The sequence below is a fragment of the Pteronotus mesoamericanus genome, unplaced genomic scaffold, assembly GCF_021234165.1.
Source record: "Pteronotus mesoamericanus isolate MK-2021 breed Mesoamerican mustached bat unplaced genomic scaffold, CSHL_Meso_final contig_1, whole genome shotgun sequence".
Lineage (NCBI taxonomy): Eukaryota > Metazoa > Chordata > Mammalia > Chiroptera > Mormoopidae > Pteronotus > Pteronotus mesoamericanus.
In genome coordinates, this window is record NW_026554998.1 from 2038880 (window position 1) to 2096324 (window position 57445).

General features: G+C 52.2%; 3 protein-coding genes across 5 annotated transcripts in view; 1 reads left to right on the forward strand and 2 right to left on the reverse strand.

The window, feature by feature from the left end:
- Window positions 1-281, reverse strand: part of LOC129067834 (small integral membrane protein 10-like protein 2A) — an 11643-nt gene extending 11362 nt beyond the window's left edge. Inside the window, exon 1 of one of the 2 annotated variants that reach the window (XM_054570131.1) lies at window positions 13-148. Coding sequence is in view for 1 of the 2 variants with exons in the window: in XM_054570193.1 (XP_054426168.1) it covers window positions 13-198 (186 nt within the window). In the remaining variant the exon portion in view is untranslated. Of the gene's footprint in view, window positions 1-12 lie in introns of both variants that reach the window. The other variant, XM_054570193.1, reaches the window with a different exon arrangement.
- Window positions 282-13795: 13514 nt separating this feature from the next.
- On the forward strand, window positions 13796-32334 carry RAC1 (Rac family small GTPase 1). 2 transcript variants are annotated; one of them, XM_054570362.1, is made up of 7 exons: window positions 13796-14104; window positions 20968-21039; window positions 23302-23419; window positions 27625-27681; window positions 29292-29354; window positions 30238-30397; window positions 30686-32334. In XM_054570362.1, the coding sequence occupies exons 1-7, from the start codon at window positions 14070-14072 to the stop codon at window positions 30814-30816; spliced, it is 636 nt and encodes a 211-aa protein (XP_054426337.1). In that variant the 5' UTR covers window positions 13796-14069; the 3' UTR covers window positions 30817-32334. The 2 variants fall into 2 exon arrangements, with proteins under 2 accessions (XP_054426337.1, XP_054426261.1); XM_054570286.1 differs by lacking the exon at window positions 27625-27681 and having other exon boundaries at window positions 13800-14104.
- A 79-nt stretch (window positions 32335-32413) lies between these two features.
- DAGLB (diacylglycerol lipase beta) lies at window positions 32414-57214 on the reverse strand. The gene is made up of 16 exons (XM_054570216.1): window positions 57052-57214; window positions 55516-55667; window positions 49615-49786; window positions 48427-48688; window positions 46906-47028; window positions 46023-46150; window positions 44932-45058; window positions 43259-43342; window positions 41741-41818; window positions 38566-38646; window positions 38349-38476; window positions 37415-37483; window positions 37257-37329; window positions 36152-36375; window positions 35795-36039; window positions 32414-34753 (listed from the first exon to the last, which is right to left on the reverse strand). Exons 1-15 carry the CDS (start codon window positions 57144-57146, stop codon window positions 35832-35834), a joined length of 2004 nt encoding a protein of 667 aa, XP_054426191.1. The 5' UTR covers window positions 57147-57214; the 3' UTR covers window positions 32414-34753; window positions 35795-35831.
- Window positions 57215-57445: the final 231 nt, after the last annotated feature.

Below are 57445 nucleotides of genomic sequence, written 5' to 3' on the forward strand. Positions count from 1 at the left end.
CGGCTCACCCACCTGCAGGCGGACGTTGAGCATCATGGAAGCCACGATATACAGGTACGGGAAGTTGATACGCAGCCGCCAGGCCAGGTCAAAGAAGATGAGCAGCGTGCGGGTCAGCCCCTTGCAGAAGACCCCATAGGAGCGGGCGGCGGCCGAGCGCGAGAGCCGGACAGCCAGGCCCGACAGAGCCGCCGCCATATAGACCCGCGCCCGCCGCCCGCCCGCCGCGCACCGACCGGCCGCGGACTCGAGCCGCCCGGCGCTCTGAAGCCCGCCCGCCCGCTCTCTTATAGGCCCCGCGTCGCCCCTGGGCCTCCGCCCCGGCCGCTGGCCCGCGCTCGGCGCGCTGAGGGAGCGAAGGAGGCGGCGGCGAGGCCAGCGGGCGGGCGGGCCGCGGGGAGGGGAGTCCGCGCGTCACGCGGTGGGAAGCACCTCCGAGAGACACCGCCCGCTCCCGGTCCGGCCACCCGGCCTGACGTCACAATGCCCGCGCCGCGCCGCGCCTGCGTGCCCTGGCCCCGCCCCTAGGCCGCGCCCCGGCCCGCCCCCCGGGCACCTTCCCGCAGGTGAGACGCGCATGCGTGCGCGGTGGCTTGGGAGGACGGCTGATGTGCTGTCTACGGCTGCCCCCTAATGGTCAAAAAGAATAAAAACGGATGGAGGCGAGAAACGGTGAATTGGAATTGCTGAGGCACACAGCTCTGGAAATTCACTTAATGCGCGTAGACTTAAACAATTATTACAATAGTAAATTTTATGTTATATATGTCTTACCACAATTATAAACATCAAACAAAGAGAGATTTCTTGGGAACAACGGACACAACATTCATCCCCCCAGATTGCTCGTGGTTCGAGCCATTCTTGTTCAGTGTCGTCTTATATAAAGTTTACTCTTTTAATAATTATGATATTAATGAAAGCCTCTGTTATGAAAAGTAAAAATATTGAAACTTCCAAAACGTCTTGTGTTCTGGGTCTTTTGGGAGGTTTTTACGTTCCTACTGAAGCATGTAGGTTTCTACCGAAGGTTTGGGTGGTGGGGAGGTAGGTATCTTTCTTGGAGGTTCAGACAAAGTATATCATGTGAATACTTCTGCCCACCAATAAGGAAGTCTTAGAATTTGGTACAGGTGGGACAAAAGGGTTTTACTGATGAAATGAAAAGCAAATCTTAAGTCCTTTAAGAAAACAATAGTGTGAAAATGGATTTAAATGTAAAAATCCTTTGCCACAGAAGATTTGCAATAATAATTTTTAAAAGTCGTTTTAAAATTCTCTACCCTAAAATGAATTCAAAATCTTTTTTTTAGATATCTTCGTTTTACTGCTCTATAATCCAAAGATGACAAATCACAGAGGACATTTCTAGTACTGTCATTGTGAAAATTATTTAGGACTATCGTTTTTCTTTAAATGTCTACTGTATAAAACAACTGTTCTCTTTGATGCTCAATTTATTTATTTACTATCCATTGTGTTTTGGGCCAAAACCATTTTAAATAAATATTTCAGAGTTTTTAGCCTTGCACTTGTTTATTATTAGTATTATCATTATTATTGAAGTAATATTTTTCAAAGTATTTGCACAAACCTTTAGTTTCCCTTGTTTTTCAGCATTGTGTTTTGCCACATGCATGGTTGATGCTGAGAAGCTCACATCCCTTTTCTTGGGAGCTACTTTTGCCTTTCAGTGCACAGGGCTGTCTTTGAGGACTGCAGAGCACATACTGCTGAATTATTTACTGTTTTTTCAAGCTCCCCTTTCCATAAAGCAAAATGAACATTTCTTTATAAATGTTTAGGAAACTAATTGAAACACTTTAAAGCCTAGAGTCTTTGAGGTAAAGTTTGCCCAAGTCCATCTAACCCTGCGTAAACAGGTTTGGAGATCAGCTAAATTTACCCTTGAAGGCTGTAAGGCTGTAAAGACTTTCAGTGGTGGAGAACTGGCAGTCCTATTTGTTAGAATTATGTGGGAAGACCAGAAGCTGTGGTGATGTGAGATACATATGTGTTGTGTGTCTTCCCCGCCTGCTCGTTTCTTTGTCTCTAAATGCTATTGAGGCCCACGAGGCATTTTCAACAAGCCATGTAAGTGCCATAAACAACGGCTCACAAAATTACCACAAAACTAAACTGAGCAAGGTAAGAAGCCTGTTGTAATTAGACAGAAGGAGAGGTCAAAGAGAACACAGAGACGGTAACAAGATTTGAGGCTTCATACCTCTCGAGGTGAACTAGTTCCACACTATAAAGTAGGCTGGTGAATCAGTCTAGCCTCCTGACTTAACATTTAACTCAGCCTCAATTTCCTGGCATTCTGGGAAGACATTCTGTTAATGATAATTTGAGGAACTAACAGACAGAACTAATTATAAGTCGGTGTGTAAAGTATTTTCATAGTGACACAAAGGACTAGGAGAGCAGGGAGAAGAGAGGCTGAGGCAAGTGGGACAAGTTATTAACCCTTGATCAACAGGATCCAGGTGATTCGCCTGCAATCATCCCTCCTGCCATCAGAGCAGCAAAATAAAGAAGTAGATCGGTAGGTAGGTAGGTAGGTAGATAAAATATTTTTTCCTTTCAGGTTAACCTGGTAAGAAAAACACTAGGAAGTCAGTTTCCAGGTTCAGCAACTTCTCAGTGCCTGTGACATGGTTCTTTAAAACAAGGATAAGGACCCCAGCCTACAGAGTTTTTGTGAGAAATAAACAAGCACAAGTGTGTCCAGCATCCAGCACAGTCCTAGGTGGGCAGAGGACACCCAGGACGTGGTCACTATTTTCCTACTCGGAGCCCTGAGTCCTTAGAATGCAAGTACAGTGGATCCATTAATTATCATTCTAATGAATCCTATTTAACTATGGACCACAGGCAGCCCTTAGTGCATTAGTGAATCTAAGCAGTGATCGCTGATGACTGCTAACAACACAAAAAGAAACAACTAGGCGTGTAACTCCCGATGAAATATAATTGGGGAAAAAAATCGAACCTGAATCTATCAAGCCTCTAGATCCAATTACCAGAGGAACATATTGAACATCCACAGTGATGCAGCTATAGCAAAATCAAGACTGTGACACACACACACACACACACACACACACACACACACACACACACACAGAAACAAACCAAAAAACAACTTAAAGAGAGTGAACAGGAACTGATAAATTGAAAGAGATTTGAAACATTTATCCATCAAATCCAATGCCTGGACTTAATTTTAAAAAAAGTCAACTTTGAAAAAGGGGCTTGGAAATTGGTCATTCCACATGACCCTTTGCTATTGATTGTTGTTTTGCATACCTTTACACTTAGGAGTCATTTATTACCTGGTAATAGATAAAGGTTTAAGATGATACCAGAATCCCTACCTGGGCAGGACTATCGAGGGCTCAGACCTTTTAGCAATGAGGTTTTGAGCAAAGAAACTAATTTTGGTGCTGGCCAGAGGCCAGGGGACGTTGGAGAGGGTAGTGAAAGGGGGAAGCGAGGAATGGCGGCCACAGGCTTGTGACTGAGGAAACGGGGGTGTAGCTGGTGTCCACCTGCATTTCCTTGCTTGCTATATCGCCTTATTGTTATTTAAAATCTTTTAGGTCGTTTTTCTTCTCCTTTTCCTCATTATTATACAGTGTTTAAGAGGAGTTGGTGCCAGTTAAACTTCTGTTTGGACCACAGGCGGCAAACTTTGAGATGGGACTGAAGGAAGAGGTCCTGGACTTGGAGCCATGGAGGCACCTGGACCTGACTCTGTGTTTCTCTCCTGCGGACGGGTGCGTGTGTTCTTGGTTGAATGTGAGATTGCCATGGTTACATCATGACGGGTGAGAACATTTAAAAATATCAAAGGCAAGCTCTCTCTCCCCAGGACTGCAACTGTGCCTTTCCCTTCTCCCTCTTCTCCCCCACAGGGATGCATCTCCTCAACTCTAAGGGACCCCACAGACTTGCAGCCAAGGGAGCAGTGGGCAGTGGCAGCTCATCCTGGGCTGGCCCTCTGAACCTGTCTGTCTCCAAGGCCCCCTCTCCTCTGACTTTCCAGGGAGCCAAGGCAGCACTGCCCAGACTCACTTCTTTGCTACAACGTTTCTAGAGCCAAAGCAGCCCCACCGAGGCTTCTTCCTGTTGCTTCTTCTGTCCTAAGCCCTTCCTTGTTTCACTGTCCTCGGCTTTAATAAACATACTCTCAAAATAAAAATAATTGGCCCTAGGCGGTGTGGCTCAGTGGATTGAGCACCGGCCTGTGAACCAAAGGGTCACCGATTCGATTCCCAGTCAGGGCACAGGCCTGGGTTGCAGGCCAGATCCCCAGTAGGGGGCGCATGAGATGCAACCACACACTGATGTTTCTCTTCATCTCTTTCTCCCTTGCCTTCTCAAAAACAATAAATAAATAAATAATTTTAAAATTGATTGATTTAATTAAATAAAAATATTAAATGTGTGGAAATGTGAGCGTGTGAGTACCAGGCAGCCAGATGGCTTGTGGTGGGTGTGGCAGGTCCTGATCAGGGTCCCCTGGGTCCCCTCTTCTTTTAGGGGTAATAGAATTTTCAGCAGGGCCTGTATTTCCCAACCCACACTGCAGCTTTATGGTCATGTGACTAAGTCCTGGCCAATGGAATGCGAGAACTGTGGCTCTTCCCAGAATCGTCCTGAAAAGCCTCCTGGGCACGCGCCCTCAGCATCCTTTGGTCTGTTTCTCCATGCTGAGCCTGGAACTGAGATGTGCTTGAGCTCCACCTTGGTCCCTGAGCAAGGAGCTGGGCCCTGAGACTTCACGCATGTGAACGTACTGGTCTGGATTACTTACCTCCAGATGTTTACACACGAGAAAAATAAACTGATCTTGTTGAAGCCATTGTCGCTTTAGGTTTCTGTCGTTTGCACTAACCCTAATGAACACAGTAAGTATCTCCTGATTTTGCCTGCCTAGCCACAACTTCCTGTTCTTTTGGGGGGACTTCCTCCACTGCCTTCTCTGTGGTTCTGGTGGGCTATGAGTCACTGGGTTCCTCCCTCCCTTTTTTCCCCAACAGGATGGGCAGGTAACCAAACCACACCAACCAGGATGGCTCTCTCCCCTTGCCATGAAGGGAAACCTGAGTGGAGCGCCACCCTCAAGCACGTGGGCCTAATAGAATACCCCCGTGGGCCCCAGCGTGGCCCTGGGCCCTGTCCTTTCTGAGTTCCGATTACTCACCTTCCTTCAACTCTTGTGAGCCCACCAGTGCACTGCCCACTAATCTTTCTCTTTTCGTCCCCTTACTCCAGGCTAGTTTTCTGTTCCCATCAACCCGAGAGCCACAGCTGACAATGCTCCCCGCCGTGTCCTTTGCCTCCCCGTTCTTTCACTTCTGATTTTGCCAGTGTCCCCACCGTGGAATCCCTGCGACTCACCATGGTTCCATAACAAACCACCCCCTAACCGAGTAAATGTATAAATGTTGTCAGACAACAATCACTTTGTTATCGCTTCTGTTGCTCCGGGGGTGGGGCGGGCCCAGCTCTTGAAGTGCGTCTCACTCGGGTGGCTCTTGTTTTTGCAGCCAGACGGTGGCTGGGGCTGCCGTCACCTCGAAGGCTTCCCGCCTTTTCCACCACAGCAGCTCCTTGAGGCCAATTGGGTGTCCACCGGCTCGACGCAGTCCTGACACGAACTACCCGGAGTAACTGTCAGACTCCCCAGGTTCAAGGGCTCGTCCCGCATGATGACGCCCCCTTCAGATACCAGCCACAAGTTCCGGGTGCCACTCATACTTCTGACAGGCTAGGCTGTGAATTTGGGGGTTCCCACAACCCTGTTCGGCTTTGATAATCCCCTGGGATGACTCACAGAAGTTAGGAAACCACTAGACTTAAGATTACGGGTTGGCTAGAAATGAACAGCCAGACGAAGGGCCCACCGGGATGCAGGGAAATGTTATTCAGCCGTAAGAAAGAAGGCCAGGGCTGGACATTTAAAAAACAACAACAACAGCAACAACAACAACATAGCCCTGGCTGGTACGGCTCAGTGGACTGAGCGCCAGCCTGCAGACCGAAAGGTCACCGTTTCGGTTTCTGGTCAGGGCACAGGCCTGGGGTGCGGGTCCGGTCCCCGTAGAACACACATACGCACACAAAAGTAAAAGGCAGGAGGAGACTTTGGAGGTGACAGATATGTTCATGACATAAATTGTGATGATAGTTTCATGAGTGTGTACTCCAAACTCACCTTGTACATGCGAAATAAGTATAGCGTTGTGTGTGTCAATTATACTTCACTGAAGTGTTTTTTTAAAGGTGGAATAGGACAAGGTCCACGGGTGGGGAGACACAGAGCTTCCGTGCCCGCTCCTTAAGGGCCCTGGGCACACCGCCCAGCCGCCCAGGGTGGAACACGCTCAGCAACCCGGAAGCTCCTCCAGCGCCGCTGATGCAGGGTTTGCTCTGGGTTTTGTCACACAGGCCCGACGGACCGGACCGCTGGTGTCTGGCCGCGCTCAATCCCCAATCCCTCCGCCTGGCCTGCGGGTCGGGTGTGGTGCTGAAGGCTCCCACCTGCTAACGCCAGGCTGGTTTATCTGGCACCCAGCCCCCACCCTGAAGCTATCCAGAGACCAGCCTACAGTGCACACGTTAGCAGAAACTCAGGTATGGGTGAAAAGGTCTTCTTCTGAGTCATAGGAGACACTCCCATCACTGAGGAAATTCCAAGGGTATTAGGAGCTCTGTGCCAGGAACTGGGGACAAAGGCCGAATGCACACACACATATATATATGTGTATGTTAATAACCAATATATTATATACATTATATATTATATGTGTCTCCAATATATAACCAAAATATTAATAATCAAATATATATACACACATACATACAAATACATATCTATTTGTTTCCTTTTTAGTTTTTTCCTTTTTTTTTAAGATTTTACTTATTTATTTTCAGGGAGAGGAGAAGAGAAGGAGAAGGGGAGAGAAACACTGACATGCGAGAGATACATTGATCACGCCTCCCTAAATGGGTTTTAAAAAATTAGTTGTGTTTGTTTCCTTCTGCTTTTTCTAATGCCGTTACCGGGACAACCCTGCATAGCTTGCATTAATGTTTCTGCTGGACGCTTCCTGGTGCAACCCACCCCGCCCAGGGACCTTCGCCAGCAGAGGAGCAGCAGCAGCTGGCTCCGGGTCTGCAGGGCTGGGAGGGGGCGGCTACCACCACTCCTGCCTGAGTGCTGGGCCGGACTCCAGCGGCCCCCATTTCAGGGGCACGACTGGTGAATCCACAGACGGGGCCCACGCGGACAGCCTGCCCTCGGGGCGGGCTCTGCAGCTGGAGGTGCCCCGCTCACCCCGACCGCCCAGGCCCGGCCAGCCCTGGTGAACGGCGGCATTCTCTTCATCCTGCCTAGAAGGACCCAGAGAGAGTGGGTTGCGCAAAGACAGGAATAGAATGTTATTTACAGTTTCGACGTAACTAAGAGAAGACCTGAAATAGTGATGCATATAATAAAGGGAAAAGGGTAGCATATCGGTGAGCTAAATCTTCACTTGTCACAGCAGAAAACCAAGAAAAAATATAAATCGTTGATCAGACAAGAAATAGCAGTATCAGCTTGTTATTTGGAGGTAGAGGAAACCACCACACAAAAAAGATACATTAAAAATGGTTACCCCTAAACCTATGTTTAGATTTAATGCTGTTTGTTTTGATTTGTTGTATTTCACCATTTCTGTTAAAAAAAAAAAAAAAAAAAAAGCGGTTGCCGCTTCGGGGCAGGAAGACCCCGGCACGGCTGGGCACGGGGCACGGGCTGTAGGACAAGCTCCGCTGCCCAAGCTGCTGTTTTAACAACGTGAAAGCATGTCTTTATTTGCAGGAAATTCCAGTGACAAGTACTGAGTGACTGCTAAGGCTCGTTCCTCCACATGAGTGCGGCCCTTGCTGGAATTGTGGACGCAGAGAGCACAGAGCGCCAGGCGGTGGCCATGTTTTGTATCTTGATGGGGGTTTGCATTACACGGGTGTCTATATTTCTCAACACTTGGCGAATAGTAGATTTCAGATTTGTGCATTTCATGGTAAGTTTTTGCCTAAAAAAAGTGAACTATAAACAAGTATAATTAATTATATGCATGCTGAAATGTTTAAGAGTGAAGTGTACTGATTTCTGTAACTTCTTTTGAAACGCATCAAAAAAAATCAGATGAATGGGCAGATACGTAATGAAGTAGAGTGAAATGTTAATTGTAGAATTTAGATGGAGATATGGATGGTCACTGCACATTCCTTTCAGCTTTCCTGTGTGTTTGAACATTTTTTTATAATAAAATGGTGGGGAGAAAAAGAGACATATAAGCAGGAATATAACTATTCACATTAAGAAGTACTTCTCAGGAACAGTTCGAAAGTACTTTCTCTACTATGTTGTTCTAAATGTGCTTTTTTTCTTTTTCTTTTTTTTTTTCAACTCATCTGAGGACGTGCTTATTGATTTTAGAAAGACAGGAAGAGAAGGAGAGAGAGAAGAAGAGAGACATCGACGTGAGAGAGAAACATCCATGGGTTGCCCTTTGCGTGGGCCCTGCTAAATTAGGGGACATCCCTTCTCCCCTCTGCTGTGCTGGACCTCCAGTTTCTTCCTCTTTTGGTTGATTTCCTCCTACTGGGGGGAACTCATGTTCCACTATCTTCCTGGGATATGGGGTGTGGGAGGTAAACGCATTTGAGAACTTCCTGGGCTGAAAATGTTTCTGATGTGACCCATCCAGTCTATCAATGCTTTGGCTGTGAGTACAATTCCTGGTTGACAATCATTTTTCTTCAGAATCTTGGAGGCGTGGCCCCCGCAGCACCACTATTGAGAAACCTGCAGCCATACCACTTTCTGTTTCCCTGTGACCTGTGTTTTCTCCCTGGGAGCTCGTAGACTCTTATCTGTCCCTGCTGTTCTGCGGTTTCACAAGACGGACACGGGGCTGGGTGCGTTTTCCTCCACGGGGCTGGCACTTTCGCTCTGGAAACTCCTGTCTTTCAGGCCTGGGAAATTTCCTCCTTTGCCTTCCCTTTGTTCCTTCTTCCCTGTTAGAGTCTAGGGTGGTTGGCCTCCCGGGCCCTAATATTCTTACAGTTTCTGGCTTCCTATCTGTTCATGTGTTTCAGGTCTCCTGAGCGAGTTCTTCAATGTGACGTTTCAGCCTTTCTGCTGAGTTTTTTCTTCCTAGCCTGCTTTCAATATCTAAGTTCTTTTTAAAATCATCTGAATATTTCTTACTTTAAACAAAACAAAACAAAACCGTACTCCCTTCTCATTCACGGATGAATTGTCGATGAAGGTAGAGACAACCATTTAAAAAAAAAGTGTCCTTCTTCCTGCCCTTTGTTTTCCTTAAATTTGCTTATTTTGTGTGTTTTCCATTCTAGAAGTTTTTTGCTCATATCCATTAATCCATGGTTGTCTGGTGCCGATCAGAGGTGGGAAACTAAGGGCCAATGGGAAGTTCTGAAGGAGCTGGAAGGCTTCCTGAAGGTTCTTCCCACACTGCTCTGTCCCCGAGTAGAGCCCTTCACTCTGCACCCCCCTGTTCCAGAGAAAACTGCCAGCCAAAGCCAAGAAGGCGGGGCTTAGAGAGGTTCAAGGGTCAGCCTAGGCTACAAACCCCCTCTGGTTCACCCTCTCCAGAGAGAGACCTGCAGGCTTTGGAGGGAAAGATGGCGGCCACTTTGCCTCGTACAGTAGAGGAAGCCATGTAGACTGCCTGCTACTGCTGCCAAGCTTTCAGCCTTCCTTCCTCACCCCACCCTCCTCCTTCACCCCCAGTTCCACAGGTGCCTGGAGCGGCAGGTCCCTGGCCCTTTGGGAACTCCCTGCTGTAGATCTGCTGTTGATCAGCTTTTCCCACAGCTCGTCTCGGTGGCTAAATCCGTTTCAATCTGTCCTGTCCACTCTCTCCAGCTTCTAATATCTCTCTTCTTCCTCTTCTTTTTTTTAAAACATCGATGCGTGAAAGATACATCGATTGGTTACCTCTTGCAAGCCCCCAAGTGGGGACCTGCCCTGCATCCCAGACATCTGCCCTGACTGGGAATTGAACCTGCAACCTTTTGGTTCGCAGGCCAGCACTCAGTCCACTGAGGCACACCAGCCATGATTCGTCTTCTTTTCTATATTTTCTGTTCTAGGATTATGGGGCCTTTTTAAAAAAATCCCTTTTCTGAAATTCTACCGGAGCTTTGGGTTGAAGTGAGATTAGATACTTGCATGTAATTCCCTCATGTTAACCTGGAAATGATACTATATGTTCATTTGCCTACTAAGCATCTCTCCCACTAGAATGTAGGTTTCCTGATGGCAGGGATCTGTTTTGTTCAGTTCATGCTTCCAACCCCTGGCCAGGGACTGGAACAGAATACACGACTGACACAAATGAGGGACCTAAGTAGGATACATGGTTGTATAAACAAAAGGCGCTTGAGAAATAACTATGTATCACATTGAGAAATACATATGGTCTAATGTTTACTTATTTAGTTGTAATTTTAACTTTTTGGACCATTTGTTGGCATGGAGAACATTACAAATAGATGCTCAAAGCCAGACTTGGACAAGTTTTAATTGAACTCAGTTTTAAATTAAAGCTGATGTCCATACATGGATTGCACATTAATTTTATTTTATAGTAACAATCCAATCTCTTACATGGTGGACTTTCACTTTATCAATCTAGAGAAACAATGATCTGAATGTGGTCGTGTCACACGTTGGCTCAAAAACTCATGTCCTGTCTGAACACAGTCCATGCCCAAGGCAGCCTGTAACTCAGCCGGAGGCAGCCTGTAACTCAGCCGGGAGGCAGCCTGTAACTCAGCCGGGATTACCTCCAGATTCTATGCCTGGAGCACGCCCCTGCCTGGCTCCCTGAGTATCACCTGGGGATGGTCCTCAGCCTCTAACTTCTGGGACTTTGTTCTCTGTGGAAAACGCTTTTCTTCTTACTCCATCGAGACCCACCAGAAATCCCACCCAAACTCACCTTTCAACTCTCTTCTGTCTGAGGAAACCCCTTTTATCAGCCCAAATACAGTTTTTTGCTTCTTGATGTTACCGGACAGGGCACCTGGCCCTGAGCGGGTCTGCCCAGGGCCAGCCGGTAGTGTGTGGGTTCTGGGCTTCACACAGGAAAATTCCCACAACATGAGTCCAGGTGACCGTGGGCATACATTTATTAAAGCTTGGGACAGTGAAAGAAGGCAGGGCTTAGCATAGAAGAAGCAGCAGGAGACACCTAGGCTGGGCTGCTGTTGGCTCACTGGGAAGCTGGAGAAAAGGGGGCCTCAGAGACAGGCTCGGGGGGTTAGCATGAGATGAGCTGCGGCTGCCCGCTGCTCCCCTGGTTGCGAGCATTGTGAGATCCCTTAGAACTTAGGAGATGTGTGCCTGGTGGGGTGGGAGGTGGGGAGAAGTGGGGAAGAAGAGGGGGATGAGGCTTTTATCTCTCTCTTGCAGGAGGGAATCTCAGGGGGGGTGTTTCAGCAGAATATTCGTCAGCGTTCCACGTGTGCTCTTTCGGGGTCATGGTCTTTACTGACTGGTTGGTGCCAGGGGGTCATCAGTCATTGCAGCTGGTCCTGGCCTAACCCACCGGGGTTTGCTGCTTTTCTGGGCCTAGAGCTAAAATATAACTGAGGCCTACATGTCATCTCCAGGGAGGTGACCTTCTGCATCTGGCAGTAAATTGCTCAGCCAGGGCGCTCAGCTATCTCTCAGTTTCCCTTTGCACTTGTCCCGTCTCGCTGACGAGCACCGTGTTTGTACCTCACTTACAGCACTGAGCGCCATGGGCCTGGCGTCCTGGCAAACATGTTCCCGTCCGGGTCATTTGCTCTCCGGCCATGATGCACAGGCAGCACTCAAATGTCTGCGCATTTGAATTAAACGATTGGCCTGAGTCCCCACCCTTTCATTCGCTCCTGTCCTAAAGACATGAGGGCAATCCTACATAGCAATTAAGGTTTGTCATAGATTTGCTGGAAATTTTAATCAGCAAAGGGGACACCATTGCTTTTGAAATTTCAACTCCTTCTCAAGGGAGCTCTTTATGAACAGAGCACAAAAATGCCCCTTGCCCAGGCAACATGCTCATTGTGAAATAATTGCAAGACAAACATGCTTTAAAAAAGCTTGTGTAGGAAAGCTCTGATTTAAAACAAAAACAAAAACAAAAAACTGTTACAATACTGAGTAACAGAGTGAGTTATAGAAAGACAAGGCCCAAAAGATGAAAATATCTGAAATCAACTCCCTGGAGGGTCCATTTTCACAGTGGGTGGAGGGGAATGCAAACTTTGCAAGGGCAGCACAATGTACGAAAACGCTAAAAACATCCTCCCCTATTAACTCAGGAACTCCATTTTGGGGAACTTAGTCTAAAGAAATAAATCTCTTAAAGATGCTTGCACATGCTCATCCCAGCATTGTCTATCAAATAGGGGCAACTCAAGTATTCCATAACGGGAACAGTTAGATGAAGGCACATACACATAATAGAATGAATAGTTAGCAGCCATTAAAGATGTTCTAACGATGATTCAGTATGACTTCACAATTTTGTTTAAAACATGCTCATTATGTATAGAAAATGACTGAGCAGAAATACACCAAAATATTGGCACTTTCATGGTCTGCTAACAGAACATTATCTCCAGACTTTGTACAAAGTGACAAAACTCCCGAGATGTTCTGAATTAAGTTAAAAAGGACTGGCGAATGAAAGGCAGAGAATAGTTAGCCTGTTAGTAGCTGGGGCCAGCTAACAAGGCTACGCACATTCCTGAGTGCAGGTTGGAACTTTGTACTTCCACAGGGCTATTTCCGACATTATTTAAAAGTGAGGCTAGTCAGGAGCCATCAAACCCCAGAAGCTTCCACTTCCTGTTTCCGTGTGAACTTTCTAGACTATTGCCCACCTCCCACCCAAAGGAGCAAACCAAAGAAGCAAACGCTGCTTTTTTACGGAGTCTGCGCCTATCCCACTGCTAGCCCTGCTTCACCTTCTCCCACCCGCTTATCTATAGCCAATGTATATTCTTTCACAGCAATCTACATCTTTTTTCCCCCAAACTGTTTGCATACACGAGCGGGTCAGCTCCGGGTCCCGGACACAGTCCCTTTCCCACTGAGAGCTGCTGCAGGTGGTTCAGACTCCGCGCCCTATGCTGTGGTTTTCTTTTCCAGAGAGAAATGGCCCCAAACCCCTGTCCTTTTAAAAAGACCTTCAGCCGTGGAAGTTAAAATTTCTGTTCAACAAAAGCATAGGACATAATAATTGCTCAACGCATTTAGAAATATAAAATGTGTAAGAAAGAGAAGGACGTTCAGAACTTTTGGCTGAATGAACCTAGGTTATGTCGGAATAATGGTGCGATGTATGGTCTTCTTTACAGTTTTGGGTTCCGAATTTTCTAGAACGACTTTGTCACCCTAGAAGTTACCATTATCACATATATAGGACAGAACGTCGCTACTCTGCGGGATTCAGACAGGAGCTGAGGCTGAGCACCAAGAGCGGGGTTGCCAGAGACCCCTACGCTCTTCAGATAGAACCGCGGCCTTCCGGGGCGGCACCGTGACGTCAGCGCGCAAAAAATGGCGCCCGGCGCGCCCGGCTGGAGCCGAGCTCTCCCGAGCGTGCCCGAGCAATCCCGGGAGTCTCCGAGCGTTCCCGAACATCCCCGGGCGCGCCCGAAGCCGAGAGTAGCCCCTGGAGCGCGCGAGCGGGAAAGCCCCGCCCCAAGCCTGGGAGCGCCGGGCGCCGACGCTGGGGAGGGACTGCCGGATGTGAGTGGAGCGGCCATTTCCTGTTTCTCTGCAGTTTTCCCCAGCTTTGGGTGGTGGCCGCTGCTGGGCTTCAGCTTCCCGTAGGCGGAAGGCGAGGCGGCGTGGACAGCGGCCCCGGCACCCCGCGCCCTGCCGCCCGCAGCCGCGCGCCCGCCCGCCTGCTGCTCCCCGAGCCCGCCGCTTCTCGCCTCAGTGCCCGGTCGCCGCCTCCGCCGCGGCCCACCAAGCGGCCCAGATGCAGGCCATCAAGTGTGTGGTGGTGGGAGACGGGTGAGTGCGCGGCCCGGGGCCGGGGGTCGCAGCTAGGGGTCTGGGGCCGGGGCGGGACAGGACGGGAGGGCGCGCGTGGGGCCTGGGCTCCGGCCTCTTCGGGGCGCAGGCGGGGGGCGCGGGCCGCCACCCGTCCCCGGGACCCGGCGGCGGACGTCTGGTTCTGGCCCTTTTCTCTCTCTTTTTGGTGGGGGAGGGAACCGCCTTGGGCGGCCGGAGGGAAAAGTGAACTCCACCCTCCGCTTTCTCCCCGCACCCGCAGACCGCTCGGCCAAACTCACCCGGCGGCGCTCCGCCACCTCCCTCGGTCGCTCTGGATTACGTGGGTTTAGAGAGTTGCCTTTCTTAAAAAAGGACTCTTTCTTGGCTTTTATATTAACCTCTCGAGCCCCGCTGAGAGCATCCGTGCCGCCCGGCGGTCAGTCGATCAGAACTGACGACCCTGGGTTGGATCGGGGACCCTAAATTGATTGACCAGGGGTTCCCTCCACGGGTACTTGGCCACTTTTAGGATTTTAAAAAAGGATTATTTTTGCTCTTTTCCTGGAGAAACTTTTAAGATTCTAGCTGCGAGGAGCTGGGTCTGAGTAAGACGGTTCTTTTTTTTTTTTTCTGAACGTGGTGTGGTCATTAAAAAAAAGAGAAACTGGCCTTCGTTCCTTGCGTTAGGAAGGGGGTGTAGCAGAGCAGGCTTCCCGGGGCGAGAGGCCCTGGGAGGCAGAGCAGTTCTTTTCATTACTGTCTGGTGGTTTACAGGTCTTGGAGGAAAACAAGACTTGTCTTATGCAGTCGTTTCTTTCTTTCTTTTTTCTTTTCTCGTAGAAACAAGAATCTTAGTGTAATGCGAGCAAAATTGTATGTCTCAGCATTGCTCAAGTAGTTAATTGTGAACAGGGAAGCTCCGAGAATTGCTCCCAGTTTCATCGAACTCAGGATGCAACTGGTACATTTTTCGACTCGTGCGAAGTCGAAGGAAGCGGTTCGGCGCCGCTGAGCCTTTTGATTGCTTTCCCCCTAACTTGTCGGGAGGACTGATGTGGCTTTTATGCCTCTGCATGAGTTCATGAATTCTCGGCGGATTTCGATCAGTTGGACATTTGAAATTGTTCCTATAAGTTTAAAAAAAAAAAAGTCAAATTGCTGACGTTTTAAAATCTAACCATCGTGTGTAATATTCCTATTTGAAAATGCTTAAAACTAAAACATAAGCGCAGCAGATACTTTTAGTTTGTGTGATACTCGCAGACAGGGACCTCTGCCGTCTTTGTTGGCTCGATTAGCCCGAGTCCTTGTTGACTGCCTGCCGCGGGATCTGGCTCTTTCCTTCAGATCCCGGCCCCGCCGGGCCCGCGGAAACCCTGAGCTGCCACTCCCCCCGCGGCGCTGTCCCGCGGGGAAGGCGTGAGGTCGCACCGGGCGCTGGCTAATAGGTCCCAGCTGCGGAGTCACTGCTGCTGTCCCCCGCAGGCGCTGCTGGGCTCTGTGAAGGCGGGTTAGGCAGAAAACACCGTGCCTGGCCTGGAGTCTTTTTAGTTTTTTAATACTGTACTTGACATCAGTGTCGATCAGGGTGAGGTGCTATTTGGAGGGAAGTTCTCCCTTTACAGAAAGTTTTTAAGCTGTACTGTTTAATGAACGGGATGGAGCAAACAGCACCTCAGCACAAAACTTTAGAGACCTCATTTTCCATGCCGAAACCATTTTTTTGCTTTTACCCAAATAAAATACATCCCTGGTGATAAAGTTGGAATGTTCGCTGTACATGGCGGTCTAAATTTAGCGGGGCTGACACTTAATGTGTGGAATTGGAGGCAGTTAAGGGTAGTTGAAGCAGTGAAGGCAAACAGGTTCCACACATTGCAAGCTTCCTCGTTTTAAAAGTATTCTTGGGACCCCAGGCCGGGTGGGTCACTCAGCTGGTCAGAGCATCAGCCCAGTTGGCCAGGGGTGCGGCTCCATCCTGTCAGGGCACCGGCAGGAGTCTGCCAGCCGAGGTGCCAGTAAGAGGAAAAAATCCGGGCCCCCCCCCCACCTCCCTCTTTCTTCTTTCCCTAAAAATCAGTAAATTAAAATTTTTTAAAAAATGCTCTTAAAAGCTATATCAAAACCATGTTATAACCAGGATCAATTAACCTATATTCTTCAAATGGATTATTTCCTATATTGTGATTTCATTGGCATTGACTAAAATATGAGATAAAATTCGATGCTTTTTATTGTAAGGCAGTCCTTAACACAGCATCTGTCGCTTTTATTTGGGGGACCTCGGCCCCAAGATTTTCTCTCAGCCTTACTTAGGTAAGACAGCACCCCACCGACGTGTTTACAGGTGGTCATTTTTGACAGTGGTGGTCTTGCTTAGTTTTGCTGGAAGGCTGGGAGTGAATGACCTGAGGCCCTCATTTCACTCGCTGTACAAACTGGTGTCCAGATTGGGCCAGTGGGCTCTTCACTCCAGTGTCTAATTTAGATACTGCTGCCTAAGATATTTTTTCTTTAGGGATTTTTTCAGCTGAGTGTGAAGAATGCCTTCCATGACGTCATCCTTATAGGGATGTATTCACACCAGTTACTCGCCACTTCTGTTGAACAACCAATCAGTGACGGCATGATACATGAATTTTTTTTTTAAGCTTCGTAAATTTATGCATTTCATCTTGAGGCATAGGGTACCATATTTTTTATATGTTTGTAAAGGGGTTTGGATTTCTCACTGGCTTCCAAATTCAGATTTAGCATCTGATTCTGATACTGATTGGTAAAATGACACAAAATGCGCTCTCTCTCTCTTTTTTTTTGTTATGGTAATGTGTCATTGTTTATTATAGTCCTAGCTCAGTCATTCTCATGTTGGATGGTTAGGTTGTATATGATTTGCCTTTTTTGTGTAAGCTGTTTTTTTAAATTGAATTTGTTGGGGTGACACTGATTAATGCACTTATATAGGTTTCAGACCCTGGCCGGGTAGGTCCATTGGGTTTGACACACAAGCAGCAGCCAGTGTGCGCGTAAATAAGCGGAACAGCAAATCGATGTTTCTCTCTTCCTCTCTCTTTCTAAAGTCAGTAAGTTAAAAAATATATATAGGTTTGGGGTGTACACTTCTGTAATTATCTGTATATTGTATTGTGCGCTCACCACCCAGGTCAAGTCTCCTTCCATCGCCATTTGTCTCCCCTTTACCCGCGTCAGCGTCTCCCCACCCGCCTCTGGTAATCGCTGTACTGTTGTCCGCGTCTTTTGCTTGATTCCTCCGCCTTTTTCACCCAGTCCTCCTGCCCTCTGACAGCTGTTTCACATGGTAATCTCAGTAAAAGTCTGAGGTTTGGTTTAGTGGAGGAGGATCGGGATTCCATTTCTAGAACCCTTAAATCCACCTTCTTTGACGTTCTGTCTTTGCATTTGTCATCTGACATTTCCGCACTGACTGCTTTCTCACCTGTGCGTCACCAGGTAGCTCTGTCTCACAGTTGTGGTCTTCCTGGAGAAGGAGGTGTTTCATCAGGAATCCTGCTACTGATTCCTGAGTGGCAGTTAGTTACCAAATGTCCTCAGAAGGAATATTGTTTCTTCAACATATTAATATGGACAATTTCAAACATACAGAAAAGTTGAAAGAATTGCCCAAACAACACACATATACCACCACTTGGATTCTGTAATCAACATTTTGCTCTGTGTGCTTTATCACATATCTTCATTGGAGGGATATTTTTTCATTTTAAAATATTATATTTATTTATTTTTAGAGAGGGAAAAAGGGAGAAAGACATAGATGTGCGAGAGAAACATCAATTGGTTGCCTCTCACGCACCCCCCCAACTGGGGACCTGGCCTGCAGCCCAGGCATGTGCCCTGACTGGGACTCGAACTGTCAACCTTTCAGCCTGCAGGCGGGTTGCAGTACACTGAGCCACACCGGCCTGAGCAGGGAGGGGCTATGTTAAGAGGATTTAACAGAGAAGTTGATTTTGAAGGAGAATGAGAGTGATAGAAATTCTTGTTTTGAATTCTGTCTTCAGCTGACTCAAACATCAACTAACCCTAGGTTTAGGTTTGGTGGTCAAGAAGGGTGGGTTAGAGTTAAGGCTGCTTCAGACTTGGACTCTGTTGTAGGTAGTAGCTTCAGCTTTGAGTGTTCTAGAAACGATACAGAATCTGAATTTTTTTTCAGCCTCCAGTGGGTGGATAATGGGTGGTTTTCTGTATGCTGGCTGGGACGTCCTATTAGTAGCGGAACAGCAGAATTCCCGTTTGGGTTTTGTATTTTCGTAGTGTGGAAGGGCTCTCTTAGTTCACATGTTCCCTGAACCTGTTCTCTGCTTTGTTGCGTGTTTACTGAAGGCTGACTGTTACCCATTCCTGCTTCCCAATGCAAATTGAGGACTTTCAATTCAGGGTCTTTTTAAAATTTTTGAGCTTCCTGGATCCCTTTTTTTTTCTTCTTCTCATGTGAAGAAATTGCTGGTGTTTCTAGATTTATTGATTTTTTTTTTTTAAGTTTTGGTTTCTGGATTTCAGGAATTAACACTGAAATTTACCCAAGATATTTTCAGTAAAAAGTTTCCTTTAAATTGAGCATAATAGGAACATAAGTTGCTGGCTTTAATCTTGGTTATTTATACTGGATGGACCGATGCACAGACAGGTTAAAGAAACAGTGCTCTTGGTGCTTTCTTCCAGTAGCCTCATGCTCATTTCTCCAAAAATTAAAAAGGGGCTGAGCTGAGTACTTAAATACATACAGTGGGCAATTCTAAGGCAAATGGTACCTTCCATAATGCTGCAGCAGCGTCAGTCCAGTGTGTGCCCAAATAGGCTCTGGCCTTCTGTGGGGAAACTGTGAGTTTGCCTGGAGCCAGTGTGGATTTTATTTGTGGAGTGTGTTTAAAAGGGGGCAGATAACAGTTTTCTTTTTCTTTTTATCTGTTTTTAAAAATTAAGGAAATATTTATTTTTTTATAGGTTTTGAAATTGTTTAAACTATCCAATTCTTTTTTTTTTTTAAATTTTAAAAATTTTATTTTCTTTAGACAGGGGAAGGGAGAAAGGAAGGGAAACATCCATGTGTGGTTGCCCCTCATGCGCCCCCTGCTGGGGACCTGGCCTGCAACCCAGGCTTGTGCCCCGACTGGGAATCAAACCGGTGACCCTTTGGTTTGCAGGCCGGCACTCATTCCACTGAGTCACACCAGCCTGGGCAATGTTTTTCATTTCTGAATTAAGTAACTGCATGTATTCCAGGAGGTCTTGTTCATTGCAGCACTTAGTACACTTCCTGGCATAACACACAATACTGTTGGTATAGGTTGACATTGAATTAATGCTCACAATAGTTTTGTGATGGAGTTGGTAATTTTGTATCCGTTTTACAGCTGAGAAAACTAGAGGTGTAAGGAAGTTGAAACTTACCCCAAAATTTCAGCCAGTGAGTGATAGAGTTGGTCATGGGTAGGTTTCATATCCTGGGTAATGACTTCAAATCTTAGGCTCCTGCTCGTACAGGTTTATTTTGACATTCTAAGCTTTTAACAGAATGTATGGTCAATGAGTCATCTCAGTAAACAGCCTTCAGAAGTGGGAAGCTACCTCCCGATGATATAATGTTTGACTCAGTGAGGTCAGGGTGGGGAGTTCCAGCTTTTGTTAAGCCCTTAACGGTGTTATGAGTGAAACAAGTGTTGGCAAGACTGGATGGGCCTGTAATCTGCCCTTGTGAGAGGTTTTTGCCTTAAGCTAGGAGTGCAGGGGAAATAGAAACGCACAAAACTTCTTTGAGGTTGAACAACAAAGTTTACAACTCCGAGCGCCGGTGTGCCCTCAGTTGCGGGAAGCCCGCAGAGGACAGCAGGGTGACGCGCCCGTGGAAGGACAGCATCGGGTGAGCCGCGAGGAGGCCAGGGACCTGGGCTCTGGAAGCCCCTAAAGTCTGTCCGTGACGGTTGCAGATTTGGAGACTGGCTTTTGGAGGGGTGCGGCTACGGGTGCAGGAACCTTAATTTTTAGGTGATGCTCTCTTGAAAAAAAATCTTTTTGAAGTGATTGGGAGACTTGCAACCGCACTGGGGCCTGTTCTTGGCGGTGCGCTGTGCCCCTGAGCGGCTGGGCAGGGCCCTGCTGCCGCTCACTTCCTCCCCCTGGCAGCCGCTTGGGAAGCTCACTCCAGCACCCCTGGGCTGCTGACGAGGGGTCTGGGTTACCCTGTGTGAGCTGCTCTGAGGGCTCCTGGCGATCGGTGGGGGTGGGGGCGGGCGCTGGCAAGAGCGCGCGGCCGGACGGGCTAGGGAGAGACTAGTTCTGTGTGGCGGCGATGACTAAGCGCTCTGTTAGGGAGCAGTCCTTGCTGATTGCCAGGGAGGGGGGGGGGCGGCTGGAGTCGGAGCTGCCAGTCGGAGCGGCTAAATCTGTTACTTAGCAACACAGTGGGAGTTGCTGAGGAAAGCTGTGTTTGCATATTAGTATTCATCAGAATCATTTCAGGATAGAATAGAAGATTCTTGGATGAAAGACTTCTACAGATGGTCACAAAAAAGACTTTCAATTTTAAAATATTTTGTTTTCCTCTTGAACCTTGTGCTTATTGAATAACTGTCTCTGGACTATGAGTGCTAATACCACGTACTACACAGAGTGTGAAGGCTCCTGATGCTGCCTTTCTGAAAAACTGTAGTTTATTTACTTAAATTTCAGGATAAAAATGTATGTGTGATGTTAAATAAAAGGTTATAGAAACAGTTTTCTTTCATTCTAAGTCCTTGGTGTATACTCCTTGATTTTTCTGTGCATTATTTTAACAGGATAGCGAAAGCTAAGATTACATAAATGTTAACCAAGCAACTTACACCTGTCTCCTCTCTCTTTAGCGCTGTAGGTAAAACCTGCCTACTGATCAGTTACACAACCAATGCATTTCCTGGAGAATATATCCCCACCGTGTAAGTATTTTAAGTTAAACTGGGAGTTAGCACATCAGTGATGTTTTTTGGACACCTTTGACCTTTGCTTTGCTATAGTCATTCTTAATCCTTATGTGAACAGATGTGATTACCTTTTCTTTCAGACATTCACCAAAGTCTCCGTATTTGGGCTTTTAAGAAATACTTAATGTAAAGTTGCCACATAGTGATGAAACACACAGCTTTTCTAATCTATTTTTAGACATTTAGGAAACAAAAGAAAGTTAAACTAATTGAAGTATAGAGGTTGGGTAATGTAAGAGTTTCAGATAAATCTGGCCTTCCGGGTTCTGTGTGTGATTCTGGCAAGTAACCGTTGCTTTACAAGCTGCTGTTGAGTTATGGGTCTTTGGAATTGAAACCAGGGTGTGTTTGGCGGGGGTGGGGGAGGGTTGGGAGGATGGAATTGGCTACTGAGCTGCTTATTCCCTGTTGGCAGCAGAACTGGGTGGAGATGGAAAAGTGCTTTTTTGATGATGGGGTTGCTAGGGAGCTCCACGCAGCCATGTGGCCTCGTAGCACCACCCTGTGGCCGCCGTGAGCTCTGTCCCCATGGTTAACGTCCGGTGAAGTAACGCTCCGCTGCGAGCGCTGCCTCCCTCTCGCTCCTCCGGCAAACACGCCCGCTCGGGCCTCCCTGCAGAGTCTTGTGCCCGTTTCAGTGCAGCGGAGTCCCGCTGTCCTCCTCCAGCCGGTTCCACCACAGGTCGCTGGGGCTCTTTCTTTTTTCTTTTGCATTACAAACTGCGCTGTGTCAAACATTGCATGTATGTGCACGTGGTAGGTTGTTAGTAGGGGAATTGTGCTGAATTTTAAATCTTGATACCTACTGCCCATTTGCTATCTAAAAGGCTATCGCTTTGACCAGCTGTGACTGAAACAGCCCCTTCATACAGCTTGTGGTCCACACAGAGTTGAAAAGTTACCTCCTCATTTGCATTTCTGGTGTCAATGAAGGTAAAGCCTTTTGAATGTTTCCAGTCCATTTATAGTCTTCTGGGACTTGCCTGTTGAAATTTTTTGCTTATTTTTCTACTGAATTTTTTCTCACTGATGGAAGTTATGTATGTAAGAAATATTAATTCCTCTGTCTCTCGAATTTGTCTTTAATTTTTGTCAGAATGTCCTCTGCCCTGAACAAGTGTAGCATTTTAACACAGGTGCGCTGCCTCCCCTTTCCCTGCGTTCGTGCCTTGCTAAGGAAGACCATTCCCATCTGAGTGATGCAAAATATTCTTTAGGAATTTTTCTAGGAGTTTTGTAGCTGAAGTTTTTTTCTTTAATTCATTTGGAATGTATTTTTTTGGTATAGTATGAGATACCTGATCCCAAATTGGAAAAAGGGTCACCATTTAGTGAATTATCAGTCCTTTTCTCGTGAGGCAGAATTACTACACATCAAACCTTTTCTTTATGAAAGCTGGTTTGGTCATTAAATTCCATAAACCACATTAGCACCTTACTCAGGCCTTGACTTTGCTGTCCCAGGGTAGTTAAGCCCCTAAGTACTAGTCTCCTGAGCATGTAATAAAGAAGTGTGGAGTTTTATTGTATTCTCTTTGGTACCTGCTCTGGTTTGAATTGCAATGCCAGATTTTCTTTTTGGTGAACTGTATGATACTTGTAATTTCTTGTCAGCCTGTTTTCCTGTCGGCCTGTAGGTTTTTCTGGGCCGCCTCTTACGGTTAACTGATTTCTGTGTGGCAGCTTCAAATAATTTAAATTTAAGCAAGTGTGTACCCTTTGGAAACGTCCCACAGCAGCGGCTCACGCTGCGCCTGTGCGGGGCGGGGCGGGGCGGGGCTGTGGGAGGAAGCCGGGCCCAGTTGGGGGTTTCAGATCCACAAGTGGGATTTGAAAGAGGGACCAAGTTTACACATTATTTCATCCTGGGGAGAAAAACCTTAATGTCTATTTACTAAAGGTGGAGACTTTTTTTATTGCTGACAGTAATTTGTGTCTGTTAAATTTGGTAGCTTTCCTTTGTTTCTTGGCTTTTTTCTCCAGTTGCGCGTTGGTCTCCCTCACACTCCACCTCGTGTCCCGGGCCCTGCTTCGTCCGCAGGCATGTCCTCGGGCCTGCAGGGAGGACTTGGGCTGGCCCGGTGGCCTCTGGGCCCGCTCCTGGCTGTCCCAGCGCTGCCGCCTCTGGGACCCCGGCTGGAGCAGCGACTCAGGGCCAGGGCCTGGGCCTGAGGCTCCAAGGCTAGAGACTAACCTTTTTTCCTCCATATTTTACAGCTTTGACAACTATTCTGCCAATGTTATGGTAGATGGAAAACCGGTGAATCTGGGCTTATGGGATACTGCTGGACAAGAAGATTATGACAGATTACGTCCCCTATCCTATCCGCAGACAGTAAGGATCATGACTGATTTGTAATGTGTTCTCTAGAATGCTCAATTCCTGAGTGGTTAATTACTGCGTATTGCCTGTGGATTTGCTTCTATTACCATCTTTTGGGTGTTGAGGCAGTTGAGCAAACTCCTTGGGTTCAAATCCCGCTCTCCCTCTTACTAGCTGTGGGACCGTTGGGCAGCTTTCTTCATCTCTGGTCTTAACCTCTTGTAGGATTGGATGGGTTAATGCATGCGAAGCACATAGATCGGTCCCTGGCATGTCGCAGACACCCACCCCAGTGTGGCCCTGTTAGGATTCTGCCTTGTTCTGGTGTCGATGCCTCGATCGACCCAGAGACTCCTCGGTGCAGAGCGGAAACCAAATTCCCTTGTGTTGTCCATCCCCGCTCTCAGCGAGCCAGGGTGGCCGGGGCAGCCAGGGTGGCCGGGGGCATGCAGAGAAGGCAGGCTGTGGTCCTTTGATGGATTCAATCATCACTTTTCCGTGTGGGTGAAAATAACATTAGTCTGTCTACCCAAATTTTTTTTGTTTTTGTTTTTAAATGAATTCCCTGTTTAGTAATGATAGCTTTACGCTTCTGAATCCAACTTTTTCCATGCAACAGTCATTGTCTTGTGTTCTGCTGGGGGCACTACCAGACACAGTTTTTTGAGTTGTTGATTCTTGATTATTCTTTAGCTAGATTCTGGTAACAGACCAAAACTATAAAATGGGAGGTTTGAATTATGTGATTTTTTTTAAACCTCAGCTAAAAATTAACTAAGTATTAAAAACCAGCCAAATGACCAAATGGTGTGAGTTCTTCAATATGTTTAGGAATTTATTCTGTACCAGTGGGTGTACCAGATTTTAAATGAATCTGCAAACATACTGAGTAGGAGTCTCCTGTCCCACTGGATACATCTGGAAGGGTGGGGTATCTCTCAACCATCCCCTGTGGCTCAGAGGGCGGGGCATGGTGGCCTTTTTCTCTGAGAGAGATGCTCACGGTCTGTCAGAGGTGACTTGGCAAGACTCCCCTTCGCGTGCTGGAGAACCCAGGACTGACTGGCGCAGTCCGCAGCGCGAGCGCCAGGGCCTACGCTCTGCGTGTCCCGTTCCACAGGCGGGAGAGGCGGGGAGGCCCTGCTTGCCTGTCAGGTGCTGGAGCAGCTAAAAGAGGTAGGATGTGGTGCTCGCCCTCGGGGCTCCCAAGCGCCATGTCATGCCATGCACCAGGCACCAGCTGAGGGGGTGCTTAGGGACACGGAGGGAGAGCACGCAGCTGACACTGGCAGATGTGCCCGCGCGGACTCCTGGGAGCTGAGGGGCTGGCCTGGGTGCGGAGCAGCCAGGCTCGGGAGGCCGCCTGCCTTCACGCTGCGCTGCCGAGAGCAGCAGGCGCTGGGGCTCACGGGCTGCACTCCGCGCTCTGGGTGCAGAGGCGGAGAGACCTGAACCTTGTGCCCGGGGAGCGCGGCCCCCAGGCGCCGGCTCCCTGCTCTGCAGGCCTCTTCCTGTGGCTTCCCCTGAGGCAGGGCCAGGCGGAAAGGGTCTTCGATGGTGCCCGAAAAGAGACGTCTTGTTTCCTCTGGTCATGGGGTGCTGGCTCCCTTCTCTGCTGGGCAGCTCTGTGTAGCTAAGTGAAATCTGTTAAAACCGTCAGTTTCGACTTTGTTCTCCAAAAGATGGTGGGCAAGTAGTCATTTTCAGTATAAATTGCCCTTCAAGTTTTAATGTTGCTAAATTATGTAATCCTTAGGGCTTTTCTGCCCTTCAATAAATTATCTTTACATTCTCTTTAAAAACACGTAAGTTCTGCATATTCACCTTCAGCAGATGTGCTCAGAATGGAGGTATCATCAGCCTAGTGCTCAAGCCCAGTGTCTCACTTCGTGTCTGCGCACCTGTACTTGCCTGCTTGTCCCTGTAGTTCGTGGTGCTGGGGGAAGAGATGTGACTGGCCCGCACCCTGTGTGTATTGGGAGAGGCACACGCTGCGTGGTTGGTTTCCTTCGCTGCACCGGGTTGGCCAGGGCGCCGCTGTGTCAGGCAGTGTTTTCACCTTCTGCGCCTGCCTGGCTCGGGAAGGGTTTTTAAGTGCTGAGCTCAGTCACTGCAGCGTTAGACAAAAAGGAAACCTGTGGTGTTTGGTGCGGCTGTTTCGATGTTCACGAGTTTTGATGTTGCTGGGTGGCTATTGCAGCCTCAGTGCCCTCCAGCCAGAGGTCCCGAGGAGCACGCCTGTGGTTGACCAGACAGGGCTGTCACTCTGTCCTGAGAGAGACAGGCACCTTGGGGGCCGCAGGGTGAGGCCAGGCAAGGGCCCAAGCAAGTGCCGGTGGGGGCAGGGCAGTCAGGGGTTGGGTATTTTAGTGACTCTCCCCGGAGGGTGGGGAGCAGCAAGTCAAAAGCTGTGATTGGTAGAGAGGTAGTCACTCTCCTCCCTGGCTGGGGAGGGGGTCCTTGGTGTTTTGCAGTTGGCACGGTGACCTTAGGTTGGTTTGTGCTTAGACATGAGTGTGGGGTGAGTGGTCTTCCGTTCTTTACGCTGGGTTCCCATTGGAGCAGAGTCACACAGTGACCGTGTCTGATGCCAGTGCCCTGGCACATTGCTCTCTCCCACACAGACCTGCTCTGGCGGAGCTGTGGGTGCCAGGCCAGTGCCCGGGTGTCGCGACCCCTGTGCTCTGCCGTGTTTATGTGCCCTGGTCTTTTTTCCCCTGCTGTGTACAGCGCCGCCCGTGTTAGAAAATACTGCAAGCCTGAAAGTAAGAACCGAGTGGAAGCGTTTGGAAGAGAAGGAAATGAAAGAAAGAGAAACGGAACAGCTTAGAGCAGTGCGGGCTCAGCCCTCTGGAGCACCCCTCCCCCCCAGGTCTGCTCAGCGCAGGCTCCGCTTCTCATGGGTGGTCCCCCTGACTGGTACGGGGGCCGCAGGAAGAGCGCCCGCAATGGCGGCCAGCGGGGACGGGCTTTGCAGTGCAGGAGCAGTAAGTCACCAGAGGCCCGCTGGAGGTCGGCATTCAGAACTGCCCCACTGATGTAAGGAAAGTGATAGTCAAGGCCAGAGGGAAGGTGTCCTGTGAGGAAGGGAGAGTGTGGCCACGCCACAGGTGGCTCTGGCTGAGGAGCTCTGAGTGTCGCAAGGACTGGCGTGAAAGTGGAGGCACCCGGGTCCGGGCAGCCGCGGCCGGAAGATGAGGGGCAGGGGCTGAGATGCGGCGCCGTGAAGTCCAGGTTGGGCACGGGGAGCGGGCAGCTGGTGTAGCGCTGACCGAGGCCAGGAGGAAAGCATCTTGATTCATCAAAAAGTTGTTCTTAAAAATTGAAAAGGGTACGACAGCTGTCGTTAGAGGACACCCTAAAACTGCACCTTTGTGGCCGAGCCATGCAGTCCCTGGGTCACAGTGAGGGCTCGGCGCTATGTTGAGGCCTTGGGAGGACACATCTTCAAAACAGCTCGCAGATTAAACCAGGGTATTTACGGAAACTTTAACTTAAGTGGTCTCTTCAGACTATAAATCAGAGAAGCTCAGATAAGGTGAAAGGAAACAATTCTTGTCTGCCTGTCTCTTAAAAGAATTCTAGGGCCCTGTGTTGCTGGAGGAGCACGCCCGTCCATTTTTATGGGGACAGCGAGATGAGTGGAAGGCATTGTGACAGGCACTTGAATGCTGTCCGTCTAGGCCACCTCATCCAGATTCGCAGGGGCAGGGGACTCAGCGTGGCAACACCCCAGAACCAGAGGACGCGGGTCTCGCCGCAGCTCGCAGCCCCGGCCCCACTCCCGCTGAGCCTTTCCCTGGGGCCCGGCTCCCGGGCAGGCGCCCCTCATGCGCTGCGGGCGCAGCGGCAGGAAGGACGCGCATTTAGCCCTTCCTTCCTGAGCATAAGCCTCCTGGGCGTGTTGTCGGTTCTGCTGGAAAAGGGACCCTGTGTGCTGCCACCACAGGGAGGGGCACCCTGCCCCCTCCAGGGGTTTGCCCACTCTCCTGTCACCATCCTGGACTGGCACACAGTGCCCCCTTGTGCCACTTCCCAGGCTGATTGACAGTGTTTCTGTGGCTTTGGCATCATACGCCTGTTAGAGCGTCCTCTGCTTTTAAATCAGAGCCTTGGGAGAGTAGAGACAGGATTCTGAGAAGGAATAAATAACGGGCTGAAATGATTTTTGTTCTCCATTTTTACTAAACTCAAACAAAGTTCTCGTGCATTACTAGGTCGGAGGAACGTATGGTAAGGATATAACCTCCAGGGGCAAAGACAAGCCGATTGCCGTATGTAAAACTTTCAGTCGCCTGCAGTTTCAAGCTTTATCTCTTCTTTCATTTCTCTTAGTTTTGCTAGGATTTCCTATTTGGCCTCACATTCCTTGAGTGTTTTATGTTTGATTCACTCAAGATTGGGGTTTTGCTTAACGAATCACGCTTCTATTAGAATGGGACAGTTTACCTCCCGCTTGAATTAAAGTGGTTCGGGAACTTCTTTTCTTCCCCCTCCCGAGTGAAAGGAGAAGGGGCTCTTATGACTGGGGCTCTAATGGAAATGTGGGGGCTCCGCGAGGAAGCCCCCCATGGGCCCTGAGCTTGGCTGGGGGACTAACCAGGGCTGCCGGGCCGCCTCCTCTGCTGGTGTCCGGTGCCAGGGCCTGCGGGGTGTGGCTGCGTGGGCTGGTGTGCGGGCCCCGCCCGCTTCGACACCGCGTAACCGGCTCAGGCGATTCTGGGGCAGACTTGTGCATGCGCTAGCGTTTAAAGCGTCGTTCATAAAAAGCTGTTGTGTGGATGTTTCTTTCCCTTTCAGGTACCAGATCCTGGCCAGAGGAGAGGGAGTGTTAGCTTGGGAACTGGGCAGTGCACAAAGTAGCGCAGTCGCCTTTTTCCAGGAGTCATGTCTTACAAAATTAGCATTTTAGACACTTGGGGGCATTTTTAAATTCATGCAAATAATTAGGGTTTTTACACAAGGCAGAATGGGAGGAAAAATCCAGGTATTTCACTTTTAGCTTGAAATTCTTTCAGGTATTAATTGTGCTCCTCCCTTTCCTTTGAATCTGTTTTAGCTGCATGTGCCCCCGGGTGCAGGTTTCCAGAGAAGGGGGCGGGCGTCAGGAGCTCTGACAGCTGGGAAGGCGTCGCTTGCACATTGGACCCAGTGCCCTGACAGGGAGCGTTCCCACCGAGCAGACACGGAGCCCCCTCTGCGGGGGGCTGATGGCTGCGCTGAAAGCAGCAGTTTGCCCTGGCCTGGCCGCTCCGCTGGTTAGGGCCTTGTCCCGGTCCGCCAAGGGTGGGGGTTCAAGCCCCGGTCAGGCGCATTCTGAGGAATGCATGGATGTGGGGCATCTAGTCCATGTTTCTGCCCCCCTTCCCTTTCTCTCCAGGATCAGTAAAAGAAAGAAAAAAACATTTGATTGGAGTCCAAAGACACAATGGAGATAAAAATGTTTATACCTAAGGAGCTGATGAGGAGCTTAAGGAAAAGCATGCCATTAGTAGATGTTTTGAGAAGCAGACCGGGTTTTACAGAAATAAACACTCAAGTGGAGCCTTGACACTTGATCTCTGTCCCCCGTGGGAGGTGGGAGCGATGGAAAAGAGGCGCCCAGGGGCCGATTCGATGCTGCCGCAGCCTCAAGTAGCTTGTAGCGCATCTCGCCCTCCCGACCCTCTCCTCGCAGTAACGGGCGCTCCACGGGCCTCTCTGGTTTGGGAGCTGCTGCCAGGAGCCACGGGCTGCGTCCAGGGAGCATGTTCCCTGCACAGGCAGCGCGCATGCCCTTGGCACGGCGGGGGGTTGGGGGCTTCCCGGCAGCGTCCAGAGAGCAGAGTGCGTTCATCTTCGTAAGACCCTCTTCTGAACACCGCCCTGTGTTTCCTTTTTATAGGACGTGTTCTTAATTTGCTTTTCTCTTGTGAGTCCTGCATCATTTGAAAATGTTCGTGCAAAGGTAAGCGGGTATTTTTTAGGAAAATACTTTGTTACATAATGTTACTCTCAGGAAGAAACATTGAGAAATAAACTACCATTTACTGACTGAAATTTTCAGTTTTTTAAATGGCCTTAGTAATTCTGCTAAAGTAGAGAATCAGTCTTCTAAGTGTGTGACTTAATGTATAGAGTTCTCAGGCTGACTCGGAGGTGCTGTGTCCCTTGTTAAACCAGCGAAGCACGATCACTGCCGCCCTCTGCCCCCCGCCACATCTTTCACACCCTGGGGGACGGGCGCGTGCCAGAGGCCCTTCCTCGGAGGGGCCAGTGGGGCGGTGGCAGCAGAGCTGAGGCCGCGGTCCACATGGTTTACTCAAGTCCCTGAATGTACAGGGTGGGCCAGTGGAGGTTCACGTTGTGAGGACGCGAAGCAGATTATCCTTGTATTATTATTTATTACGTAGTGTGTTATTTGTATTACAACTGTAAACCTACTTTTGTCAACCCCTGTATGGATTATTTCTGAGATGACCCAAGAAGCTGATTCGTTTTACAAAAGCAACGTGGGTTTTTTGGTTGGCGGGGTGGGGAAGCCCCTTTCACCACGACCCCTTACTGACAAGTAGCACCACCCTGTCAGGTTGATAGTCTTGGGAGTCCTGATTTGCTAATAAATAACGAAGACCAGCAGGAGGTTCTGGGACCTGGTGCTGGCCGTCCTGCGGCCCCTGAGGATGTGGGTGGAGCCGTGAGCGAGGCTGCAGGGCAGGTGTGGTCCCCTGCAGGAGGGCTCTGGGGGCACCTTGACTCAGGAGTGGTGGACACTTTGCAGCTGGGTGGATATAATTCAGGTAAGGAAGTGCGTAAAGGAGTGTCATCTCTTTTTCTTTGCATGTGTCTAGTGGTATCCTGAAGTGCGACACCATTGTCCCAACACTCCCATCATCCTGGTGGGGACCAAGCTTGATCTCAGGGATGACAAAGACACGATTGAGAAGCTGAAGGAAAAGAAACTGACACCCATCACCTACCCACAGGGCTTAGCCATGGCTAAGGAGATCGGTATGGAGCCCCGTGTTCTTCCCGTTTGCTCTGCTTGTGTTTTTATTTCCCTGATAGGATTTGAGGTTGGGGAGGCGGAGGGTGTGGTCCTCCAACCTGGGGCCTGGCTTCCTCTGGGAACCAGCTAAAAAGGCCCGTAGCGTCGCTCTTCCGGAGGAGACAGCAGGGTTTGGGGCTTCTGCGCCTCCTCGGCTGCCGGCAGAAGGCAGCAGGGCCTGGGGGGCGGCCCCGCCGTCGTTCTGCTCAGGGGCGTGGCCGCATGGCTGTAGGTGCTCCGTTTCTTGGCAGGTGCTGTGAAATACCTGGAGTGCTCGGCCCTCACACAGCGAGGCCTCAAGACAGTGTTCGACGAAGCTATTCGAGCCGTTCTCTGCCCACCTCCCGTCAAGAAGAGGAAGAGAAAATGCCTGCTGTTGTAAATGTCTGGGCCCCTCTCCCCGCTGCCCTGTCCCCAGGAACCTTTGTACGCTTTGCTCAAAAACAATGGAGCCTTCGCACTCAATGCCAAGTTTTTGTTACAGATTAGTTTTTCCATAAAAAACCATTTTGAACCAATCAGTAATTTTTAGGTTTTATTTAAACAAATAAGTGTAAGAGTTCAAACTTTCATATTCTATTAAAACTTAGCCCTAAAATGACAAGCTTTCTTAAAGCCTTATTTTTCAAAAGTCCCTATTCTTGTTCATATTAAGAGTTGCCAAAATACCTTGTGAACTAAGTCGCATTGCTGTGCTAAGAACACTAAGCACTAAACTGCTCAGAGGCCTGTCTCTGAGAAGCCCAGCCTCCGCGGGGAGGGAAGGCAGACACTTCCTAACGCGTTTCCCAGGCCCGAGCAGCGCAGCTTCCCTTAGGACGCGCTGCCGTTCACTGCTCCGTCACTTAACGCGCGTGGTCGCTGCCTAACGCTGCACTGTATGTCGTAGTGGGATGAGTGTGACAGCCCAACTCTTTGGATCGGTCTTTCTGATTTCGGAGTGATTTTTTAAAAAAATTAGTGTGTGAGCTTTTGCTGAGATTTTGAACAGAACTCTTACTCACGTGTTCCTCTGTTCTGCCCCAGCCGTGGGCGCACGGGGCAAGTACGGAACACCTGATGTGATCCAAGGATGAAGACGGCAGTATTTTGACAAAATAGGAAGTGGAGATTAATTTACACTACATTGTACACATAATAATTAAACTGAATAAAAGTGTCATGGGTAAAATTTTAAATAGGTTAATTTCTGTCAAATGTAGTAGATGATGAAGAAAGTCGGTATTAATCAGTGTTTTCTTAAGCTTTTCGTTTTTCTTAAACCTGCGATCCCTCCCAAAACTGGGCATTTAATTCATCTTTGAAATGGTCATTCCCACGGTTACTAACTGAGAAAGTGCTTTTTTTATGGAGCCCTTCTCACCGGGCAGTATGCCTCCTTGTATAAAACCTCTCTTGATAACACTTTAGTTGTTTTTTTTTTTTTTTAATTTCTTGTAGATTAGTACAAGTGCATTCCTGTTTTCATGTTCCTTTATTCAAAGCTAATAAGTGCTTTCCTTACTTAGTTTTCTAGTAACTAGATGTAAAAATCACGTGTTGCATCTTTACAGTTTTTAAAATATTTTAGATATTCTTACTATGAACCTTCCTGCCATCGCTGTCTTGCCAGCCCCCACCGCACCTTGCCTGACGCTGGCCCTCCCTGCCTCCCCGCGGACACGCTCCCTGTCGCTCTGCCTCACGAGGCCCCTGGGGGCGAGCCCCGCGCTCGTGCTCACCGAGTCCTGTGCAGCTCGCCCACTGGCGAGGCGACGAGGCAGGACCTTTCAACCACTAGAACAACATTTTTTAAATTGACAGTTGCAGAATTGTGGAGTGTTTTTACATTGATCTTTTGCTAATGCAATTAGCAGTATGTTTTGCATGTATGACTTAATAAATCCTTGAATCATATGACTGGTAATACTTGAATTCTTTTTTTTACTTTTTATTTTGGGGGTGTGTTTATTGCAGCGGCGGACAGCGAAGTGAGCGCCCGGCGTGGCTGCGTTGGCTCATTGGGGAGCCAGAGGAGGGGCCTTGAGACAGGCTCGGGGGGGGGGCAGCTCCAGATGTGCTGCCGCTGCCCACTGCTCCCCTGGTTGCAAGTCTTGTGGGGACCTTTAGGATTTAGGACAGTGGCCACCAACCTCTTTAGCACCAGTGACCAGTTCTGTGGAAGACAGTTTTCCCACCTTCTGGGGAGAGGGGTGGTTTCAGGGGATTCAAGCACTTTACATCCAGGCTCGCCTCCTGCCGTGGGGCCTGGAGGCTGGGACCCCGGTTGGGGAGACGCGCGCCAGAGCTTGAGTTCTCGAGACCAACAGCAGCCGGGAGTGCGCTTGCCGTGTTTTGTGTTCAGTCGGTGCGTGTTCTTGTGCTGGGGGCAGGGAGCAGCCCCTGTAGGGGAGACGGAGGGTTCAGCACAGTGTCCGCCACCCCGCAAGGGGGGAGGGTTGACGAGGGGTGGTTGGGTTCAGACCGGTTGGGCGTTGGTCAGGGACAGTGTCCGCCTTGGGACGTGTGCTTGTGTGTGCACACGCGCATTACACGGGTATCTCGAGCCAGGGCTCTGGGCTCCGGGCTGAACGTGGGATGCTGGGACCTGAGTTGGCATCTTGGTAGGGCGGAAGCTGACTGTGCCTTGCAGATCTTTCTGGAGCATGAAGTTGTGCTATAAACAGTTCATGCTAGAATCTCTTTCTAAATATTTTTTAGTCCTTGGAATATCTTGAGTTCCTTTTTCACCAAAGACGAATACACTGTTTAAAGACCAAATGTAAAGGTTTGCTCCGATAAAGGCAGCCTTCCCCTTTTATACCCCGCCAGAGCCAACTACTTTTGAGATCTTTCGACATTTGTCTCCACGCGTGTAAATCATAGGCTGTTTTTCCTTGCCAGGTCACCGCCGTATTAGAAAAGGCTGTAGCTCAGCCAGATGTTACGAGATGCGTGGGGCAAGGGTGCGGTCCACACTCCCCGAGTCTCCCTGAGTCTCCACGTGCTCGCCGACAGGGACGCGCTCAGGACCCACCCTCTAGGCTTTTACGGCGACCTGTCACACGGGCAGGACGGACTACACCTGCTGGGGATGGAGTGGCCCGCCAGCCCCTGCCTGGGGGGTCCGTCTACATACACCACGCGTTTTCACGGGTAGTTGGGTTTGTCAGCTCCTCCCCTTCCCACCGACATTCCTGTCTTGGCCAAGGTGAGGGCGCCCCACTGCCAGCTGCCCTGCGGCCCCCAGCCTTTCCCATGCCCTCCGTACGGGTCTTGTGGCTGGCGCTTACTGCTTGGTGGCTCCCAGCTGAGCCACGCAGTAACAGGATTTGACCCTTCCTAGACAGCTTTTGGTTTCTCTTGAGGTAATTAGTACTTCATTCGAAGCTGTTTTCTGTGGCCTGAATCTCTTAAGCTGTTCACGTGGGTGGGTCGTGTGTTTCATCAGCTTTCACTTTCCTAGTGTCAGGATCCTCTCGAGTGTCCCTAACGTGGTGGTAGTGATCGCCACCGCCCGATGCCTTGTTTTTTCATTTACTTCCTCATTTTGGTGAACAGGTTCTCCAAGAGCTCCCTGAGGCCTGTGTGAAATTGCTCTTTTTTGAACCCTCACAGCTTTGAAAATCACTTCCTTCTACCCTGCTACCTTCTGGCAGGGCCTGCAAGGCCAAGCTGGCACTAACTCCCCTTCCGGGGTCTTGGAGGCAGCGGTCCGCTTCGTTGGCCACGCCCACCGCACGGGATCCTTGTGGGACCTGCCCTGGGTCTCCCAGCGCCTGGGTGTATTTCTGTCCCTTATGCTCTGGGGGCCCTTCATCTGGAGCCTCGTGGCTCCTACTGTTCAGGTGTCCGTTTCTGTTGATGTCGTCTTTCATGCTTTTAAGTTCTGGGGGGTTCTGTTTTAATTCCCTGAACACCACCTTCCAGTGGGGGTCACAGAGCTTCTGCTGTTGCCCGCCCGCAGCTGGGGTGGCGCGAAGCTTCTCCTGCGCCTGTCCCTCTCAGTCCCTTCCTCCTCCCATCACCAGCCGCCCTTGGCGCGCCCTCACGGGCCGGGGGCCTCGAAAGCAGGGAACGCTGAGCACAGAGGTGCCTCATAGCAGGACAGCATCATTCAAAGCGTCTGAGATTTCTTACTTTTGTGCCGAGAACGTATAGGAATTAGGTCCAGAAAACGAACTTGTAGAAGTTGGACATTTCATGGCATTTCTAGTGAAGTTTTCAAAGGGCCCTCTGCAGGTTTTCAGAAGCAGATGTGGTCTGGCTGTGACCGCTGAGCAGCCCTGTGCCAGGTATCGCTGGAGGCAGGTTTCCCTGGTGGCTTTTCTCCTTGAAGGCTGTGGGAGGCGAGTGGGAGGAAGTCACTGCCCGGCCCTCACTGGACCGGTGTCCAGCCCGCCCACCCCAGACCCAAAGCAAGTGAGGGCCGGATTCTTCAGCTTCCGGGGACACCCCGCTTTGGCGAGGCCCGGTCCGCTGCCCCGCCCCCCGTCGGGTGCAGGGGGTCTGGGTGTAAAGTGTTTACCTCTGGCCTCCCGATTGTCCTGTTCCCCATCCTTGTGGGCTTTGCTCTTTTAAGAAATCCCTTTGCCGCCATTTACGGGCTTTGTAGGGTGGGGTGAAGCCCGATGCCTGCACCTTTGATCTCTAGCCACAGGGCCAAGGAGACTTCGTTTTGTTTAGAGTGGACAGGAAAAAGCCACTTAAAGACGACTGCTGTGGAACCACCCGGTGAAGGACCTTCCTGGGGCGCCCAGCAGGAGAGCACATCACCGCGCAGGCTCGCGATGCATGTAAGCACTTTATTTTTGACACCCTCTGAAGCCCCTGGCCACCTCCGAGCCAGAGTGCCATTCGCATCAATGGGCGTCAATGCCACAGCGGGTCTGTGTGACAGTGGATCGCGTGTATAAACAAGGACCAGGCTCCAGCCTGAGGGGCGGGAGCTGTCTCCACCGGCTTCCCAGGCCTGGTTCTGTCCGCACTGCCAGTCCCAGCTCAGGGTCGACCTCGGCGCCCCCAAGGGCAAGCCCGGCTGCGCCCTCACCGCCGAGGGCCGAGCGTGTAGCTGGGAATGCCAGGCCTGCTGCCCGAGCCACACGCTGGGCGTGGCCTCGCGTGAGCAGGGACCGGACGGAGGCCCTGCGGGCCTCAGGGCCTTAAACCTGGCTGCCGGGGCCCCGCCCTTTTCCGGGCTGCTCTCGGATGCCGAGGCGCTCGCAGGTAGCTGGGGAAACCCCACAGGGCTCCACCCATGTCGTGTCTCGGCTCCCCACTTCAGTGCTCCCGACTCCTGGGGCTCAGACCCTTCGATCCCATTGTCTCTCAGAGCGGCCTGCCGTTCAGACGCTCGGGTCCAGTGCCTGTCAGGTCCCTACCGACGCCCTGGCGCCACGGGATTTGCCCGGGTGTGAGTCACAGCGGCGGGAGCCCGTCGTCCACGCTGAAGCTTCCGGGGGCAGGACAGGAAACGCAGGCAGCCCTGTCGGACACCACCGTGTCCAGGGCTCTCATCAGGATGTCCGGCATGTGGTCTGTCAGCATCTTTGGGCCGATGAGTATCCTGCTGAACTCCGACTCCGAGGCCCACTTGGCGGTGTACTGAGAGGTGTAACAGGAGCACCTGACGGAGAGAAACCCATCAGCAACACGCCGCCCTGAGCTTGGCGCCACGCGCGTTTCTCCGCTGCAGAGTGTGGACCGAGCCAGGCAGGGCCCCGCTGCCCGCATCTCACCTCCCTGAGGTGCCCTCCTCCTCCAGGTGGATGATCCTGCCGGGAAGGTAGAGGGGCGGGTACTTGGTGGGGGACGGCAGCGGGGAGCTGCGGGCCAGCAGGCTCTGCTCCCCGAGGAGAGGCTGCGTCAGGTCCGCGTGGCCGTCCCCGTCCAGCTCGGTCGGCAGGCTGTCCGGGTCCCCTCCGAAGAGCTCGTACCAGCACCCGCGCAGCAGAATCTTGTACTAGGGCGAGACCCGAGAAGGCCGCGTCCCCGTCATTCCGGCTCCACAGTCCCCGGCGAGCACCCGGACCCGTGAGCCGCTGTGAGGTAGGTGCAGCGACTCAGGTGCGGGGCTGCGTCCTCGTCCTTAAGTCCCAGAGCTGAGCAGTGTGGGGGTCAGTGGCCTAAACTCAGGGCTCTCTTGGGCAAAGGAGCCGTCACACTAGAAGCAATAGTTAAAAACCAAACCACGTGGATTGAGGGGAAATTACCCTTAATTCTGTTCAGGTAACTGCAAAACAGTCTTTCTCTCCCCTTAAAGACATTAGATGCTAATATTTTAAAATCTGGGGTGACAGCTGGTAAGTAGAAGGTGTATTTTAAGTTCTTAATATTTTTTCTGATTAGCAACAAAATCTAAAAATGTCAGAGATGTACATGAAATCACATTTTGATATTTTTTGGGTCCAAGTTCATGTATCTCCTTGTTACCGCCCCCAGGCCTCAGACCACACCTCTAACAACCGTTCCTATTACTATCATCTTTAATGGCTGCATAATGTTACACAGGACAGACATACCATTATGTCTTACACTCCAGATGTGGCAGCCTTACTTTCTAAACTTTGGGACCAAAGGCATCAGGACACTGTTGGTCACAAGACAGGGTTAAGAAGTATGACAGCAAGTCATTCCATTGGGCCAGGGACAGTTCTGTGGCAGGAGTGGCTACTGGTATTTCATGTGCTGGATTTAGCCCTTTGTGTCCTTAGGCATCACCTGTGGGCACAGACGTCTGACCGGTGAGCAACGGCATCGCCTACCCTGGGCTAAGAGGCCTTGAGTTTAGAAACATCTTCCCAAGGCCCCGCAGGGCGCAGACCCGCCCACGGCGCGAGCTACCTTGGGCTTGTTGCAGTGAGCAATCACTCGCAAGATCCTCTTCTTCAGGTCTTCCATGTTGGCCACACTTAACCTGTTTATCCAAAGATCAGATGGAGGCTCAGGATTCAGTCTTTCCGGCAGCCCCCCGCCCCCGGCAAAGCCCCCGGCGGACTGACCTGGGAATCACATCCTTGCCCAGGACAAGGGACACGATGAAGTCCTTGGAGTATTCATGAAGGGCCTTGCTGAAATTCAAAAAAAAAAAAAAAAAAAGGTAAGAAAAATGAGTTAACTTTTTTACCCCTACCATAACTCGAAAAGATGGCGTGCCCCCAGGTGTCCGGCGCGGCGTCATTCACAGCCGCCGAGCGGGGGACCACCTCAGCGTCCCTGGAAGAACGAATGGATGAACAAGATGTGTGTGTAGACATGTGCACACACGGAATATTACTGAACCATAAAAGACAACGGAATCTCGGGGGCCTCTGAGATCTCGCTCCCTGGCATATGTGGTCATTGTGGCTCAAATAAACCCTTATAAAACTTTTCTATAAATAATTGAAATCTTGCATTTGGAAAAACACGGAAGGATGGTGAGGACACTGTGTTAAGTGAGGTTAAGTCAGACAAACACATACCATATGATCTCACCTGTATGTGGGATCTACCAGAAGCGAGCTTACGGAGAGCAGATCAGTGGCTGCCTGGGGGTGGGGGGGGAAATGGCTGAAGGGAGGGGGGACGCCCAGTTATAAAATAAGCACATCGACTGCCGTAAGCTCTGCTGTGAATAGTTGAAGGTCGCTAAGAGTCGTCAAAAGAAAAAATGTGCGGTGACAGACGTTAACTAGACTATTCATGGAGATAATTTTGCGAGAGATGGAAGCATTGGATCACTGTATTGTGCACCCAGGATGAATAAAATGTTCTTAGTCAGCATCGTACCATTTAGGAAATCGAAGCCATGGTCACACCCATGAGAGGCTTTTTCCTCTTTCTGCCACTAAATACTACTTGAAAAACAAATCTCTGGGGATGAAAAGTTAAACCACCAAAAGACCTGCCTGGACCAGCACCGGCCCGCAGCGCTGGCCCCTCCGAGCGCAGTACCTGAGCAGCCCCCGGGGCGGGGAGAAGGCGTAGCAGCGGACGTGCGGGTAGGCGCTTCTGAGCATGAAGGCCAGCAGGGCCGCAGCGCCCGCCCCCAGGCTGTGCCCCACCACGACCAGCCGGTACTCCTGGGGGACAGACGCAGAACGCGGACAGGTTAGAAACCAAACAGCAGATGGCAGAGCAAAGGGAAGAAGCAGAAAAACGGCAGTCTCACAGGAGCGACGCTGAAGGCCTGGCTCAGAATCCCATCGTTGATGAGTCGTCGGTACACGTAGGAGGCAGCCTGACAAATCCCCTGGAAACAGACGAAGGAGGCGACTCGTGACTCGAACGAGGCAGGTTCCGCAGGACGGGCGACGGGGCTGTGCTGTGCACTTATCTGTGACTCTGTCCCCCATTAAGAGATAAGCGTCTTGAGCAGGGGCCACGCCCGCCGCTCAGTGACATTCCTGGCACCTGCAGCAGAGCTGGGCATGCCACCAGGTGAACTGCACACATTCCCGGGGACAGATGGGTGACACCAGAAACACCTGTCCTCGTCAGTGGGTGCTCCCGTGGCGTTTTCTGTGCCTGTGTACTCTTGCCATTTGGACATGCCGTGGGCTAGTCCAGCCAGGTCCCTACGGTTGGTCACGTTGCAATGATACACGACTGAGGTTTCAAAATGATGTTAACAAAGTTTGGAATCAGTGGTGTTGATTAAGTGCCCACTGTTCCTGCAAAGGCAAAACTCAGAGCTTCACAGTGAGTTTTAGGGAAGCCAGGTTTGATTTAATTTAAAAAAAATACAGTGTAAAACTCCCTCACGAATACAGCTCTCTCACAGATTCTCAAAAGCCAAGCTGTTCCCACAGGGAGAGGTGATGCTCCAAGCGCGTCCTGCCCAGGCAGGTGCGGCCTTGGGCAGCCTGGCCTCCCATGGAGGCGGGGGGGCGGGGGTAGATTCCAGGCAGACAGCAGACTGGCCGGCCCTCTCCGGAGCCACTGCGTGTTTCCGATTCTGTAATCATGTTATTCTGTCAGTACAGTGCTGATGCCGGCCTCAGATGAGAAACCAAAAGGCAACTTGAAGCGTTTGCCATTTTGGGGACAATGTGACAGCACTTCCTGACAACCACCCGGTTTCCCCTCATGCCCTGCAAGTGCACAGCACAGTCGGCTTCCTCCAGCGCTCACTGGGCGCCGATCACACGGCCGGCCCTGGGCAGCCAGAGCCGGGCCACCTGGACCACAGCGGCTGCCGGGGCGCCTCCCTGGCACAGGCCTCATGCACACAATGCCTAGACCGCCGCCAGCGGCAGAGCTTCCAGTGCCGGGTGCCGTGGCCAGTGCCACAGCCAAAGCCAAGAGCAGAGGACACCCGGGCCCTGGGCCCGAGCCGCTGTCCTGCCGGCCTGCGGGGAAGCACTGCTGCAGGATGAGTTGGAGCTGCAGGCCTCGCCCCAAGCGCCGTGGCCACGGTCCCGAAGCCCGGACCCGCGGGTCGGCGAGGCCCGTCAGGACTGACCACTGCTGAGCCCTGTGGACTGGGGGGCTGGTTGGTGTGTCCCCAACGAGGCTCAACAGTTTTTCTCAAACGTGTCCAATAATAAAATGGACTCTTTCGTGACTTGAGACGCAGATGTATCGCTCAGAGTTAAAGGGAAAACCCCCCACTCCCAGGGCTGTTGGGCTTCTGACAGGCGGCCCCCGAAGCCCGCACTCCGCCCCCTACTGGAAACTGTCCTGGCCGGACACCCGGGCTGGTGACCCGCAGCTACACTCTTGCATAACCCACATCTGAATTAAAGTCAAGCATTTTATTTAAAAAAATGATTACTACAGAAGTGACATATTTTAGTTAAAAAAAGCACACCAAGTGCACAGGCTGGCACAAGCCCGTGGCCCCGTGGCCCCGACACCTGGTGGCCCTTGCAGCCTCCAGGACCTCGTCTGTCACCGGAAGCGCACGTCTGTCACCGGAAGCGCCCGCGGAAACCACAGCGGGATGCCCTCCGCCCTCCGCCCTCCGCCCTCCGCCCCGCAGAGGACGGCCTCCCTGAAGAGAACGGGAAGTGCGGACCCGGGGAAGCGGAACCGGGGCGCGCGCCTGGTGGGATGGTGGGATGCAAAACGGGGCGGCTGCTGGAAAACTAAACTGCGGGTTCCTCAAAAAGTGAAGCACAGAAGCACCCGGCCATCCCCGTGCTGGGCCCGCACTCAGAAGGAACGAAAGCAGGGGCTGGCGCACACATCTGCACGCCCACGCGCAGCAACATCGGTCACGACCGTCGCAGCGTGGGCACGGCCCGGGGTCCGCCTGTGGCTGAACGGATGAAGCGGGGCGGGGGCGGGGCAGGCGTGTCCTGACGCAGCCACCGCGGGGACGGACCCTGAGAGCAGGACGCTGGGGGAAGGAAACCAGGAGTAAAGGGCCCGCGCGGCACGACTCCCCCCACAGGAGGTCGCAAGGGGAGCTGCCTCCTCGGGGACAGCAGAGTGGCGCTTACCGGGGGCTGGGGAGGGGCTCAGCGTCCCCGGTTTGGGACGATGAGGGTTACAGGTGTAGACAGTGGGGACGGATACACAGCACTGAATGTATTGTATGGAATGCAACGTGAATGTACTTAGTGCTGCTGAATCGAACACTTAGAAACAGTTAAAATGAAAAATACAGGGTCTGGCAGAAGCAATGCCTGCTTGAGTATAGTTTGTAGGGTAAGAATATGGGTGTAATAATTAGTTTTAATTTGAACATCTCACCTAAAATGTCATCTAGTGTGTTTAAGTGTGATTGTCATGTTACAGAAGTACATGCTTATGATTCTGTAATTAAAAAGGGGCGTGGTTTGGGCCGCACCCTGTATTATGCCCTGTACACTTAAAACGGTAGGAAAACGCGACAACGCTCCGGGCAGGCCCTGTTCCCAACCCTGCAGGGGGCGCTCACGCGCCCTGCCCACAGCACCGCACAGGCAGGCCTGCACCGCGGGCAGCCCGGCTCCCGCAGAGAAAACGTGGGGAGCGCCCCCAGACAGCGCCGCTGCCCCCACTCGGGAGGGCTCCTGATGCGGGGGGCTAGTGCGCACTGTACTCAGCTAAGGTTATTTCTTCCACCGTCAGAATGTATCGCTGAAATTACAAGGGAAGAAAACATTCCACTGGAGTTCATGTGCCGACTCTGATACTCCTTCCCAGGACTGTGTGGCTTACGGTAAGTCCCTCTGAACCAGCGTCTGTCTCGTCGAGGGCTGGGGTGCGGACGGCACTGGGAGAACCAGCGCGCTCACCGGGGGCTGCGCTTGGCTGGGGCAGCTGTTTGTTATGTGGTGGGAGTTAACGACGCATTCAGAGTCGGGAAATTCTGACCCCCTTCACCTTAGAAACACCCCAGGCCCCAGGGCTTCTACCTTATGAGCCAAACGGTCTTCCACGTCACACTCTACGTCCAGGGTCTCACACTCCGCTGACAGGTCTGTGAGGATGTCCTACAGAAGGGCATCGGAAGGAACGGCGTCAGCTGGGGTGCGCCGGGCACCGTCTGAGGCTGGGCTGGGGGGACAGCGGGGATGGCCGTCTCCCGGGTCAGACTGCTGCAACCTGAACCCCTGAAGCCGGAACTCAGGAGAGAAACCCAGGTGGCCGGCAGCTCCAGAGACCGGAGGCCCAGCCAGCTCTGGGCCAGGTGTGAACAGCAGGGAGGAGGGCCTGGGACCCCTCCAAGACACCCCTCCGTCCTCCCTCACTGCACAGGTCCAAGTGCCACGAAGCGCCTGAGAGCCCTGCACTGGGGCTCACCCACAGCTCGCTGCGGGGGGGCGGGGGGGCGGTGGACAAAGCCGGCCACGGAGGCTCTTGGAGGAAGTGGCACCTGAGCTGAGAGCCCCCAAAAAATCGCTTTTAGGGAGAAGACAGGCAGGCATCTTCACCTGAGGGAGCCGCAGGACACAAGACAGAGGCACCTACAGTGGAAGCAGCGGTGGGCTGGGCTCGCGGGCGCCCAGCAACGCACGCATCAACGGGCTGCGGCAGAGAGGCGGCCTCGGGGAGGCAGGTGTGTCCCCAGGACCCAGGGGGCCGACCTGGGCAGCACCGGCCCCAGGCTGAGCTCCCAATGCCCAGGGGGCTGGAGAGGCAGGCAGGGTGGGTTGTAAAGCGCCTGCACAGCTGCAGCAAGAAACGTTGGCTCTGTGAGAAGCGGCAGGGAGCCCTGGAGGTTTCTGGGGAGTGGTAGGATCTGACCCATGTTCTTGAAAGGGTTCTGTCGACAGTACTTGGGACAGACTGGGACAGCGGGAGACTAGACACAGGGACCAGGGTCAAAAACGTTCCCTAGACCGGGAAAGACAGGACGGGTCCAGGACGAGGGTGGGGAGATGGCCTGAGACTGGGGTCCGGGCAGGACCATGCGCTCAACAGCCTGGGCGCTGAGGGAGGAGGCGGCCAATGACCACATCCTCATCCTCGCGTCTCCGTGGGCGGCCGGACGCGACGCCAGCCGGGGAGGGGGCGGGCACGGGGGCAGGGAGGGACAGGAGCACAGTGCGGCTCCAACACAGCTGCTTAACTGACTCCTCCGTTCTGGCCTCGGAGGTAGAGAATCCAAGGGGAGGGTCTTCCAGGTTGGGGGCCTGGCCAGGCACGTCTGGGGGTCAAGCGGGTACCCCCATCGGGCTCCTCCAGGAGGAGCACCCACCCCCTGGCGTCCGTCTCTGACATCTCTCAGCTGAAAGGAAAGACCTTCACCCACTTTTCAAAGGAAGGCTTTCGCAACCCCGGCTCACTTCCCCGTTCCCGGCCCGGGGCTTCCCTCCAAGTCTGATGCGGAGCCCGGACGGCCTGCCCACCCGGTGGAGCAGGGCCTGCAGGCGTCTGAGCCCCGCAGGCTGGCGCCCCCTTGTTCCCAGGCCTGACGTCACGCTGCTTACCTGCAGGGACATGGTTCCTCTCACAGCGACCACCACGGATTCTTTCCTGTGATCCAGAGCCACTAAAAAGGGAAGCTCATAGACCTGCAGGGGGAGAGGCGCGAGGACTGAATTAGCACACACGCCTGCCCCAGTGGGGCCGCCTCCCGGGGGCACGGCCGGCCGCCCCGGTTCTCCATGCTGCAAGGCTTTCACGGACCATGCCTTCGTTCACGTGAACAAGTCCCTCTGCTTCCCCTTCCCGGCCCCCGACCTCCCTCCCGTGTGCTGTGTGGCTGAGGGGGCTACAGGCTCGCTGGGCCTCGCTCGCTGTGGCCCAGCAATGCAGGTCTGTGGCTAAGTGCAGTGCTACGCGAAGCAACTCCAAGTCGTCCGTCTGGGCCAGACCAACAGGTACCGTCTGCCAACGCCTCCCTGCGGGTTACCACCTTCCCTGCAGGCGGGCGGGGCCGGCGCGCTGGCAGGTGAGAGGTCTGGGCCAGGCGGGCCTCACTCCCATCCAGCACCGCGCACAGGTAAAGCTGCGACTCGGTGCTGGCCCTCGCAGCCAGTCCTGCAAGGATGCTGAGGGCGTCCCTGTCGCTAGCGCCCCTTCATCTTCCGGAGGGTGGGGCGGCCCCAGCTCTGCAGGCCGGAGTGCAGCTGGCAACGGGCCAACGACAGCAGTGCCGCGATGACGGCCACCGGCTGACCACGAACGCCCCGGGTGTGGAGCGAGTGGGAGAGAGAAGACGCCGTCTTCACCCCCCGGCTGCCCCACCGGGGCTCCTGGAGAGAGCTCCCAGAACAGTCGCAAGCCCCCCGAGAAATGATCTTCTCTGAGACAGTGCCGCTCTCCCTGGCCCGATGGCCGGGTGAGGGCAGCGCTCAGCCCTCAGACTCGTCGCGCTTCTCAGGGCGACATCACACCCGGTCCCCCATGACATCCGGTGTCACGGGGCGGCCTGCGACCTGGGCTTCTGGGAGCCGCTGGGCTGGAGGGCGGGTGCTCACCAGTGGCTCCCAACCCGTCTGCACAGTGGAATCCCCTCAGGGCTCCGAGCCGAGGTGGGCAGGCCGGGGGCCGGGGGGGCCCTGCCGGAGGCTCTGATGTAATGGGCCCAGGTGCGGCCTGGATGTGCGGGGATTTCAAAGCTCCCGGGAGAGCCTCTGAGGCAGCATGTAGTTCGAGAACTGAGAGATCACGGGATCCTAACTGCTGCACGTGAGAGTCGCCTGGGGAGCTGCGAAGCCACACCAAGGACAGGTCGTAGAGGCTGGACAGCGTGGGCTTCTGTGGGGCCACCAGCTTCCCAGTGCTCCCGGCCCCCTGCAGAGTGCGAGACCCACTGCGCTACGCCCTGTGGATGCGGCTCAGACCCAGAGACGGGGACTGAGCGACTCCGGGCACCGCTGAGGGTCCACCCCCACGGGCCTCGCTGCTCTGCCGTAAAGGACGGACCCGGGTAAAGACGCAGCACAGCCCCGCCGGTGCAGGCTTTTTGCCCCACCGGACGCTGCACCCGCGTGGGCCTCCGGGGGTTTGAAACGCCCCTGGGATGACATGCAAAACTTGGGGGAAGAGTGCGAGGTGTGCATGTCTACGCACAGTTTCTGGGGGAAAAACTGAGAACTTCGTCAGAATTCAACGGACGCCCAGAACCCAAAGAAGTCAGACGTGCTGCCGTACTCACCTTGTCGTGAAAGCTGACGTGAACGAAGTCCCGGTACTGCAGCCCTGTCGTTTGCAGGATGGAGCCAAAATGACAGTGGAGCTGATCACCTCCAACCAAGTCATAGTCTGTTGTCCTGCTTCTGCAGCTAAGCACAGGGACAACCTGAGCCGCGGACCAAGGGACGCCGCACCCCATCTTGCTTCCCCAGCAAACGCAGGGCCTGAGTTCACAGTTTCCAGGACTTCGTCTGGCTAACATGTAATGGCCCTTAAAAGACAATGCGTTTCCCTTCTCACTAGAGTTGTGACATCTGGGATCACATGAGTGCTTTACCTTTTCAAAAAACGAATTAAGTCAACACGGATGGAGAGACCCTAAAATCACCAGCAACGGGACAAACTGCCAGCCGGCGTCTCCCACCGTGACGCGCCGTGAAGGGCAAGATTCCTCACAGAGCGTCCCTGCTGAGGGTGTGTGGCTTGCACGTAACCGTGCAGAGTGAGGGCCAGGCTACGAACTACCTGGACTGGACTTTTCAAAACGTCAATATCATGAGGGATAAAAAATGACTGAGAGGCTGCTCCAGGCTGAAGGAGACGTAACTAAATGCAACACATAGTGCTGGAGCGGAGGAAGAGTTGCTATAAAAATATTAGTGGGACAATGGGGAAACTGGAATACAAGTTGTAAATTAGCTAATGACTCATGATAAATTTCCTGAATTTTGTAACTGTGCTGTAGTTATGTGAAAGAACGTCCTTGTTCTTACGAAAAACAGGATGTCGGCATTAGAGACAAAGGGACATGATGTCTGCAACTAAACCCCAGTGCTGGGGGAGAGCTGCCGAGAGGGACGCCGCCCACGTGACCACCGAGTCCCAGCTGGTGCCTCCAGATAAAGGAGATATGGGAATTCTCAGTGCTGCTCTTGCAGTTTCTAAAATATTGCAAAATAGAAAGTTTTCTTTTTTTTTTTTTTTAAGGGAAATGTGATTACTTTTAGAAAATAATGTGCAGGCAGCACAGCAAACGACATGGGGGAGGAAGGCGGAGGCCTCCTGCCAACCCCCCGCCACCACTGCCCACCCCGCGCAGCGCCGAGCACCTACCAGTCGCCGCCGATTTTGCAGAGCCCGGTGAACGGGTTCCTGTAGATGTAGAGGGGCCACCCGTAGGCAGCCGCCGCGAACTGCATGTAGTGGTGGCAGTTCGCTAACTCTGCACCCAGGTCGGCTTCCTGCAGGAGGACAAAGCCAGCCCTTCGTCACGGGGAACCGCTCCGCAAAGGACCAACGAAAGCCTCAAACCTGAACTCGAAATCTGATTCTCCCCGTCTCTGCTCATGGAACACACCCCTCGGAGCATGTCCACAGGGAAAACGGGTCCTTAGACACACATGGCAACCGACCCCTCATTTCACAGCAGTGCAGCCGGTACCCGGGGTTGGCAGCAAAGACCTCCAACGTCCTCCCAGGCTCCTGGTGGGCGGAGCGGGGGACTCCCACCTGGCACAGGACAAACCAGCAGATTTCCATGCCGCTGCAACCAACCAGCTGGGGGACAGGAGCCTGAGGAAGGCGCAGCGGGACACGCGCATCTACGTGGACTTTCCTCTCCCCAAAGTACAAAGGTTTGTGGCAGGAAAACTCTCACCAAGGAAAGCTGGCTTCCCTGCCCCAGGCCCAGGGAAGGGAAGGCCCCGCCGCTGCAGGGAGTTCTGAAGTGTGGACTCACGGCCAGGTGCCTGGGAGAGGGTGCTTTAAAGATACCACGGATGGCGAAGGGGCCGGCAAGGGGCTCCTCCACCGGACCCCAGGCGGCAGGCGGCACACCGCAGCCTGCGCCCGCTGCGCTTTTGGTTCTGAGCCAGCGCCCGATCCGGCTGCTGGCTAGGTTTGTTTGTTTGTTTGTTTTTGGTTTCTTTTCTTTTGAAAAGATTTACAAATGAATGTAAATGTCAAGACTGTATAACCCACAGAAACACAGGCGTACCTGGGAGGAGCCTGGGGAGTGGCTGATCACTTCCTTGGGCTCCTGGCTGTTCCTGAGACTGTCCTGCTGCTGGTGGAGCAGGGTGAGGCCTGCTGCGATGTCACTGGGCACTAGATCTGTGTCCTGGGGGCGAGACCACAGGGGCTTGTCATACAACGTGGCAGGAGTTGCCTGTGAGTTCCTTAAAATCAGTTGTATATAATTCGCACATGCGTGCACATGCAGATATAGCTGTATGTAAAAAGGTGTTTAAAAATGTATTTTCCTTTCAGGGCTCCTCCTATATGTGAGCTTAATGTGTTTCATTATCCTGCCCTCAGACAAACCCGCTGGAGAACAAAAAAATTTTGTGGGTCTCTATTTCAAAGTGTCCTTCAATGACTTAGCTGTTTTTAATCTACCTCCCATCTTTTATAAGTCGGGGGAGTCGGTGGGTGAATTTGCCGCTTTTGTGGCAACAGCCGATTCTGGCCCCAGCTTACACTCTCAGCGGGCACAGCGGGCCTGGGAAAGAACCGTGAGCTGGGGAAGCGGCCGAGTCTCTTCAGCCCGACCTTGCCCTTCCCTCCCAGGAGGGCTAGCAAGCTGGCAGGGGTCGCGCCTCCTGTGGGCCCTTCTGGCCCAGAGGAAAGAACCGGGTGCTGGCCACTGAGCCCCGAGTTCCCTGCATGGTCCCTGGGTGTGATACAGGTCACGTCACCCTCTAGGAAGTGCCAGGCTCTCTTCTCCCTTCCTCCGCCTGGCTCCGGACTAGGCTGGAGCACTCCTTCACAGTGTCTCAGGGGACACGTTCCTCCGATCTACACACAGAGGCTGCTACCGCTGGACACCACAGAGCTGGGACAGAGAGCACAGGTGCGTGCGCGGCGCCGGAAAAGAGCCTCTGCCCCGCCTTGGGCTCAACGACGCCCACAGAGCAGTTTACTGGAGGCCAACCATGCTACGGAAAGACGCGCTTTAAACGTGAAAGAAAAACAAATGTCCCCAAGTTGCTGAAGAAACCATTCTATAACGGCGACGCCCTTCTGCATGGCAACAAACTACTCAAACTTTCCGTCAAAGCAGGCTGATCTACCGGTTCGATCAGGCCGTAAAGCAGGAAGAAGCCAAGGTCTGAGGGTGCCTCAGGCACGCGGCCCCCTGTGTGTGGTGTCTGCTGAGTACCGACTGGCGGGCGGACGTGAAAAGACAACCGCGAATTATTCCCAAAATGTACAGATTCCTTAAAACATATTTAGTTCATCAAAAAGCTAATTCAAAACCCCCTCTGTGTCAACACCAGGAGGCAGTGACCAGAGGCAGGGTCTGCCTGCCAACGCAGGGCCCGGCTACTGCCCCCAGAGAACCCGAGTGCGCGTCCCAGGGCAGAGCATCTCCCCCGCCCCCACCCTCCGGTTACAAACTCTCCAGGGCTACTTTACGTGAACGAGGGACCGGCTCAAAGGGCAGAGCACTCATCTTAACACAAGCAGCATATACCCAAGCAGAAGGAAGGCACGAAGCCAGACCCCCGCAGCTTACTGAGAAGAAGGTTGAGAAAAGCTCCGCTGTACTAGAGAAGGCAACGCGAGTGTGGTCGTCCTTCCCAACGCAGCAGCACAGGAGCTTGATTCTGGTTTCCCACACGCTCGTGGCTGCCGTCTTGAGGCCCGTAAGAAACTGGCTCGACTCGTGACTGTCCAGGAGGTTGGTGCCAGCAGCGGGGTACAGAGCCGCTGTCTTCCCCCCCAGGGGGTCAAAGACGATGACAATGGTGACCACAGTGGAGATGATGATCATCCAGCTGCAAAACAGAGAGCGAGCAGGCCGTGGCGGTGGGTGCCCCACCGGAGGCCGGCGCCGGGGGCTCCCTCTGGCAGCTCCGGTTTTCTGTCTGCACTACTGCGGCCCCCGCTCCCGAGGAAGACGCAGCTCTCCCAGAGCCTGGCTGAGGCGCGTGCTCGTCTCCAGAGCGCTCCTCATGAGGCCCCACGAAGACCAGAGCCCTAACAGCAAAGGCCGCAAAAGAACAAGGGCGCTGCGGGTGGGCAGAGCTGCAGCCCCCGACCGAGACCCAGGCCCTGCCTCCTCCGGGGCTTCTCGGTAAAACGGAAAGAACTTTTTCCACAGCGTGAGGACTCGGACAGTCTTTCGCCCAGAGGATTAAGGGCTTCCAGGCTGTCCACCACGGTCAAGGCTCTGTGGGTTCATGACCGTGTGCTCTAGCACAAGAGGAGCCTCGGAGAAGGAACTCTGCTGCCCCTGGTGGCGAGACCCAGGAAGCGCACTGTCAGCATGATGGTCCGTGTCCTTATTTACAACACAAGGGATGCAGCTAGATCTTTCAAAAATTTTTAGCCTGGAAAATGCAAAAATCTCTTTCTAGTGTCTAATTCTCTGTTGCCACTCTTCTCATCCTGCATTTACTGTTGGCCTTTGCTCTAGTCTTCGGGTTTTTTCCCTTCTTATGTGGGAAGGGAGGGAATACAGCACAGTGAGAACTGGTAAGAAAGGAAACGCCATCGACAGGTGTGTAATGGAAGATGGATTACTTCTCATGTGTCAACGGGTGCCTCTGAACGCGTAGTTTCCTTATAAAGGTCCACCTCCCCACTCTGTTAGGGAGCGCGCAGGCGCTGGGCTACCTGCAGCTACTCAGGAGGGCTTGTCTCCCCGGGCCGCCCCCGCACCTGTGACAAGGGACGGACAGAGACGGTGGGAAGGCCTCACCTGACCACGACCGTCGCGATGATGCTGTTCACAACTATCCTGTCACACTGGACGCTGCCTGCTATCCAGGTGGCCCCCAGCGAAGCCCAGGCCATCTCGGGCACAAAGAGCGCGAGGCGGACGTACAGCAGCTTCGCCATGGACTTCCGCGGCCCCGGGTTGCAGATGGTCCCTGAAACACAGGAGGCGCTGGCGCGGGTCGCCTGCTTCCTCAGAGACAGAGCCCCCCTTCCACAGAGACGCGACCCTAGGGCGCCCGCCGTGCTGCGCGCGCACCCGCCACCTGGCCTTTTCTGCCTGTAACTGGCAACCAGTGCCCAAGGCTGGGAGTACGTGACGGGAAGTGGAAACGGGACAAAAAGCCTCAGATTTATTTCTTAGACTTCTTAGGGTTTAAAAACACTTTGGGGTTCTAACTAGGGTGTCCATACAGTCACCGTCCAGTTTGGAAAGGTGCGGTTAACAATTATGCTAGGACAGCCCTGGCTGGCGTGGCTCAGTGGACTGAGCACCGGCCCGCAAAACAAAAGGTCGCGGGTTCGATTCCCAGTGAGGGCTCATGCTTGGGTTGTGGGCCAGGTCCCCAGTCGGGGGTACATGAGGGGCGACCGCACATGGGTGTTTCTCTCCCTCTCGGTCTCCTTCCCCTCCTCTCTCTTGGAAAATGAATAAATAAGATCTTAAGGATAAATAAATAAAAACAAACAATTATGCTGGGACAACCAGTGTCAAACAGAACTATCCCAGGCAAACAGAGAGAAAGTTCTAACAGCCAAGAAAATAAGGCCCGCCCTCCCCTGGAGCCCTGTCTCTCCAGGCACCGCGGAACCCTTCCCACCCACTGCCCCTTCACCCCCACAGCACCTGTGGGGCAGCACCATCCCAGTTTGCAAACGAGGAACCTGAGGCTCCCAGAGCATAGTAGCTACTCTCCCAAGTATGACCCGGGTCTATGACCCCGCTCTCCGCTCCCCAGCGCCCCGTGGTCCTCGCTTCCGGGACGTGAACAATGCTGACGTTCAGGGCCCCTGAAAGACGCCGAGTGTTTTAGACGCAACACTTGTACTGTATTTGTAAAATAAATCCAAGTGTCAACAGAGGCCTGTATGCTTTAATTCTCGATGTAAATCATCAACTCTCTCCGTCTGGGAAAAAGATATGATAAATGCTCATTTAAGGAACACAAAAATGACATACAATCCAAACAATAAATCTAAGCCCTAAAGAATAATTTGGTAAGGGGATCGCTTTTAAGTTCCAAAAATTGTCTTCCGCTAGAATGAATTACTGACAATCATATTTTAAAATATTAGACGCTATCAGGCCTCATTTTTGGCACAAAGGCGAGAGCTCATGAGGTAAGTGACTCAGCCCTCTCTCTGTGGGAGGCTGAGCACAGGCGTGAAAAAATCAGTTCTATATCTGGAGCTTGTTATGGTGTAACAACAGCCAATCGCTCAGAGAAACAGGAATTAACAGGAATCGCTGCCTGCACACGCCCACTCTCGCAGCACACGGGCGTGGTGGCCTCACACCCAGCAGCCCCCGGACCTGAACCGCCCAACAGACTGACCCTGCGGAATGAGATAAAATACATGAATGAGGAAGCAGGAGTTCTGGTTAAGGCTCCAGAAAAGAAATAACATACCGAAAGTGGCTCCTTTACACAGTCACACCTGCCCAGCAAACATTTTTACCTGACTTAAGATACTTATTTTCTTCTCAAGAGACAGCGTTGCTGGCGAGGCCTCAGCCGCTGCAGTGGGCGTGGTGGTGCCAGCGCGGCACCTTAGCAAGGCAGCTGCATCCCTGAAAGCTGGTTCGCAGCAGTCCTGGCGAGGTGACCCCTTGCCTTTCACAAGGCACGGCCATTTCTTAGGGTTTAAAAACACAAGCGCTACAAAAGGAAGGGCTGCATCGCGGACCCTTGGATTCAGCACCTCTGGCCACCGTGGCAACCTCCTCCGGCGTGGGAGGAGCGACGCGCTTTTGAGATACAAATGCAGAGGAGGGCATGATGTCCACTAATCAAAACCAGACACGGGAATGCACACCTTGTACGTCAAGGGTGTCCTATGGAAACGTGGTAGTCAAGAGGGTGGCCCTTCCCTAATTAAACCTCCCACACGGCAGGACCAGTCGGATCGCATCAGGGAGGCTCTCAAATCAAAACTAGAAGCTACCACGAGGAGATCAGGACTCTCCCCAACTGGGCTACAGAGCTGACCAACAGATGGAGGACCTGTAAACACACAAGCTGCTGTCTCTTGGACAAAATTGACTGAATTCCAGCCCTGGCTGGTGTGGCTCAGTGGGGTGAGCGCCAGTCTGTGAACCAAAAGGTCACCAGTTTGGTTCCCAGTCAGGGCACATGCCTGGGTTGCGGGCCAGGTCCCCAGTTGGGGCATGTGAGAGGCACCCGATCGACGTTTCTCTCTCTCTCTTTCTCCTCCCTTCCCCTCTTTCTAAGGAGTAAACAAAATATTTTATTAAGACAAGACTGAATTGCATTTGTTCCACTTATGCTCTATCACTTGTGTTTCTTTTGGGAGATAAGTCATCCAAAAGCTAAATAAACGTGGTCTTTCCACTCAAAAGACAGACACGCTACCGAGATGACTAATAAAGCAGAAGGGGCAATGGAGCCTCTCCACGCGTCAAGAGTGAATGTGTCACCAGTTACTTAAAAAGGCACCTAAAATATATAATTAAGAAAAAATTCACCGATGTTGTGCAGGTTACACATGTAAAGGGTGAAAAGTTCCTATGGTTCAAGTAGGTATAAAGTCAGTATTTAGTCTTTCTCCACCTCTTCAGTTACCTTCCTAAAAGTAAACTAGCAGCTTGTGAGGCTTCCCCGAGTCCACACATGACCAAACATGCGACGGGTACACACACCCTTCGGAAAAAGCAGCCAACTAATGCAATGCTCTGTGCCTCAGTGCAGGGGAAGCCCCGCCCCATCTGTTCAAGCATTTCTCGTCCTTTTTAATAGGCGCACAGCAGACCATCACACAGAGGAACCACGCGCTCCCTAACCAGTGGCCTAGCGACAGGCACGGGGTTTGTTCCAGTCTTCCGCACCTGTGAGCAGCGCTGCAGTGAGCGTCCCGATATATAGGAAAAAATGGACGGATATGCTCGCAGCCTAACTGGATTTCCAAGAGAGCCGACCACATTACATTCCCACCGACAACAGGAGCTGCTTGTTTCTGCACGGCCTCGACAACTCAATGTGTCCTCTAGGCAGGTTTTCCTTATTGTGACTCAGGCTGAACGATGTGAAAGTTATTTATGTTTAACCGTTCATGACCTTCGCTCATCTTTCTACCATTGATCTTTTTTTGATTTATTCAAAAATTTTTTAAAGATTTTATTTACTTATTTTTAGAGAGAGGGGAAGGGAGGAAGAAAGAGGAGAGGAACATGCCCCATCTGGTCTCTTGCATGCGCCCCAGCCAGGGACAGAACCTGCAGCCCAGGCACACACCCAGTGCAGTGACCTTCTGCTTTGTCAGACGACGCCCAACCAACTGAGCGCGCTGGTCAGGGCTTTTTCTTATTTATTACAAAAACTCCACATAATTAAGGAGATTGGCTCTAAGTCTCAGGTGTCACCATATTTTTTTCCTATTTTTTTTCTAACTTTCTTTATAGTATGTCTCACTAAAATCTACGTATCTTTACTAAAGCATACAATGTCAACCATTTCTAACAACTTGGCAGTTAAATTGATGAGTTTTGATAAAATACTGTTTTCAGTTCAGCTGTGATGACTCTGGCCACAAGTAACGGAAAATCCAATGCAAAGCAGCTTACAAACCAGAGACCTGCACTGACGTGGGGCCGGGGTAGGCGTCGGGGCTCCCCAGCTTCTCACTGCGCTGGCCCCCTGCGCGTGGGTGCCCCCCAGCTGAGCGCAGCAGGGGCTCGGCAGCCTGTCCAAGCGCAGCATCATCCTGAGGAGGAAGGCTTTCTCCGGAACTTCCCCGTAAGCTCCCTCACGTCCACGGGCCCCAGCGGAGTCACATGTCCACTCCTGAGCCTGGCTGAGGACCGGCTTCTCCACAGCAGAGCCTTGGTGTGCGGAGGGACGGGGGACATCCCGGATGACCCCGGGTGCGGCGTGGTGCCAGCGCTAAGGAGGAGGGGCCCAGGTGAATCCGGCCCCCCGCACAAGGGCGCGACTGTGCCCTGACAGCCCCAGAGATATCCGAAGGAAACCATTTCAGGGGAAAACCTTTACACTTTTGCTTCAAATCTGAACCCATGATTACAGTTGTAAACGTGGCGATTAACCGGAATGTGACCGAACGGAGGAGACACATGCCTTCAGTAATGCTGTATCTGGAATGGGACCTATCTCAATACTTCATCTTTCAGAGATTCCGACTAACAGCTTCGTGATGCTGCGAACGCCTCATGGTATGCATTCAGTTCCTTTTCTCTGGCATCCAGTGGCAAGCCAGCCTCAGGGACTGACACAGACCACCGAGAGAGGACCTTCTGGGACCCAGGCGCCACGCACCCGTTTGCAGAGGTGTAACTGAAGGACACGGAGCTCATTTTCTACAGCTTGCTCCAGTGAGTGGGCACAGGCCATGCTTCCTGGTCTTCCAAACCCGAAGGTTGTTTTCTCATGAAACGCTTTGCCACTAACATTTTTCTCTGTATCTCCCCTCGTGAACGAGCATTTTTTGAGTTTCAGTCTATCATCCCAGAATGCCACGAACTCGCTCTGACACCCACCACATCAGCTATGCCTCCCCGGTTTCATATCCACCTGCGATGCGGAAGTGCGCCTCCTACACCCGAGTTCAAGCTGCGATAAAACAGGGCGGTGCGTCGGACAGCGGCCTGCCCTGCCTTTGGCTGAGGCGCTTCACTTGGTCACCTATATCTTTATGAGTCACCAGAGCACTCAGCTCATCCTATGGACCAGAGCAATCGACAGGGGGGGTTTCCAACATTCTCAGCTAAGTGGCTATCTACAGAAAACGGTAACATGTAGAAAAATTATCACTAAGGATAGATGTAACTCTTGCAACTCATTAGTGAAAGGGCAAATAACTCAATTTAAAATTGGGCAAAGGATCTAAACACACATTTCTCCAAAAACTGGCAACAAACGGCCAATCAGCACATGAAAAGATGCTCAGTCTCATCAGTCATCAAGGAAATGCACATCAAAACAACCGTGAGACAGGCATCTCCCCTCCACGAGGAGGAGTCAGGTGACGAGTGTTGTTGAGGAGGCAGAGAAACTGGAGCCCTTACAAACTGGGGTGGGAAAGCACAATGGCGCAGCTGCTTGGAGAACACTCTCGCAGTTCCTCAGAAGGCTAGACAGAGTTATCGTAGCAATCCCGCCCCTCGGGACTCATCCAAGAGAAATGAAAACACGTGTCTATACAAAGACATGCCGGTAAATGTCCACGGCGGCATTATCTGTAATAGCCAGAAAGTGGGAACCACCCCAATGTCCACCTGCTGAGGAAGGAGTAAGTGAAACAGCATCTAGCCATTCCACAGAATATTATTCAGCCACAAACGGGAATGAGGTACCGACACACACTACCACATGGATAACCCTTGAAACCATTATGCTGAGGTAAGGAGCCAGGCCCAAAGGTCCAGCACAGGCAAATCTGCAGAGAAAGAAAGTCGCTTGGTGGCCGCCCAGGGCTGGGGAGATGTGACGAGCGACTCGGCACGGGTTCCTTCCTGGGTGATAAAAATGGTCTAAAAAACAGACTGCAGCGATGGTTGCACAACCCTGTGAATAGACCAGAAATCACTGAACTGCACGCTTTAAACGGGCGAACTGTATGCTGTGTGAATCACAGGTCGAGAAAGCTTCACATACACTGGGTGTCACACAGAAAAGGCTGCTCCTCTCACCTCTCATGCTGACGCCCACGATGGCCACCATGGCACATATGATAATGGCCAGCAGGACGATGAGGACGATCAGGTAGCTTCGGAGCGGGGCCCCGCCCGTACAGTCCAGCTCCCCCCGGCGCCGGACGTACAAGGTCACGATGCCGATCCACCTGTTGAGAAAGGGGAGGGTCAGGAACGCAACCCGAGGAGCTGCCTCGTACAACATGACAGAGAGAAAAGGGGTCAGTATCTTCCAAAATGAGCTGAGGTTTGCTCTGAAATATACTTTTCATCGATAAGCGAGTTTTATGCTTCCCACGTTACATAACTGTTCTGACCCTGTACCTGCTGAAGGGCGTTTACAGCCCTAAGAAAGCAGACGCAGTTCGGGCTGCTGCACGCGGCCCGGGTGACGCAGAAGTACACAACTGCTAAAGCAACACGCTGGATCCTTGCTAAATTATTCTCGACTTTTACTTCTGTGGATTAACAAAAAAGGACAGACACGCATTGTAATCTCCCGAGTAGATGGGAAGCAAGTTATGCGACGATGTTTTATTGCGCACACTGAGAAACTTGAAAGGACGGCTACTGTCCATTCATAAATATGTTTTGTAACTCAGTGCATAATGATGAAAGGCAGTGCCAAATAACGCCAAAGCAGTGGGCCTGCCGCTGGCGTATTTCAGCAGACGGCTCAGCCGCCCAGCAAGCACGCGGTATTAAGGATTCAAGTACAGGCCAAGGATTCCAGTCCAAGTGGAAAGGGACTCCGTAACTTTTTATGCTTTTGTCAGTTCTGCGAGAGCACGACCGTGTATCTAGAAATAATGGGAAGTGACCTGCAAAGACTTAGCTCCAAAAACTATGAAACCACTGTGCAGCAGCTCCTAACATTTCGTGTTTTTCTTTCTTTCCCGTGGAGAATCGACTGTAACAACAGCATTATTGCTCCTTGTTCAGGCCCTCTGATAACAGACCCCGGGGCCCCAATTCCTACAATTTCACACTTTGAAAAATAAGAGCGTATACGCCAAGCCTGTCTGCTTCTCGAGGAATTCAGAGGCACACCCGGCTGAAAAACGGCTCTGAAAGGCGCCATTCCCCATCTTTCTTTTCGCAGGTGAGAGATGCTGGTTGTCCCCGCGCAGGGCGCAGGAAGGGTGCAGGTGCTTGCTCCTGGGTGGAGGAAGCAGATCCGCACGCCCTGGCTTTCAGGATGCAAGGAAGTCCCGGCGACTCCCAGGGCTAAGACTGCCCGCACGCGGGCACCTGGGAGGGCTGCTCGTGCCCCGCAGCGCGTGCGTCCCAGCCGCGGGCCCACCTGCTCTGGACCTCAGTTTTGCAGGCTGTAAAATGGGAAGAGTAACCGCATTGCCACCTGCCTCCTCGGGAGGTGGCGAGAACTAGATAAGAGAACGCAAGGCAAACTCTGGACACTGCATTCACCTGACGACTGTCATTGCTCTCGGGAAGCTCGCCACCATGTCCCCCACCGCCTGCCCCCTCCTCGGCCCGGGACGCCCGATTGCACTTAAAGCCCGATGTGCTCACCAAAGCACACGCAGGAATAGCTCGAACAACCCCGGGAAGACCAAGTCGTCGCTGGCGATGGCCCAGCGCCGGCCGAAGAGCACCATCCCCGGCATGGTGAAGGCCCCACCGCCCGGCTTCGGGACAGCCTCTGCGCGCGATCACCGCCTCCGCCGCCGCCGCCGCCACTGAGCGTCTGGGGCCGTCCCGGCTCCAGGAGCAAACTGCCTGCGGCTCGGCGCATGCGCACGCGAGCAGGGAGCCAGGCGCACGCGCACGCCGACGCCAGGCCGGGCGCGCGCTGCGGGACCCTCTGCGCCTGTGCAGGTGCGCTGACCCGGAAGGCTCTGGCCGCTTTCCTCGCAGTTGTGCTGGGGCGTGAAGTCCGTTCTGCTTGTGGTACGTTTTCTAGATG

What these genes read in the sequence shown, in the direction of transcription:
- DAGLB (XM_054570216.1), bottom strand. Translation starts at nt 57,146, where the DNA reads ATGCCGGGGATGGTGCTCTTCGGCCGGCGCTGGGCCATCGCCAGCGAC. An exon ending in ATCGCGACGGTCGTGGTCAG is followed by an intron (nt 48,689 to 49,614) that starts GTGAGGCCTTCC and finishes TCTGTTTTGCAG; the next exon opens with CTGGATGATCATCATCTCCA. An exon ending in CCGCCCCGGGGGCTGCTCAG is followed by an intron (nt 37,484 to 38,348) that starts GTACTGCGCTCG and finishes TTTGAATTTCAG; the next exon opens with CAAGGCCCTTCATGAATACT.
- RAC1 (XM_054570362.1), top strand. Translation starts at nt 14,070, where the DNA reads ATGCAGGCCATCAAGTGTGTGGTGGTGGGAGACGG. An exon ending in GGAGAATATATCCCCACCGT is followed by an intron (nt 21,040 to 23,301) that starts GTAAGTATTTTA and finishes CATATTTTACAG; the next exon opens with CTTTGACAACTATTCTGCCA. An exon ending in GCAAAGACAAGCCGATTGCC is followed by an intron (nt 27,682 to 29,291) that starts GTATGTAAAACT and finishes TCCTTTTTATAG; the next exon opens with GACGTGTTCTTAATTTGCTT.